The following is a 57535-nucleotide window of genomic DNA, read 5'->3' as shown; positions in this document are numbered from 1 at the left end:
TTAGACGTCGTAATCCTCTGCAACAGATGGTTGGTGTGATCCAAGGCATTCCAGTACCCAGACTACCAAGAAAAATTGAACAGGCAACCAGTGTTGGGCGATCCAATGGGCAGGTACATCCTGAAGGAGCTGGTGAAAGTCCGGGTGCTGGAGTGTTGGAGCTTGGCGCGGGTGCTGGATTTGGATTGTCAGGGGGAGAATTTCCCATGACTAAAGCAAGGAAGAAAATGGTCAAAAGTAGGAGAGAAAACGAAGCATTGATGTTGGAAACCATTTTCAACGAACGCTGCAGAAGTAGAACGAAGTTTGGTTTTTGTACTGCTAAGTGTTTCTTGTCTGATGAGCAGCATAGGGAACCCGCACGTAGAATTTATAAGCAACGTTTTCAGTCCTAAAATATTTTCAAAGCTTAACTGCTTTTAGTTATACCTAAATCCTTCATGTGTTGCTTCACTTAGGCACCGTTGGATTGAAGGAATGAGAGGAAAAGGAAATGAGAAGAATTGGAGGGATTCAATTTTTCTTGTTTGGATTGACTTTTAATTTTTCTTTCCATACGGTGTCTTAAGAAATTGATCATTATTATGACATGATACAGCTAAAGTTTCACCGTGGCGTAGTCGATAATTTAGGTGTCAGACGAGTTTGTTAAAATGCCTAATAGTAATTAGTCATTCCTAATGAAAGGGTTTAATTAACTAAAGTGATCAATCATCTAGACAGGCTCCCATAGAAACTTATATCCCACAAATACTTGTGTATTTCTAAGAGTTTGTTACGTGCTAAATTGTAATTAGTCATTCCTAATGAAAGGTTTAACTAAAGTGCTCGATCATCAAGGCTGCCATAAATACTTATGTCCCACAAAAACTTGTGTACAGAAGTAGGCTAGCTGGATATAGTTTTGGATAGATGATTATTTAAAAAAAAATTTTGAGCATAACATTTTATTATAGTACTTCTTGTGATAAAATGTAAGTGGGGTAAAAAAAAAAAAAGAATGATAAAAAGGTAATAAGAGAACTTTTGTATGATGCAAGCATATAGTTTTTGACAACTAAGTCTCAATCCAAACAAACCATTGATTGGATAGCAGCCATTGACTGTTTCTTGATAGCCTGTTTCTTGATTGGATGAGACCTATAGAAAGAGACAGAGCTTTATATCGTTGTATAAACGCCACAATACCCAAATCAGTAATGATTTTGAGAAGGATTAAGTCCAGCTCTTGAATAATTAAGATATATATATATATATATATAAAAGAAGCTCTAAGTTCTAAAAATATGTTTAGGGTGTTTGGCAAATAATTTTCGTAACTTAAGGGGTCTGAATTTTAATAACTTAAAAGCACTTGCGTCAAATATGCTTCTCTATAGGCCACCGAAACTCCCAATGAGGTCTAAATATGTGAAATAAGTGAGGTACTATACTGTGATATGTTTCAAGTACAAGGGACTGAAAGAGCAATTTCCCCAAAGTCTTCTTGGTTCCTCATCCAATTTGTAGGGGAAAAATAATATTAGGATAATTGAAAATATTAAATATTTGTCATTCTTTTTTCTCCTTTATGCATCTCCTTTATGCATCTAGGAGAATTGATGCTAATCATAAAAAGAATGTCAAATTCTATGCGTTATAGGTATCTAATTATTTAAGGGCATATTTCCATGCACAACAAAATCAGATTTAGAAATATTTAAAATTAAATGACTTGAGAATCCAACTAAACCCACGTGAGAGAATCCTGTACTTGCTTTGTTAGCCACGTTTTGGACAATTTATTTTTACATAAGCTTTTGCCAAGAACAAGAAGACAATGGACCCTTTATTTTTAATTTTTTTTATGGAATCCCATTTTGTAATATACTACACGTATAGAAGGACAATTAGAACGAGTTACGTACTAAACTGTTTTTTTTTTCTCATTATTTTTCTTCTCTCTTCCTCTCTCTACCAACCCTCGAACTCTTGACCTTACGGTCTGCAACACATGCTAATACCAACAAGGCACAAGAAGGGCCGGTACGTACTAAACTGTTGAATCATGAGTAAGTGTAGAAATGTCTATTGAAGAACTTTCAAGAAAAGCAAGAGAAATAAATGATTCAATGATCTAATCAAATACTATCTGTTTGGATCCTTCAGTTTTTCAAAAATTAGTTTTTTAAATACTATAAATTTTTTTTAAAAAGTACTGTAAAAAATACTCTAAAAAGTAGTCTAAATTTTTTTAATGTTTAAAAAATATCCCAAAATATATTTTAAAAACTCTACTACTCTTAAATATTCCAAAATATTTTCTAAAAATATCTTAAAATATACTCTAAAAACTCTGCTACAGTAAAATTTTTCAAAAACACCCTAAAAAATAATTGATTATTATTATTTGGTATGTTTTTGTGTTTTTTCATTAAGTGAAAAAGAAGATTGGAGCACTTAGAGTTTTTTTTTTTTTTTTTGGGAGTGAAAATATTATTATTTGCTCTTTAACAATTGGTCTCATATATTACCCTTTTTTTTTACCCTTATATATTGCCTTGCAATAATGTAGAGTTGCAAATCAAAAGATCAAGATGATTAGGTAACCCTAAAGAACTTCAATCCTCGCAAACCTTGACAAGTTCCGTTTAAGAATTGATATTTTATCTTTGATTTGACATATGAGCTTTTAAGAGTTGCAATAAGATAAAAAAGGAACGAATGATCAGGTAAATCCCAAATTGCCAAACTAACACCAAAATATCTAAAAGCCAAATAATTGGGGCAATTTTGACAAAATGAGGATGTCAAAATCAAGTTTCTTCTCTCCACTACTTCTCTAAATCTTTGTTGGCAATTACATCTGTCCATTTTCTTGTTTTTCTTACAGCTGTTTTTGCATTTGAGGATTTGGGTTTGGATTATTGGTGCTTGGGAATTAGATTACACTATTACTATTGATTGCCATTGGTTAGGCACATTGATACATGTAGATGAATGACAAAAAGTTGAGAGTGTTAAAGCGTAATGCTTCTCTAAAGTAAAAAGTAGGCATAGGCAAGCAAACAAAAGCAAGCTTTCCACTTTAATTATGATTATACACCTATTGATGCCTTGCTTTTCCAAAAGGTAAACGTAAGCTCATATAAAGAATGGGGGGAGTAAGGTAAACCCCCTATTCTCATGTCTCGTCTTAATTGGAAGTTGGAACTAATTAAGACCTTAAACAATAGCACGACAACGTGATTTGTCCTTTACTTTCATTTAAAATTACACAATTTCACAGAGATTGACACTAAAATTGATGCAATTTTTTTTAAAAAATTTTTTAGCCTTTTCTTTTCAAATAAATTTTTTTCTTCAACAACAATAATTTTACTATTTTGATTTGAAATTTTATACACGACGGTCCGAATTCTAGCTTTTATATATATATATGTGTGTGTATAACAACATGATTTTAATTCTAATCCAAGAGAAAGAAGAACAACATCATCTTTCCATGCCTAATAAATCAACACCCAAATCTAAAATCAATATCTTCGATTATTTGGGGAGGGGGCAGATTATTGGGATTTCAAACCAGCTACCAATATGAGAGGTGCAAAAGATTTACTAGAATAGAATATCAACCTTCAAATGTGTATTGGCCAAAGTTTTTCACCTGTTCTCTTCTTCTTCAATATAGTTTTACCAACTTCATAAATCACAACACATTAGTTTTGCAACCAAATTTTATCAAATTTCTACACCTTTTTTCCCCTTTGTATATCTGTACTCAAATGCTAAGTAAAGCGTCTTGCATGTAACTTGTCTATCTTACAACGTGCTTAAAACTTTTCCACTTAATCCCCACGTGGATTGCTATTTTTAGGAGTTTTTATATAAAAAAAAAGGTATTGTAACGATTTAATATATGTGAGATAAAAAGGTGATTGAAAAATATGTTCACAGAAAATGTAAAAATTTTTTCATAAAAAAATTGCAATCCAAACAAGGCTACACAAAAAAAAAAAAAGAAAAAAAAATCCTTAAACCCAAGATTAGAATTTGACTTGATATTACCATAATCTTTCAATTGTTTGGATTGTGTTTTATTTCCCCAATTTTATCTGCTTACATCATCATTACAATTTCCAATACATCTTTTTATCTTCCCAATTACCTTTTTATCTCACACACATCACATCACAAAAAGTGCTACAGAAAAAATATTCCAAATAAAACACAATCCAAACAATAAAATCTCACATATTAAAGAATCAAAATATTTTTTCCACCGCTCATAAATTGCCTGTTTGGATTGTTATTTTTTTAAATTTTTATAGAAAAAAAATGTATTGCAACGATTTGGATTGTCAATTCTTCTTAAAAAATGTTTACAACATATTTTCAGGTAAAATAAAAAATAAAAAATTATTAAAAGGTAAGGCCCGCCACATGGGCACTACTTGCCTGCCTCTTGCAACTTAACAGTTAACACTCCATCCCTCTTTAAAAAAAAAAAAATTAAATTGTTAAATAAATAAATAAATTTTCCTGAATTTCACCACATTCACTCTCTCTCTCTCTCTCTCTCCTCTCTCGTCACTCCGGATATACTTACATATTATATACATAGGCAGCCCCAAAAAAAATAAAAAGTCACAATTAATCGATTCTCAATTCTTTTCATTCTCATTTTGGATTCTTTTGGGGTTCAATCAGTTCTTCTGAAATCTACAATTTTATTACCAATAAATTCTCTCACCTCTGTTTTTTTTTGGTTTTGTTTTCTAATTATCTTCCTTTTCTTCTCCACCTGTGAATTACTAAAAGCAACTGAAGCTGCTGAGGCGATCGACGAAATGGAGTCGCCGGTCCGGTGAAGAAGCCTCGCCGGAGATCTATCTTAATTTGGATCTGTAAGTATCTCTCTCTGGAAATTTGCACACGTGCGTAAATTATAATGAAATTTTTAATTTCATGAGGATAGTTTAAGCTGTTCTCAAGTTGTTCACCACTGATGAGTAATATAAATCTGCTTCATTTTGCTTCTCTTTTTCTTTTTTTTTTTTTCGTTTTTTTGGGTTGAAATGAATTTCCTTTCTGGTGTCATCTGGGTTCTAGTTTGCTTAATAAGTAGCTAAAAGTACTTATTGGGTAAACTATCATAATTCCACTAAGCTTTTAAGTATAATTTTAACTTATAAATATTCTCTCTTTTTTTTTTTGGGATTTAAATTTCATGTAAGAAGCTTAAAAGCTTCAAGTTCAAAATTTTGGGTTCAATCTGAAAGTTTCTTTGAGTTATGTCTTGTTGTTTGTATTATACGTTTTTTGTAAAAATGTTGATTAGTTGCTGATTTGGCGGCGCTTTTCTGATTAATTGTTTCAGTTTTATAAGAGGAGAATGCATTTTGGAGTATTATTACGAATTTTTCAAACTAAATTTGATAAGATTCTTAGATAAGTTAAGTATTTGAATTTGATGTTTCGCGAAATGCCTAATCTTTTTTATAGCAAATTTCCAATTTTTTAAAGAAGTTTTGAATTTTCTTCTGGTGAAAATAAATTTGATTACTTTGTTTTGTGCTTCTGATTTCTTTTCTGTTTTTGTTCTTGGATTTTTGCTTCGCCAGGGTTGGTTTGAATTAGGCGACTTTAATAGAAGGGGTGGTGAAAAAGCTGATTTAGAAAACATAAAGGAATTTGGGATGCCCGGATGAGCAAAAGAACTGATGTTATTGGCAGTGGAAGGAGGAGGGTTCTTCTCTTCTTCAGCTTCTGGGTATAGCAAGGGACTGACCCTTCTTTTCTTGGGTCAAAAAAACGAAGAGAAGCCCATGAGAGTGACGCCGTGGAATCAGTACCAGTTGGTTGACCAAGATACTGATTCTGATCTCCAACTGGCTTCTGGCAAGAATCGGTTTGTCCGCGGGTGCGCCTCCTTTGTTTGCTTTGGTCGCGCTGCCGCTGGACTTGAGAGCCCATCCCCTTTAAAAGTGGGCCCAGCACAGCAGCAAGAAGTTTTGCCACAGCCTCCTGTTACTGAGAAGTGTAGGGATCAGATTCAGTATGCTAATGACCATAATTCTGATCCAAAGGTTGCTCTTAAAAGTAGCTTGAAGAAACCATCAACTAGTGTTCCTGTTGCTGAGGATGGTAGTGATGAGAGTGTGGCCTTGTGTGGAAAGGACACTGATGCTGTTGTTCATACTGAATCGAGGAAAGTTCAGTGGACAGATACATCTGGTGGAGAGCTAGTTGAAATTCGAGAATTTGAGCTTAGGTATGACAATTCATTTCCATGAAAAATTTAGCTGTGTCTTATACGAAAACTAATTAAAGGTTGCTTTTGTGGTACCAACAAATTGATGTGAATCTAAAAACTTGTCTTATTGCTATTCAGGCCTTTTGTGATTAACTGGTTGCAACTTTGAGCTGTGAATCTAAAGGAGGTTTTTTCAATTTGTGGTTGGAATTGTTATTTGAAAACACCCAATTCATACAGACCCTATGTTTCATCTTGTTAAAACCTACTAAAAATGGTATTATTACTTGAATTAACCAGCAGTATTAGATACAAATAGTGTCGGATAATTATGTTCATCTGAAGATTTTGTCTATGCTTTATCTAGTCTGCGCATTATCAACTATCACTGGTGCAGACATTAATTCTCAAGTTACAATGAGGTTGTTAGTTTGTAACAACCCTTCATTAATGGTCCTGGAATTAAGGGAATTTGTTAGATGTTAACCATCTTTTATCCATACAGACTGGAAGAGAAACAAGTTGACCTATTTTATATATATATATATATATATATATATATATAATGTTGACCACTGCTATAGTTCGTTAAATTTTTCCAAATTGGGCTGAGTTTTTTTTTCTAAATTCATTAGGAATTCTATTGAACATGGGTGTGCCAAATGAGATTTTTAAACTGCAATACAATTCGGTTCGTCCTCTAAGTTGGAGAATGTACATGAGCTGTGCAATTCGTATTTCAGTAATTTGAGGTGTCTGTTGCCATGGTTACTTCCAATGTCTGTTCAAGCATATTCTGTTAGAAGTTCAGATAAGGCTTCAAACTGGTGTTATGAATAACTCATGCATGACATGCAGCAAATCAAAAAGAAATGCAATGCATCCCAATAGGTGATTCTGTAGCCAATGGATTAGTGATAAACCTATATATAGGTTCTGGAGTTTATCTGTGTTTCTTATCCTTTCAGTAGTCAGAGTATACTCAGAAGCACTCATATGACCTGTTTTCTTGTTCAACATGATATGTTGCTTATTGTTTCATTCTTATCAATGCATATAAGTACTATGTGTTTACTCATATTTTGCATCTAAAGATAGTGAGTAGAAGGTTTGCCAAAAGGAAGGATAGACCTTATGGTAGCTTGACTCTCATACGTGTTAAGTTGCTATCTAGTTCCATTCTTATTGATCCATCATGAAAAATTTTGCTCAAGAAATAAGTAGTCCTTTGCCTTTATGAATTGTTGTTTATGTTGTACATTTTATCATAATTCATGTTAGATCAAATTGTTTCTGGTTGAGAGGAGTTGATGTTCTGAATTTAGGTGTAAAGGTAGGATAGAACAAGGAACTGTGGAATGAGATAATACTATAGAGCTAAATGCTCATAATGTGAGGATAAGTATGTTCCTGGTCAGGTGTTAAATAATTTTGATAATGAGCTATGAAGATTGCAGATTCTGTTTGATGTATTATCTTCTTATTTCATGCTTGTGGTCTTAAATCTCATCAAAGAGTATGTAGAACCCTTATCAAACACTCCTGTTTTTTTGCATATCTGATTTCTCCAGTGTTTTTATTTTGCATTTAATGCAATTGCAGCGACGATGGTGGATCTGATGATGAGTTTGACAATGGGAGCGAAAGAAACTGTTCATGCATGATAATGTAGTTTCGAGCTTCTTCTTCTGAAGCATTTTGGGCTGATTTGTGCCAAGATATTACATTAGACGCTGCTTAGTCATTTGAGCTGCAATTGTTAATGGAGTGTTTGAGAAGCAAATTTTGAGGCGCGCAGTAAACAGGGTCAGTGCTGAGATGATATTCCATGCTGGAGTTGGCTTAACTGGTCTGTGGTGTCCATATGCAAGCTCTTGTAGTTTCAATTTTGTCTCCGAGAATTTCTTCATTTCCATGATATTCATGTTATATAGGTCATTGTCCTGTCCATTGTTTCATCATCATTCAGTTCATATCAATTTTTTTCCTCCTCCAGATTTTCCTTTATTTCTCTTTTCCCCCTTCCTTCCGAGAGTATCTGGGATTTACATTTTCCATTGACGCTTGTAGCCTGTAAATTTTCATTATAACGATGGGATATGAGGCTTGAATGTAGATTTTGGAACCAATCACCAAGAAACAGTTTACGCCCCTTTATTTGTGGCAGGAAAGCTGCAGTTGGGAGTTGAGAGTTGGGACTGAAGTGAGACCTTTCTGTCACAAAGTTGGAATCAGCATTTTATCATCCAGCCCTTGCTGGACAAATGCGCTTCAAACAAGTTGGATGACTGGAGTTTATGATTATAAACTCGTCAATTCAGCGAATAGTTGAATCTATTTTAGCATCCCTTCGTGTTGTCTAGCGTCATTCACGCTGCTGGTTGCTGCAAGTTTTGGGACCAAACGAGAAAGGAAAAAGAGAAATTGAACTCTTTTTGTTGGGTCATTTGGATTGTGACGATAAGATCCCAGCCTAGGTTATCTAGTTCCTGTTTGAGTTTGAAGAAAACTCTAACCTTGAACCTGAAGCAAATTCGCGATGACTGTTGAAGCTAAAAACTCCAATTTATAAGAATTTATTAATATGTAGGGATAATTTCAAAAACCTCCCTTGAGGTTTCTGACAATTTCACTGAGCTCTTTTAAGGTCTGAAAAATTACATTTACCTCTCTTGATTTGATAGCTTTAATAATAAAACTTTAAAACAATATTGACTTGGACAAATTTTTAAATGAATACTCAAAAATGCCCTTATGGAATGAGTTTTAATTTATTTTTCTATACAATTATAAGATTATTTAGCATAATTATAAGAAGAAGGTGCCAAACTTTTCATGTTTATATCTACTATTTGATACACAACTTAACAATAATTTTATTACTATGATATGATATTGTTGATGCTATTTTATTATGGATTTAGATTTATAAGATGGAAAAGAAAATGTTGAAATAATTCATTTAGAGTTTATAAATTTTTGGAGTAGCAGGATTATCATTATTTAGTAGTGCTTTTAGGCCATTTCTTTTTTATTTATTGTTAATTTTAATACCAAAAAATAGAAAACAAAAATCAGTAAAAACATTGGATTACATATAAAATTAACTCATCAAAAAAATCACCAGTTCGACATTTGGTTATAATAGAAATCTAGAGGTAATAGCGGTGGGTGTACAGTTTTATTGGCAAAAAATTTTTTAAAAAAAGGAAAAATAAGAGAATTTTATTAAAATAATTAAGGGTAAAATTGTCATTTTAAATGACAAGGGATGTATGTGTAATTTTTCAAATTCAGGGGAGGTTTCTGAAATTATCCCTAATATGTAATAAGAGTTAAAAGACTCCAATTTACAAGAATTTAATGTATAAGAACTTTAATCAGCACGTCAGAATTCTACAAAATGAACATTTGAGGGGTTAACTTTACAGACTAAATACAAGAAGTCACTAACCATCTCTTGTAAGAAACTTGGCCATATCTTATCCACAAAACTAAACTCCACTTCAGGACAGACTGATTCTGATAACACCTGCACTGATTCACCACCCAATCCTTTTCCCTCCTCCTCTCCAACCATACTATTAATATGTAATAGGAGTTAAAGACTCCAATTTACAGGAATTTAATGTATAAGAACTTTAAACAGCACGCAAGAATTCTACAGAATGAACATTTGAGGGTTTAACTTTTAACTTGCTCCATGTAATCTACAGGTTTTTCCCAAAACACCTTTGTTGAAGAATTGGTTGTATTCTTGGCTGTCAGTAGAGTCAAAAGTTTTGTGCCAACCTCTCTCTCGCGTGGACAGTGGTCTAAATACGAGAAGTTACTAACCATCTCCCATAAGAAACTTGGCCATATTTTATCCACAAAACTAAACTCCACTTCAGGACAGACACTGATTCTGATAACACGTGCACAGATTCACCACCCAATCCTTTTCCCCCCCTCCTCTCCAACCATATTAGAAGAATTTACACAGATAACAGGAAGTACAGAAAGCAAAAATTCAGGAAGATGTCAGTGGCATCATCACCATCCTTCCCATGCATCAAACTGAGAATCCCATCATCACCTACCTCCTCTCCATCATCTCCCTCATCTTCTTCTTCATTTTTGTCTTCCTCTTTCAGATTTTCTACAGCTAAGCCCCCAATATTTACCATAAGGAGTTCTCAGGCTGATGGGCCTATTAGAAGACCAGTGGCTCCTCCTCCTACACCTGTAAAACCAACTCCACCATCCCCTCCACCTTCTTCCCCTGCTGCTGCTTCACCTCCGCCAACACCTACTTCCCCTCCCAAACCTGTGGCTGTGGCTGCTGTGGAAGATAAGAATGTCATTACCCTGGAGTTTCAAAGGCAAAAGGCTAGGGAACTTCAAGAATACTTTAAGCAGAAGAAACTTGAAGAAGCAGATCAAGGTCCCTTTTTTGGTTTTATTGGCAAGAATGAGATTGCAAATGGCAGGTACATACATAATGTAATTTCAACTTTCTAGCTGTTTTTTTTGTTTATCGGCTTTAATTTATGCACCTTTCTCTTGGATTATAAGACTAAGTAGATGCCGTATTTGGGTATTTGGGTATATATTTCTGTATTGATGAGGATGGTATTCTCGTCCAATCTTGGGTCTTAAAAACGCGATTCAATCTTGGCAAAACATGCAGTTGCTGAGTCAACAAAAGGTTTAGTCTTGGTAATGTGCACTCATTGTGTTGAGAACTCTATTGTCCCCAGTTCAATTGCAGAGGGAAATAGTGAAATTTTGAAAGCTTTATCTAGATATGATGTTAGACTTATGCCTAGCTCAATTGAGAGTATTTCAGTATATAGTTCAGTATTGATGAGGATGGTATTCTTGTCCAATCTTGGGTTTTAGAGATTCAGTCTTGGTAACAATTGCAGTTGCTAAGTCACCAAGAGATTTAGTGTTGGCAATGTGCGCTTATTGTGTTAAGAACCGTATCGTCCCCAGTTCATCTGCTGAGGAAAATAGTGAAAATTTTAAAGATTTATCTAGACATGATGTTAGACCTATACCTGGTTCAATTAAGAATGTCACAGTTGCCTGATTGATTAATTGAAAAGGTGTACTGTATTTCTTTCCGTTTTGGTGCTCTGGCTACTAAGCTAGTGCTTATTAATCGATTTAAAATTTAAAATCTCAATTGATAGTGATATTGGTGGTTCTCATATATGGGAAAACATCTGATTGTTGGCTGTTATTGTAAGGATTGCAACAATCTGCCATCCATGGACAATTTTCAATTTCTTGCCTCATTGAATTCTGACTATTACAAAGCAATTTGTGGAAATTGTCTTTAAGAAGAGAAAACCAAAGGCACATGTTACATGAATGAGAAACTCAGAACAACCTGATTTTTGTATGGTCATCCTAATGAGCTATACTAGGTGATTAACGAATCAATCCAGTTACAAGAGAGTTCATTTTGCAAAAGCTCATGAGACTGAAGGTTGTGACAATCCTGCTGTTCTAGTGGCATAAATTCCTTCTTGCTAGTCAAATTAATCAATACCATTAGGAAATATACAATGTTAGAACACATATTTGTGCGGGAACAGCCAATGATAGTCTTTCATGTGGATATGTTACTGGTAGTAGGGTAAAAGCAATAACAAGTGGAAATTCAATTGTAAGGATTTTTCAGAACTGGTCAGATAACTAAAGAGTACTTAATTAGAAAACCTGCAATTCCCTATTTTGACATTCCTCTGTTTTTTTTGTTTTATTTTGTGTGCTAGGATTGGTGATTAACGTGCTTTCTGATTCTGACTGACATTTGAGCTAACAAAGGGCAGGATATTATCCGAAATTACTGATACAAATTAAAGTCACACCTCTTGAGTTGAGTTATGGAAGTTGTCAACTTAGTTTCTGTGATTGGATATTGCATTTAGGAGTCTGCTTACTGCTCATAATGTTGTTTTGTATACATGTGTCTTTATTCTTCTCAAATCTCTGCCTAAACATAGTTTACATTGAATGCTAGCCGACTTTGTTATTGTTCTACAGGGACAACTTCTTTTCTACTGATGGTTCTGACATTGAATGCAATATCGTAGGGACTCCAAACAAATAACTTTTGCATTCTCCAAAGAGTCTAGATTTTTGTAAAGTAGTTTTCTCTGAAGGAGTCTATAGAGTAATTTGCCTGAGAAGTATTCTTTTTCGTTCATTATAGTTATTGCAGAATCCAGAAAGATAAAAGTAAGTTCACTCTTGTAGTAACTTGACGTTTACACAAGATCTCTTTATTGCTTATTTCATCTCTCTCTCTCTCTCTCTCTCCCAGACAAAAGCCAAGGTTATGATGAGAAAAATGATATAGTCACTTTTGAAAATTGGGTGAAATAGTAGAAATGGATCTTTGGTGTTCCAGTTTCCAGTCCATTCGTTGATATTGTGGAATAGTTATGACAAGTGCTATCAAAATTAAGCCAGTAAGCTATAAGTATGTGCTTCATTATGAGTTATTACTACATAACTGATATGTCTAACTATGTGAACTAGAAGAATCACAGATCATTTCCTATCTGCTGTCAGCATTAAAATGATCTACATTGACGATTTATCTTTGAGCTACTTTTACAATCAGTAGTAGTACTAAATTCGTTTGTAACATAGTCTAATCAACCACTGTTATATTTCTTCCCTTTACCTTAGCACGCACTGATAGTTATGGTGGAGAAAATAAAACTAGTATCCACTTCATTTTTTTATAGCTGCAGTCATAAACAGAATGCTGGTTATTTGAACAAATGTAAAAGCCAAACCACAAAACAGTCATATTATCACTTTAGTTAAACTGCTTACTAGTTATCCTTGGTAGCACTTTTTGCTATTTCTGCTACTTGTTAATAAGAGATATGTCAAGAAGGCAGGTTACTGTTTTCCATGGTGTTCGTGTATTTTGTGATTTGTTTTCCATTATGCATTATTTTCATAGATGATGATTTCTGTCTCTCTGTTCTCAAATCCTGATTGAGCAGATGGGCGATGTTTGGTTTTGCTGTTGGGATATTAACAGAATATGCAACTGGTTCTGACTTAGTAGATCAAGTTAAGATTCTGCTGTCCAATTTTGGAATTGTTGATCTGGAATGATTCTTCAATGGAGTACCATAAGGCCACTGCTCCAGCCCCTCTTTACTGTATCTCATGTACACATAGTTGATGTTCCCTTGTAACTTCTTGGCACAATTTGTTCCACATTCGTTTTGCTCAAGTCACTCGATCCCAGAATATTGCATCTATTGAACCTTTGAGTGTACCCATAATATACAAGTCATGGTTTCTCCATTGTTCTTGGGAGTTTTCGCTGTCCAGTCAATGATGCCAATCGATGAGTGGAGGCATGTCTTAAGCATCTTGTTTTAAAATGATTCATAGTCTCCAAAAACAATGGAAACCGGTTAATACTCTTCTGCTTTGGCCTCTCTTCTTGGTTCAGAAGGAGACCGAGGTGTGTGTATATATAATGTATTCACCTAATGCTTTTGGTCTTGACAGAAAACAGGGAACGCAATAAAAAGTTCATTTTTAGGAATTTATGTTGTTCCAGGATAGCTGTAAGTTGCACAGGATTGAACCTTCTAACAATAATTGGATTTGGGATTTTCATTCGGATTCTGTCCATTGACATTACGTTGTAACTTAAGGTTCCTATTGTTTTGTGAGAAAGCCCTGGTATCAAGAACAGGATCATGTTAGATATGAACAACTCCTTAATGTATTGTTCCTGCAACAAAGCATAAGTTGGTCACTTTTAAACATGCTTTTTTTTTTCTTTCCGCGAAGTGGATTTATTAATCAGTCTAGCTAATCCAGATATTATCCACCGCAATAAATGCTAGACATATGTCAACGGCATGTTAATAAGAGCCTTAAATGGAAGAAGATAAAACAAGGGTGAAGCATGTCCGTCATAGCTCTTTTCTTCAAGAAAGCTCAGGGCATCGATAATCTAAACGTTGATCCTCAGATGTATCCCAACCCTTTTGTCCCATCCTAAATTATAATTGTATTGACCAGTTCTCTCTACAGGCATAGAATTAAGCAATCCAACCAAATTCCTTTCCTTTTCCCTTCCCTTCGTTTTCTATCTTTTGGCTCATTGTTAACTTTAAATATCTATGGGGGAATGACCCTTTTCTTGGACCATGTGTTAAGCTGTCATCAATCGAATAGTACAATCTAAGAACATCCCATTTGATTTGTTTATTTGTGTACTTTTGCCTTAGTTCTTGTTGATTTGTGTACCTTTGCCTTAGTTCTTGTTGATTTATCTAGATATACCAATTTTTCGATTCAACAATTTTCAGCTCATTCCTTCTAGCACTTCTCAAGGGATTAACGAAATGGAACTGAATAGCATCAAATAAGAATCAAACGCAGGACGTGGTCACGTACACATTTTGACGTTTTTCAAGACAAACATCTGCGTTAATTCGGCTCTAATTCACTCTTTCTTATGTCTGAGGAATAGCTTTAGTGATCTTGATACAGAAGCTGGATTTGATCAACTTGAAATCTCGCTGGCTTACATCAGTAGGTAAGATTCAACTGGAAATTTGATGAATCAATGACATGCCTGCAACTAGCGCTGGATCATTTTAAAGTGTACCGCTAATTATGTGCTACACTAAGGTTGTACCCAATTTCTACATCTACATGAATTTCAAGAAGAGAAAAGAGAACGGTAGAGCAGCATATTTCAAGAACCGATTTGATATTCCTAAGCTTGAGAACTAACTGATCCCGTGGTAAAATCACATTTTTTTTCCTGTAGCCAAAAATGATGTGAGACCATTAACAATGTTCCTAGAATCAAAATTATAATTTTTTTTAATCATCAGAATTTCCTAATCTAACTTGCCAGCATTGTGTAAATTAAGCAGCAGTTAGAGAACTAAAAGGGAGCCATTTGTTTCTCCTTAAATTGGTTACATAATTTACTTTTTCGGATGAAGCTAGGAAGATATCACTAATCAGAAGATTCTATGAATTCAAAGCATAATTCTGTTATGTTGCTTAACACCTCTTCGCCGGAGGAAGCTAAGATTGTGCTTAAAAATATTGAAACTTGGTAGGCCATAAGTATTTTACCAAGCAAAGCATGTCACTTAAAAGAATTATTCCAAAAGGCCGGCCAGCCGGCCTCCTCCTCTTTGACATCTTCTTCTGTTACCCTTTGTTTCCTTTCTTTCTTGGCTTACTACAGACTTGCCTACATCTCTATTATCCCTCTTCACCATCTGTCTTCTTTTATTCCTTTTTGTTGATTTACTCATTTACAGTTGCTGCATGGATATGTCACCTTTCAGCTTCTTTTCTCTTGATCATCTAAAGATTTTGCATTCTTTTTTGCTTAGTGTATGGGGTGTACTCAGGGCAGGCCTTCAATGAATTCACCTCCTCCAGGATTGCAGAAGTTGAAGATGGAAAATGGTTATGATGCTAAAGGAGGTTATGCAGCAGCAAGGAGATCAACTGGACAGAGGCATTATACAATTGGAGCTGGTCAATTGTTCAGGCATGAATCAAGGCATGAAGGTGGTAGTGGAAAGACAAGCACTGGCAGGAGAGGGAGTCATGAAAAGAAGCCAATCACTCGAGAAGAAGCACGAATTAGTTATGATGGAGGTGAAGAAGGTGGCAATTATGGTAGGGGTGGAACTACATCAAGCGCTGAGAATAAAGGAAGTCAAGAGAAGAAGCTAATCAATCTAGAGGTGCAGACATACAGTTCGAGTGCAAATGGTGGTGTTGGAACTGCCTCTGTTCCAACATCATCAACTAGAAGGGAAGGAGAAGATGGTGAGCTAGTTGATGGATGGCCAAAATGGCTGATTGATAACATCCCTAGAGATGCATTAGAAGGTCTAATTCCGAGAAGTGCAGAAACCTATGACAAGATTGACAAGGTTAGTTTTAGCGCTATTTGTTTTTGGTTCACATATGCTCCTATATGGAGGATCAGCTACTTGATAGCATCATTTGATTAATCAGAAATGATCTGTCCCTTTTTTCTTTTTTTCTTTTTTGTTTTTGCTGTAGTTTGCCATTCAAACCGATATTGCACGTATAAGCTATTCTTAAATTGTTTATAAAGTCATTAGCATACCTACGTCTGCAGTTTCTACCGAAGATAGCTAATAGATGCTTCTTGAGAAATGTAATATCTGTGCTTAGTGATAATATGCAATTTTGTAGATAGGCCAAGGGACATATAGCAATGTGTATAAAGCTCGAGACAAGTACACCAGAAAGATAGTTGCTATGAAGAAAGTTCGTTTTGACACAACAGAGCCTGAGAGTGTGAAATTCATGGCAAGAGAGATTAGGATTCTGAGGAAATTGGATCATCCAAATGTTGTGAAGCTTGAAGGTTTGGCTACTTCAAGAATGCATTATAGCCTCTACCTAGTCTTTGATTACATGCAATGTGATTTAGCAAGCATTATCACACGGCCTGATGAGAGGCTAACTGAACCACAGGTTAGAAAGTTCTCCATGTGCACTCGCTTATTGTCCATTTGGATATTTAAGCATGACCTTGTTAGTTGCTGATTCAATATTTTGACAAAGTGCAGGTCAAGTGCTACATGCATCAACTACTTTCTGGCCTGCAGCATTGCCATGAGAAAGGCATTCTGCATAGAGACATCAAAGGATCCAATTTATTAATTGATAAAAAAGGGATGCTAAAAATCGCAGATTTTGGGCTTGCTAATTATTATAATCCTGAGAAAAAGCGCCCACTTACAAGCCGAGTTGTGACACTTTGGTATAGAGCTCCAGAGCTACTGCTAGGCGCAACAGAGTATGGAATAGGTATTGATCTTTGGAGTGCAGGATGCCTCATGGCTGAGATGTTTATAGGGAGGCCAATTATGCCTGGTAGGACAGAGGTAATTGAGTTAGTTTATACAGGTTTGAAGTATGCAAAACATTCATTGTAACATACATGATACATCAGCATAAGTTGACAGAGGTGGAAAAGTATGATAGGAAAAGAGAGCATGTCAAATAGATCATAACAAAGTATAGAACAGTGCAAAACCTGTTTGACAAATCTTGAAAATAGCTATATAATATATGTTCTTTCTTTATAGTTCCCTCTTAATTTTTAGTCACCAAATGCAAACTTGTTTGCATTATTGTTTTGTTTAGGTAGAGCAAGTTCACAAGATTTTTAAGCTTTGTGGGACACCTTCAAATGATTTTTGGAAAAGAGCGAAGGTGGCAACAACATTCAGACCACCACAAACCTATAAGCCTAGACTTAGAGAAGCTTTCAGGAATTTTCCTGCATCTTCTGTAGGTCTTTTAAGCACTCTTCTTGCTCTTGATCCTGCAACTCGCGGTTCTGCAGCATCAGCTCTTCAAGATGAGGTAAGAAAGATCTGTAAGTGCATATCTTGCTAAAGTAATAAATTCGTTGCAGAATGAATCTGAACTGACATATCAAAGGTTCTGAAAATAGGACATTTCAGGCAGTATTTGAGCCTTGTTTATCCTTTTTCCTGTTCTTTAATGCATGATTGAAGAAAGAATAGTTCCATTACTTATTTAGTTTTAACATTTGGAAGCATGCTGCAGGAACTTATCACTTGCTTAAACTGTGTACATGAAACTGACATACTGGACTCCCTATTTATTTCAGTTCTTTTGTACAAGTCCTTTGGCGTGTGATCTCTCTGGATTACCAGTGACTTACAAAGAGGAAGATGAAGAAATTCAAAGAACTGAAAGGAGAAAGTGAGTTATTTGACATGTGTTTTCCTGAATAAGAAATAGCAAATGTAAAACAACAGTTTTACAAATTACTTTTGGCTTAAAAATGTAGTATACATCAGCCAATCCGAAGAGTTTCCAATTTATAACTGATACCCATATTATGATGCCAATTCACTGCAGGGCATCATAATAAGAAGTTCCAAATTGTAGGTTCTTGATCCTGGTTTTTGTATGGTTGATGTAGTACTCTCGAACTTTTAACATACTAGTGAATAAGCAATATAATTACTTGATGAAGCAGAAGAAGGTCTTAGTATGCAGCTAGTTTGCTCAAGATAGTTCATTTGGCTTACGGTATCTATGACAGATTGACAGAACTTGAATAGCAGATTTTGTAGTGCTTTGTTGTCTGAGACCCTGTTTGATAACTCAATTCAATACTTGAACTTAATGGATTCAGATCTTAACATGTTCAGATATGTTTGATAACAAAAAATAGAGGTCTGACTTATGTAGGCAAAACTTACTCTAAAAAATAAGTGATAACTGATAGGTTATTCACTTATCACTTAATGTAGAATGTACTCAGGATTTTTAGTATTTGCAATTCAGTAAAGGATTCAAATTTCAGATTTCAGTTTTATCAAACGTATACTGAGCGTTGATTTTGTTTCCCATACAGGCATAGACGTTCCAAAATGAGGCACCGGTCTCAATCACATATAGTACACAGGAACAAAGATATAGCAGCAGAAAAACCAGGAGATCCAGGTCGCTCTGAGGTATGTAATGATTCATACACATTTTAACTAAACCTGCACGTATGGAAGAAGGCATTGGCTTGGTAATGTTTCGATCTGACAGACAGCCCTTCTTAATTAGCACAACACTTGATCTATAATTTGTAACCTTAAACTTGGAAAATGTGGTATCTGTGTCCTATGCTACTTTCCAGGAACCAGAAAAAAGTGCAGAAACAATCACACTCAGTCAAGGACCTGGAAGCAGTGCAACAAGCACATCCTCTAGTGGGAAGACAACAATCATCACCTCCTTTGACGCAGCAGACATGGGGAACAAAGAGAGTCTACCTCGGAATTTGGCATCACCAGACATACCTAATCGCCAGAATTCTTCAAGAACAGAAGCCCGTCCTCAGGCCAATAAAAACATAAAAAATCGGCCCCCATTGCCGGATCCCAAAAGAAGCTCTCGTTACAACATGAACATCAATGATAAGAATGACAACATTATCCAGTTCCGTGAGCAGGTACAAAGGTCTATATCCACCAGGGAACATCGAAACCGGGATCTTAACAAGCTCCTTGAGCTACATGCAGTTGATTAGGCCATCTTAATCAAGTCTAGAAGAAAATTAAAACTTATGCTTCTTTCCTTCATGTGTATCCTGCATCACTTTGTCCTTTCCTTGAGCATTAATTGTTGAAATCAGAAGACATTACTAATTCTTTTCCCATTACCGGTTGCATATTCTCACTTCATTGTGTAATTTGCTATGAAATGCGCCAAAATTGTTTAGAGGGTGGATGGTGCTAGATGGATCCAATTGAACATCTTGTTAGACAGTAGTTTCTTTTGGTTCTCAAAATTTGAAATCTGTCTATATAGTCCATCAAAGTACCAAAAGTGAGTTATAGCAGTTGCAACCAGCACTAATGTTCTAACAGTTGGGCATGACGGTTTCAAAACTACTCAGTACAGCTTCCATATGCCAATACATGAACAATTATTCTTCCAATTAAAGAAAATTGTTACCTTTTCAAAAAATAGCAGAGAAAAGCACGAAGCTAATTTTTTATGGTATCCACGAAAGTAAAGATTAAACCTTCCAAAGTGATCGTTGACTCTAGGGAAGTTTAGAGAGACTTCAAGAATTTTGTGGACTGCCGCTCCAATGGGCAGGAAAATAGAGAAGAACTTTGTTGCTGTCTTGCCACCACTTATATCAAGGAGTGAGAAGGGAAAAAAAATCCCTGCCACCAATCATTTTTATCCAGCAAATGCCAGCAGTAGTAGCCACACGAAGATATCAAATGTTGAATGGGCAATAGAAGATCCCTAATGCCCTTCAAATTTCCTGCTTAAGCAGCTGTTTACACTTCAGAAATCTTTGCTTAAAGAAGAATTTGCTTAACAAGAATAATAATTAAGCTAGTTACTTGAACATGAAAATTAAGCGATAATAAGTACGTAGTTTAGTGATCTTATCTTCTATCGCCATTCACTATGTACCCACAAAAATTCCTTCTGAAAAGATACACGATGTTTCTTATTAACAGAAACAAGAATTTACATCTCGACAGGCTTACAGAATTTGCATTCATGACACAAGTTACAACTAACGCATGCGACTGCCTCCATTTCATCAAATTTTTGTCTGATCAGGAAACAGAATCACAATTACATCCTTTAACAAGCATGGAGAAACTCCCCAAGACTCCACAGCCAAAACAAGAAAAGGAGACGAAGAAGGATTGGAAGAAGAAAGACAAGCTTAGAAACCATAACGTACATCACTAAGTTTGGTCTTGATCCACTTGAAGCTTTCCCTTACAGTTGCTTTGAGTTTACCTTCAGTTGTGAACATGTTATATGCTGCAATTCTCTTCTTCCTTTTGAGCTCTGGATCATTTGATGCGGTAAATCCTTCACCCCTTGTGCTTGGACCATTAAAAATGTACGAGTTTGATTGATCCTGGAAACCATATTCACTAGAGTAAGATGATGAATATTGTGGGAATGACTTACTTTTCTCCATGCCTCAACAATGTATTGGACACTTTTTTTTTTGCTAATGTGATCATTTCTATTTCCTTGCTTTGCTTCATATATATATGCATGATGACACAGAGGCATTTAACCAATTTATACCGTCTATCATTCCAGTAAGAACGCTATTTTTAATTGGGAGTCTAGCAGAGGTTAGGTACTTGTGTATGCATGAGGAGAAAAACGTTCTTTTTTTATTCCTTCTTTTCTAAACTCAATTTCTAGAAGGCCAGTTTCCTTACTTCTTCCTTTTTTTTCTTTTTTTTTTTTGCGAATGGAATAAAAATACCAAGAGAGACATATTGTGGAATAGCACAGTGAAAGTAAAATAGGACTCCATCCAATAATTGACTTCAATTTTTTTACAGTGATCTTAATAGAGGACCACAACAAAATCAAGTACATTGAACTTCGGAAGGAGGAACGTTTTATTTTAACAATTACTGCCTGGTTTAGAATACAATGAACTTCAAAATAGGTTGAGAGGGTCTTATGAAAAATAACAGAAAACTATAAGTCTCAATAATGCTAACAATTAAAAGAACCAATACTCTACGTTGCTTGACTACCCAATTCTTTAATTGGTCCTTGGTCGATCTTGGCTTCAATATCTTTTACTGCCAAGCATTGGTGAAGTTGATTTAGGCTGAATCTCTCGATTCTTGATTGTGATGCCGGACTAAACAAGCTTCTGCAGTCCAAATTTGTAACTGTATACTACCCTCCCATATGGGGAGACTGGGGAGAGTTGTGTAGAAACTCCAAAGACAAACGTGTATTCACTGTGTAATTCATTTCCAGCTACAGCAATTAATTGTCAACATCTTGATAGCTATTACAAAATTAAATATAAAAAACAAAAAAAAAGAAGCAAGAATTGTTGTACATGCAATTGATGTTGGAGATACAGGCTTGCACCAAAATCATATGCATGAACAGAAGAAGCATCAAATGTTTTGTGAGGTCCATGTGGTCATGTTGGAAAAGGATGGCTTTTTCTAAATTTTCTTTTCTCACGCTGGGAATCATGAGAGGCAATGGTAGGAAATTAGTGGGGACTGGCTTTTGCAAGATTGCGCATTTGGGTGGCCCAAATTGGGTTCACATTTCTGATTTCACAACTTCACATGTAAAAATGGAGGGCTAAAAATCCATCAAGAATCAGGTGGGGTATTGAGTGGGGCTCAGAGGCATTATCATGTCTTGAAAAGGATGAGCCAATTGTCCTTGGGGTAGGGGGAAATCTATGTAAATACCAATTGGATTGTGTCCAGCATGGTCACTTTAATAGGCGAATATATATATTTTAAGGACCAAACTTTTTGCTTTAACCAAGTGTCTAAAAGGGGCATCGAGCTTTTCAAAGGTGTCTAAAGCCTTAATTTAAGAGGATTGAACCCCTTTTGGAACTTTGAAATGATTCAAATGGCTAGAATTGCATTTACGTAATTCATACTCCAATGGAGTTATTCGTATTCGTACTTCATACGATGTGCAACTAATTTTGTTTAAGTCGAATCGAGTTTCTTAAAGGGGAAGCCCTATTAATATTATCCTTTTCATTTTCATGATTTTTGAATCCAAAATTTCGCGGTTAAAGGATGAAAATCCTTCCACTTACATCAACATCTGTCGGTAATGCAATTTTACTTGATCAAAAAGTGATTGTGATTAATAGATGATAGACTAAAAAGTTACTTTATAGTGATAATATTATGCCTGAGAATTAGATATAGAATACCAGGTTTTAGTGACTGATTCATATATGACTTGAGTCAACCATATAAGTTTGCTGAAGAAGTGAAAAAGGAAAAAGGAAATTGGAAGATAGAAAGTAAAGGAAAAACGCCTGATGAAAATAGTGACGGGACCCATTGTATAAATGGGCTCTTAACTCTCTTAGCCCATGCTTAGGGCCCGTAACTCTCTAACCTGCATTCTTATCCACCTCACATTGCAATACAATCGTTAGTAATGGGCCTACTGCAATATTTGGATTTATGCGGAGTACAGAGTCCAGACTGCTTTGCCTCTCGGGTCAGTCCAGCATGGCTTGGTAAAGTCAAAGCTCAGATTCTATTTCTAATCGCGGGTAAGTTCACTAGCTATTGGTAAATTATATTTTACACCCTTCAACTATATCCCAATTTCCACTTTGGTTTTCAAACTCTAAATCGGAACACTTTAGTTCTTAAACTATATATTGATTCCACTTTGATCAATAAATTATAAGTTGAAATATTTTAATTCCTAAACTATATCTCGATTCCCTTTTTGGATCCCTAATATTCTTTCTTCCCTCCAACTTTGAAATCTTTTTCTTTGTTATTGTTTAATCTGATTTTCCTTCTATGCTCTTGCAACATGCAAAAATGTTGCTAAAATGACTGGCATTTCATTGGTTTTTAGAATCACATTGATAATTGTTCTTAAATGGGAAGGTTTTAATGGTTTAGGGACTAAGGTGTTTCAATTTATAATTGAAGGATCAAAGTAGAAATTGAGATATAATTGAAGAGTGTAAAGTGGAATTACCCCCTTTCAAATTTCCCTCGTGCTCTGGTTTCCCCATGTAAAAAGCAAAAAAAATAAAAAAGACATAAAGAAACTTTTTCTATCGTTACCACGAAAATCATGTAATAAGCACTACAGTACAAGGATAGTCTGTCGGCAAAATTTACTTTTCCTATATTACTAGCGTCTAACCACTGAGCTTTAACTTAGTGATCACGAAAAAGGGACTAAGTCCCTCTTTGGGTTATAGGTCGGGGGTTTGACAACCCTTTCTGTATACCTGTTAACCCTTTACACAATCTTTTTAGGCTCATCATTGCTGGAAAAAACTATATCACTAGCATCTAAGAACTTGGATAAGAGCAAGTCTAGTGATATATGGGCATGAAATTCTGATGGTTGATACCTTTTTTCTTCTCTCTTTCCACATGATTTGTGAAAATAGCTAGGTGTTAATTTCTTCGTTTGTTAGAACGAAAGCGATATGCATTTGAATGTTTTCAAATCTCGATGAGGCAAATGTTCAATTTAGCTAAAGAAAAAAGATTGAAGTACTCCAAGGTAAAATCATGGCAACTCTGACCTTACAGAAGTCACAAGGTTATGCTTATTGCTCCACTTTTTACAACAAAAACCATGAACTTTGGTGGCGCCCATATGAACCTAGTCAGCCTTATTAGGAAGCTCATATGTATTAGAATCAAGAACAAAGAATATAGAGCACAATTTCTAAGTTTTTGCTAAGAAAAGTTGACTTTTGTACAGCAATTTGTTTTGGTCCAACAAATTGATTTGCAATACACAATACACTACCAACTCACTTTGACAAGTTCACCTAAACCATGACATAAACAACAAACGATATCGTACAAAGAAAGTCCAAGACAAAAGTCCTAAAACCTTATAATTCAGCCTTGGATTCATCGTCATCCTCCACCACAGAAGACACATAAGACTTGTTATCAGAATTTCTCACTGAACAATTTGCACGAATTTCTCCTTGTCCACCAGTCAAAACACTGAGCTGCCCCATTTTTTGCATGGCAAGCACAAACTTCTCAAAGAACAATTTCTCATCCGAAGCAAAGCTTGTGACAATGTCACTCGTTCTACTATCCGTGTATAAATCTTGGTCAGATGTAAACAACCCTTGTCGATTCACCAAATTAACGTAGTATTTGTTGTCGAATAAGTTCGGAGTTCGAATGTCCAAAACAGTAGTACTAGTAGAATTAGATTCTGGACACGTTTGTTTAAGGTCATTGGCAAACGTCTCCTCCATGGTTGGATCTTGTGTTGGATACAGCCTAGGGGTGAAGGAAGTGCAGTGGCTGATTCCGATGGTGTGGCCACCGGAGAGGGCTACGACGTCCGTTGCGTCGAAATTCTTGGTTGCAAGAGAGGTAAGAAGGGCACTTGCGTTGCTGGTAGGTGGCGGAAGATTAGCTAATGTTGCATTTCTCGTGGCAAAGTTTAACCCGTCTTTTCTTCCCAAGGGTATTTCATAGTCCGGACCTCCACTCTACAATAGCATGAAACCCAACGTCTCACTAAAATATTATACGTGTAATCTATTGTAAGATTGCCTTAATGAAACGCATATGCGAACAACTGTTTGAACATACCAAGAGATCAACAAAACTCTGCAATATAGGGTACGTAGTGCAATATCATAGGAAACATGTTATGTATAATGTAGTTGCCAAACATTGTTTATTCTTGATAAAACATGTTGCAATCAATTTATCTATATACTCATCCATCTCAAATTCTATTCATCCTTCTCTAATCCTTATGTTCCCTCTCTCTCCGCTTCTTAAATTGCATATTTCTCCTATTAGAAAAAAAATGACTTCACGGATTTCATCCTAAATTTACATGGCTAAGCAAAAACAAGATATCAATTTTGAAAGGTAATTTTTTGAAATTATCTTTGTTTTTACCAGGAAAACAGAGTCGCGTGCAGCAAGTGCCACAATATCAGCACATGAGACCACCCTTCCACATTCCTTGTGGACGTGCTCCCGAAGGCTATCAATGATCTTGAATGCCTCAGCTCTTAAACTCAGATTTGGAGGTGCGTCCTTCTCGCTAGGGCCACTATGGGATCCATCAAGCAACACTGAAGCATCACACCCCTGCAATATGTTTTAACATTCAAAACCTAGTCATCTAGACTACACAGTCAAATCACGTTACTAAGAAAAAAAATGGCCACAAATTAATTGTTATTACCAGTTAATAGCTAAAGCTAGTAATTTCATTTCATAGAAAACCTACTGATTTTTTCAAGTCTCAGACAAGGACGTCTGAATTCCCGTTGGAAGTTCAAAAGGGACATCTTCACTAAAATGGAGCACTTTCATCGTACATCTTTATTATCCCATTAACTTCACGACTGTGCCCAATTGTGAAAAAAAAAAAACAAAAGTTTTTTCATTAACTCCATTAGAATAATAGAGCACTTAAATTGAATCCCCATTAATGGGAGAGGGAGAGAGAGAGAGAGAGTATAGATCATATATGCATGAATTCTCATGTTGTTGGTAAATATCTTGATGTCCTCCTCAGTCTTGTTTAATTTCAATTATCACAAAGAAAAATATGAAACATTGTGTTTATTATTGCATTTAGATATTTGGAGCCAATTAACACTAAAAATCCTTTTAGCCATTGCTACTAGATGCCAATTTAGACACTAACCTCCTTGGTTTAGTGTGGAAATGAAGTTGTATATTCAAAAAAAAAAAACAAAGTTAAGCTTCTATATATAAAGTATAGGTTAGTAGGAATTCGAAGTCAACTACCAATTATTTTCTCGAAGAAACAAAAATGTTTTGACCTGAACAAAACAGTCATGGAAATGGAGGCGAAGCAATCCGGCAGCCTGACCAATATCGTCCTCGAAGATCTTCTTTAGATGGTGTCTGATAATGGTCGTTACCTTAGGACAACTGGAATGGTAGAATGAGGCGGACAGTCCTTCAGTTATTGGAGCAGATATGCCATAGGATGAAGATGAAGATACCGATATGAAGGAGATGGTTAAGAATAGAGCTACTAAACAAGGAGCAAGAAACTTCATGGTTGATTTTGGGATGGCTGAACTTGCAAAGGATTAATGCCTAAACTTGGTTTTATGCTTGTAGCATTAGTCGAAGTGGAGGTCATATATATAAAGTTTTAAACTGAGATCAAAGGTGGCTTTTGCCAAGAAAATATTAGATGCCTTCTCAGGTAAGAAGAATACGCAATATTATTTGGAATAATTACTATGGTACTTTTTGTGATGCGATGTATGTGAAATAAAAAAGTGATTGTGAATATAAAAATATGGATTAAAAAATATATTTTTGATACAAGCGAAATATTATTTATAATAATTTGCTATCCAAACATTTGATGCCTTCTTACGTAAGAAGAATACGAAAGTCTTTGCCAAGAAAATATTAGATGCCTTCTTACGAAAGAAGAATACGAAATGATGTTTGATTACAAAGAAAGACCAAAAGCATCAGTTTCTGCCTTTCAATTCAGGATTGTGACCCATTCAGTGTTCATATTTGAATGGTAGGTAATTTTCTTCTAACTTGAGTTGGAAGCTTCGTCTAAATTGTCTTTCCAAGCAACTCAGCAAGGTGAACTGTATTCACAACTTGAGGTGTGAACATCATCTTGAAATTGGCCTTCTATAAAGCGATTGAGAAAATCATGGGAGGCTTGCCTTTCGCTTTTTACAGTTTCTTTTGGAATCTTAATAGCTTAATCCTTAAGTTAGTGGGCACAAGTTCTCATGTATCTCATTTTGGAATGAAAAATTCATTTTTACCATCTCTCTATATATAATTGGTTTCTCGGAGAGAGTTAGATTGGATGGTAAGATAATATCGATTGTAAATAGGAAGCCTTAAATTTAAATTTTTTTTTTATAAAAAAAAACAGCTTCTTCTTATCCTTATCCTTCTAAACGGTGGGAGAAGAAGTCAATTCACTTGTTGGACGTGACATTCATGAAGCAGCTGAATGCCAAGGGGTATGAGTGAATTCGCTGAAATTAGGGCAAGGACGATTGATCTGTGGATTCAATCATCAAAGGGCCGAAGGAGATGAACCTCAATTAAGGACCACTTTCATCTTAAGAAGGGCTGAAAACAGCGTAAACATGAAATTTTGTCATTTAGGGGCGTTGTTTAAAAACTTATCTTGGGTAGTATAATTCATTTCTTCTGAACCCTCTGAAGAATACGACTAACACATGTTGGTTCACTGTTATTCATATCCAAAATTTCAAAGTCAATTTAAGGCAAGGAAGCCTCCAAAAGAAAAAAAACGTACATTTCCTGATTGATAAGGTCAGGGTCATTTTCATAAACTAGGGGGATATTTGATATACATATACTAGGGTAGTAGAAAACAAATGCAGGGCAAAGATGGGAGAAAGCAGAAATTTCCGTGCAGATGATGAAGGATCAAGAACAGAAGAAAGTAAATTTCCATTGAACAAATTGCCCGAATTTCGAGTAAATTCTTAAATTGTGATGAAAAAAAAGTTTTTCTATAAGGGGGGGTAATTTTTGAAGTTAGTTCTAGGATTATGATCTTCACATTTGTGAAATGCGAGTTCAGATACTTCGCATTTCACAAATGCGAGGTCAGTCTCTCAGAAAAAAAAGGAAAAATAGCTCGCATTTACCAAATGCGAGCTGTATTATCTCGCATTTGTTGAATGCGAGGTACGCAATCTGAACACAACGCCCTTGAGGTCGACCACAATACGCGAGCATGAGGTCGCGTATTCAGTGGTCACGTATTACAACCCGCAGCCGCAAAGCTAAAAACGTGACCATAGGGTCGCATATTGATCCCTCGGCCATAACAAAACGAATACGTGGTCAGTTTCTTCATTCTTCTTCTCTTTCTTCCTTGCGTTTTCTCTCTTCCAAACTCACCCAATTCACAAATCTTCATTTTTGCTCCATAATCTTACTAAAAACCATCAATTCAACAGCTTTTGAGCATCATACAGCCTTTCTAACCGAGAAATTATCAAATCTTTTAATCTATAAGAAATATGACTTTTTTGTTATTTATATACAAAGAATTACTAGTATATAAAATTTTGTACTGAGAGCTCACATTTGCTAACTTCTAACTCGTGTGAGTTTTAAAATAAAAAGGATTTATTCCTTTATGATAAATGTCAATGCAAAAACAAAAATGATTGTGTGCTCCTAATAAAAAAAAAGCAAATTTTGAATATAATTTTCTAGGAATTCGCATTTATCGGATGCGAGATACAGTAAAGCCGAAAGCCTACTAGTTCGGTTAAGATTTATTGCCACAAATTATTATCAAGTATTGATGGCAATATTATGGGATCTTTTTTTTTCTCAGTTTTGATGAATTTAGAGCCTTAAGTAGTAAAATTTGTAGAAATTTTCATTGCAAATTGTAAATCATGTTATAATTTGCAGTGAAATCATAAAGCAAGGGAAAATGGCATTACAACTGAAGCAAAAAGAAAAATCATGGCAAAATCTAGATTCATGGAAAAATCATGGCCACAAGAAGAAAACGCGACCATGAGTTCGCGTATTGTGTGGTCGCGTATTACAACCTGCACCCCGCAAAAATCATTTAAGGGTCAGAAATATAGACCTCGCATTTGATAAATGCGAGGTTTATATTTCTTTTTTCTTTTTTTTTTTTGGGTTTTGATGGTCGTAAAATTCAAGGGACTTCGCATTCAGCAAATGCGAGCTCCGTAAGCTCGCATTTACTGAATGCGAAGACCCCTTGGACAGAATCTAGCACTCAAAATGCCTCCTTTGTAGAATTTTTTTAAAATTCATCATAATGTTAGAAATTTCTCCCGAATTTCCCCTTTGATTTCCTGTCAACATGCTAAGCTGCCTCATCTTTTACCATTGTAAAATCAAACCTCGCAAAGAACAAACTCTTGATCAACAGCAAAAACTCTTGAAAATGCCCTAGCCCAATGATCAGTGTAAATTAAAATGAAAAAAAAGGTATATTTGCTTTCTCTCCTCAAATTGGGAAGTTTGATAGTACATCAATATAGTAGCTATTAATGGAATGTGCAAGCAAGTAAAATTCTATTCTACATTTTCCTTGCAAGTTACAACTCATCAAGAATGGAAAGAGTTTTGTTCTGATAAAATGAAGTTGGTTAGTGCGTATATGATTTTTACATTCTAATTTTTGGTATTAAACATTATCACATTTCAACTCCACTTTTCTAGTAAAAACTTGAGACATGTACTTCAGCATGCAAATGAATCTTTTTTACCTTATTGTCCGTCGATGAAAACTACCAAAATTATCAGTTGAATAATTTTTCATGTTTCTTTCTTGTGCTAGAATGTACCAGGTCCAAAATAATCAAAAGGGCCAGGGTACAACCTAAAGTACTGACAATATATTTTCAGGCAGGCCTCGTCACCTGCTCAAAGTTGGAACTTCATGTGTATTGTTGCATGGCTTCGCTAAGTCTAGTCTACTACCTGCCCTTAACACCAACACCATCACGCATTGAAATCTTTGATCCTCATGATCAGCTACCACAATCCCACTTACTCTTCTCATCGCCTTCCATTTGGTAGTTCCTTCTTCAAGTTAAAATTATCGAATTAGTTTTGCATTAAATGAAGTCAGCTCCTCCCATTATGGAGTTTGATTTCTCATAAAACTTTCAAAAGTGAATCAAGCCCTCTCAATTCTAACCACAAAATCCATCTGGTGGGGTAGAATAATTTTCCCCTCGTGCGTATGATAATATTTTAACAGTGCTTCGTGAAGAATTGTCAAAGAGATTCTTCCCTTAACCATAAGGAAGATTACTATTAGCCACCACAAATTTGTCATACATCGTCTAGTTGATGCATCAATTGGCGGGTCAAAGGAGATAAACCTCATTTTAAGGACCACTTCCATATGAAATTTTATCCATTGGGAGCATCATTATTATTTTTATTCTTTTAGACGCAAAAGAGCCGTCTTTGTTACAATTAAGCTACTGTTTCATAATAAGTTTTTATGTAATACAAGCAAGGTACAGAATCGTACACTTCCTGATGAAGAGTAGGGTCATTTCAAGAATACGCAGAATATTTTACACCTATATCAAGCTAGTTGAGAAATGGCACGAAAAAGTTTGGATAAATCAGAAAAAGTCAAACAGTGGATGGAGGAAAAGAGCAAATGAAAAGAAAGTAAGTATAGCCAAATGACAAACTAGATGCCAAAAGTTACGTATTATGCCTGACTTTTATTTTTTGTAATATTGAGACTTTGTTATTTCCAGAATTTTGGCTCATCACAGTCTGGCCTAGAAAAGCCAAACACAGGCAACTGGTTTGATTTATTCATCAGACTCGATTAAAAAACGACCTTCTTATTACAGCAGCCTTCACTCCCAAATTAACGACATTAATTTGAACAGGAATTCTCCATGACTGGATCATTCACAACCTGCAGCCTCAGAACTGTGACAACCCTTTTCCTCCATCTTCCACCACAGAGGACAGAGATAAGTCCAAATTCCTAGCCGAGCAATTTGCACGAATTTCCCCTTGATTTCCTGTCAATACGCTCAGCTGCCCCATTTTCACCATCGAATAAGCAAAACTCTCAAAAAATAATTCTTGATCAAGAGCAAAACTAGTGACAATGCCCCTCGTCCTACGATCAGTGTACAAGTCCTGGTCCGACGTGAAGAGCCCTTGACGGTTCATGAGATTAACATAGTACTTATTGTCGAACCTGGATGGACTTTTAAGGTCCAAAACAACCGTGTTATTGGAATCCGAAGTGGGACAAGTCCGATAAAGCTTTCTGGCAAAGGAATTCTCCATGACTGGATCTCGAGTTGGATAAAGTCTGTTGCTAAATGAGCCACAATGGCCAATCCCAATTGTGTGACCACCTGAGAGAGCCACTAGATCAAGGGTATCGAGATTTAGTTTTCCAAAAGAAGCTATGAGGGAAGTTGTGTTGCCTGTTGGAGGTGGAAGAAAAGCTAATGTTTCATTTCTTGTAGCAAAATGTTGTCCATCTCTTCTTCCCAATGGAACTGCATACTCAGGACCTCCAGACTGCAATACATCATATTGATGATTAATTGTCACTAAGACAATGGCAATTTTTGTTTGAATCAAGAATTCAAATTGTTGGTAAGATTCAAATAAGAAAATGTACTTTTTTTTTGTTATATACTTTTGCATGCTATTCATTAAAATCGTAGAATTTAATACGAAACCATGTTGAAACAATCATAAGAACAATAAACCAAAAGAATATTTGCTTTCTGTTCTCAAACTTAGAATTTTATGCAACATAAAAAAGGCAATAGACAAACTTATGCACATGAAGAAGGGAGAGAAAGTTATATCCTTAAAAAATATAATTTTCTTAGTGCATATTTTCGTTTTGCATTCCAAGTTTGGTATTAGATATAGCATTTTTAAACTCCATTTTTCCAGTAAAATTCGAAATATATACTTTAGCATGAGGTCAAACTTGTTTCCTGATCGATGATAACTCGTACAGGTGTGAATCTAAGATAAATGGGAGTACATTTAACCTTTCCAATGTATACAAAAAAAAAAACGATTTTTAATCTTTCTGGCTGTCCTTAGTATCTAAAGTGCACCTATTCTTTTCATCCTGCTTGGTACTACGTTATATTATACGTGGTTCGAAATAATTTTTTCCCTTTCGAGGTAACGGGGTCCAAAATAATTCGAAGGGCCAGCTAAGGTACACCCTAAATTACTGGTATTGTAACATTTCTCAATAATTGTACCACCTACCCCAAGATCAGCATCATCACGCATTAATTTTGAGTTAGAGCTGGAGAGAAAATGGGGGTAAAAAAAAAAGAAAATGTGATTAGTCAAGATCAGTTACGTACCAAGGTCTGACTAGTTTTCCTTACACCTCCATTGAATGGTTCCTTTTTTGGTTGGTATTCTGCAGTTATTTTTGCATTAAATGAGGCCTGCGTCACCGTTCCTTGAAAACAATAAATCGACTGCTCAATCCTAATCTCTGATCACAAAATCTATCTACAAGCCAGGAAATAAGGGCATTTAAGTTTCATCGGTTAAGGGCTTCCATTTTTTCTTCTTCTTCTTCTTCTTTTTCCTTTTTTCTTTTTAACTCTTTTTGGAGAGTATCGATGGTGAAACTCTACGTAGACCTTAACAATTAGAGCTTATTAGTTAGTATTACCAAGTATTAATTAGCAATTGAATTGCACTCCATTGTTAATTGAGGGTTAATTTGGTATTATTTAAACAAAGAAAAAGGAATGAAAGGCTTTCTTTCTTTTTTTTCCCCTTGAGCGACAGGTGTTGAATCTAAGATTTTCTACTTATAATTTCTCCTACCTCACCGTCCAATTCAACCCAACCCTCCCAATGAATAGGTTACTTCACTGTGAATTGAGCAAATGAATGCATATAGGCTCACCAAGTAAACTGAATCCCGGGCAGCCAGGGCAGTAATATCAGCACAGGAGACAACTGTACCACACTTCCTATGGACATGCATGCGCAGTTCATCGATGAGTTGGATTGCTTCTCGCCGTAACGTCAAGTTAGGCGGCGCGTCCTGCTCACTCGGCCCGCTTGCTGATCCTGCTAGCAGTACTGATGCATCACAACCCTGTGTGGATCAGCTCGGATTAGTGAATTATATTACTTCACAATTTCTTGACTAATAAACAATCCATACTAAAATGTGAGAATTTCCAAATGTTATTCGAAGATCTTCTTGTTACCTTAAATTGTTTGCAGATTACTAGATGAACAAGTCTAGGTGCACCCAAAAAAAAAAAGTAGTAGTCTAGCACTGATTTTGGGTCGGTTTCTATAAACTTGGAAGAGATAATTTGATATTCTGATTAAAGTTAAGGGCCCTAAAGCATAAATTACTTGCTAGGCATGACCAAATTGTTTCAGGAATGGAAGAATCACATTATTTTGTAGTAACAATACGAAGGCGAACAAAGCTCAAAAGCACCTGGACAAAGCAATCATGGAAATGGATTCGAAGCAATGCAGGAGCCAGGCCAATATCGCCTTTAAACGCCTTCCTAAGGTGCCTTCGGATGGTAGATTCCAATTTGGGACAGCTACTGTCGTAGAAATCCCACGAAAGTCCTTCTGCTAATGGTGGATAACTTTGACTTAGAGCCTTAGTGACGTAAATAGAGCTATGAAGCAAATATGAAGAAAAGACCAGACAAAGTAGAGCAGTAGTTGTCAAAGCCATAGTCGATGTTTGAATCGATCTACAGACTAAACATTGGGACGCTTTTTATAGCATGGAAATAAAAGCAACCAATTGTTGAGACAATTATTATTGTAAAGGGCTCTTTGTATAGGGTACTCTTTATCGAGCGAGCTGGCCTTGTTTGGATTGAAGTTTTTTAAATAAAAATTTTTATATTTTTTGTGATCACATATTTTAATTATTTTTTGATTTTGTAGATATTAAATTGTTACAGTATTTTTTTTTTTTACAAAAATTCTAGAAAATAGTAATCCAAGGAACCACGTTTATTACATTTTAGGCAAAAAAAAAAAGGGTATTATATCATGATTGAGGAGTTTTTAATGCTACAAAAATCTAATACAAAAGTACCTCAATGTGGTTTTGATACTGCAAAAGTGATTTTTGTAGTATTCTAGTCGGTAAGAAATGTATTTTGCAGATATCTTGGAGCATAAATTTTCATCATTGACTGTTTCTATCATTCTTTTAGCTGGTAAAAGAAAGAACCATAAATAAACGATAAAAAAGAGTCTCATTCTCTTGCACTTTTGTCCCCCTCTCCTTCATTCGAAACCGAAGAAACTTGTCTGTAAGGATACCACGTTGCACCTGCGTGGCAAGCCAATCCTAGGACCAGTGTCGTATTATGCATCCATCACAAAGACCAAGCAATTGAATTATGATTCAACTACCACCGACTGAGTTGGCTGCGGCAACAACTCAACCATTTCCCTGGCTTTGGTTCAATTTTTTCACTTAGTTCATGTGAGATTCAAATTGTCCCACGTCCACAGGTCAATCTAGAGATTATATTAATCCCGTGGATGACATTTCCTGATTAAACAAGGATAATCTTTACGTAGAGTTTATTGTCTGTAGGAAATTAAGGGAAAATGTAAATTAACAAATGTAAAATGACCAAAAAAAAGAGAGAGAGAGAGAGAGAAGGAAATGTTAAGATTTCATATTGTAGAATCCAAAAAATTTGACCAAAAAGCTGTAGGAGATAAATTTTATAGAACCAATATATATGGGGAGGCAATTTACATATATAATAGTAATATATGTGGGAGAAGAGGAATAGTACCGACACTAATATACTAATCACACGCTATAATAATAAACCTATCAAAGCTTTACTCTTCACTTTTCTTAATTGGTCACAATAATACGAACCCCTATTTATAGATTAGATTATTTAGTGAATGAGTTTTGACAACCACAATAAATTACCGAATAAATTACCAATTTCTAAATACTAAAACTACTATAATTTGACTCCAATAAAATTACTAAAAATTTGATTTGACTAAAACACTGTTAATTAACAATATACAAACTTCTATTTTTTGGGTTTGATTTAATATGTCAATATTGCCTCTTTTAAATCACCAACAACACTATTCACTATCAATAATCTCACTTGCAAATTTTAGCAATATCACTTTGAATTCTTCATCTTCAAAAGCTTTTGTTGCTGCAATATTCCATGTCTTTGGATAGATTGTTTTCATCGTAGAGTTTGATATCAATTGATTGATAACCCATCACTTCGTTATTTTAATAATCATAATTCACTTGACAAGCTTTTTTTTTTTCAATCTCTATCTTCACATCCGCAATGAAATAATACCAATAATATATATTAATCACACACCATAATAACAAACCTATCAAACATTCACTCTTCACTCTTCTCATTTCATCACAATAATATGACCCCCTTTCACTCTTCTTATTTTATCACAATAATATGACCCCTATTTATAGATTAGATGATTTGGTAAACAAATCTTGACAACCACAATAAATTATCTAATAAATTACCAATTTCTAAACACTAAAAGTACTATAACTTGACTCTAATAAAATTACTAGAAACCCGATTTCACTAAAACACTGTTAAATAATAATATAGAAATTTCTATTTATTGGGATCGATTTAATATTCCAACACATATATCATGCTAGACTTTTATTATATGTAAACATTTCCTTTTTTCTTTCTCCTGCAATTTGACCGCTCACCACTTGGCCAAGCCAATTTCTTCCTTTTCCACCGACCGGGGAAGGAACAAACTATCTGAATTTGTAACCGAGCAATTTGCCCGAATTTCTCCTTCAGTACCAGTCAACACGCTCAGCTGCCCCATCTTTGTGATTGCATAAATAAACTTCTCAAAAAACACGTTTTGATCAACAGCAAAACTTGTAACGATTTCCGTCGTTCTGCTATCAGTGTACAGGTCTTGGTCTGATGTGAAGAGTCCTTGCCGGTTCAGGAGATCAACAAAGTATTTGTTATCAAAATTATTTGGACTTCTGATGTCCAACATAGTAGCATTCGTGGAATTTGATGTGGGACAAATCTCATAAAGGTTGTTGGCGAAGGTTTTGTCCAGGGCAGGATCTTGAGTTGGATAGAGTCTATTAGTGAACGAAGGGCAATGGCCAATCCCAATTGTGTGACCACCTGATAGAGCCACAAGATCAGCGGCATTCAAATTCTTGGTTGCAAAAGAGGTCAAGAGGCCACTTGTGTTGAGTGTTGGTGAAGGAATATTGGCTAATGTTTGATTTCTTGTAGCAAAACTGAGTCCATCTCTTCTTCCCAGTGGAACATCATAATAAGGGCCACCAGACTGCACTCAGATTAAGTCAACAATTGTAGAATGATAATGACAAATTAAATCCTTGAAGTGGAGGACATCTAGATTATCAACAAAAGATGACTTTAATTTGTCTTTTTCATTTCATAATTTCACTAGAACTTGCTAATGAACCTCTATTGTTCAACCATCATAGATTTGCCCTAATCTATTGGACTAAATAGACCGGTGTGTTTAGTCGTTATAAAAGGACAACTAGTACAATAGTCAGGAATCAACGTAGAAAAACAGTGTATTAACTTACTACAAGACCAAGGAGCAAGGAAGAAATCCAACCGCATGCGCCTATGTGGGGTCCAGAGGGAGAAAATTCACCAGGTAGTACACTGCACCCTCTTTTGGAGTTATGAAAGCAGAAGTTTGGTTGCTTGAGTTATGTTTCATCAATACAAAGTACTTGGTTGATGACAATAGTATTCCAAAAACATCTCAGTACATTGTTTTTTTTTTTTTTACTAAAAACCCAAATTCTTTCTGTACTACGGCTTTTTTTCAAGTTTTCATCTCTATCTTTCACTAGTTCAACAGATTTTGCAGATATTGTAAATTGTATTATTTTAACAAAACGAATCGACGTAGCCACAAACAATGCCAAATAGGCTTACCAGGTAAACGGCATCCCGGGCAGCAAGGGCAGTGATATCCGCGCAGGACACGACTCTACCACACTGGCTCTCTATAATTCCACGAAGGTCATTTATGGTTTTGAACGCTGCAGGTTGCAATGACAAATTGGGAGGCGCATCCTGCTCACTCGGCCCGCTCGTTGATCCTTCCAATAGCACTGAACCATCACAACCCTGCATAGATCAACTCAAATTCCAAATTGAGAAAGTATCATAAGTAGAAACCTAAAAGCTTTCCAGTGTGTTGGATGAAGAATTTGGAGCATATATATAGAGTGCAAGATTGAAAGGTTAACAATATATAATATCATGTCCATAGCTCAGATAAAAACTAGGGATGAATATGCTAGTTCATTACTAATGAACGTAAATTCTACTTCAAGTATGTACGTGTTTTGATACATCAAGCGATAACTCTTGTCGAGAAGGTCCTAATTTAACGGGCAAAATTGAGACGTCAGGAATTAAAGTCTAGAGTTCAAATCCCTCTTCCTCGTCGTTTCTTAAATCGCTTTAGTAAAAAAAAATTAGAAAAAAAAGGAGCGATAACTACTGTAAGGCGGTTTGTACAAGAAAAAAAGAGGTTTGATTATACATACATATATTAATAGTTTTACGAGAATGCGAATTTATATATTGCAAGCTAATTTTGAATTTGGATGCGTTATTTAATTTGCATTATTACGTGCAACAGGCGACATGCTGTTTTATCATGAAATGAAGTTTATTTGGAATGATGGTGTATAACCTGAACGAAACAATCATGGAAGTGAAGGCGAAGCAAGCCAGCAGCTACGGCAATACTATCATTGAAGACTTGCCTGAGGTGATTTCTGATGGCATATTCCAGACTGGGGCAGCTAGATTCATAGAAATCCCACGAAAGTCCTTCCACTAGGGGTGGATAAGTTTGTGCTTTCGTAACATGAAAAGAGCTGTGAAGCAAAAGTGAAGAAGTGGCTAGAAAAAGTAGAGAGCTTAAAGAACTGGTAATCGAAGCCATATTTGGTTTTTGAGTTTCCTAGCCAACACAATGCAAAGTAATTTATAGCCTGCAGCGTATAAAGTCTTTTAGTAAAGTGAGACTAGGCACTCCAATGGACCACGTGGTTGCCACATCTTTTCATCTTGATAAAATTTCAACATCAGGGGACAATTTATTTCCACATATGAGTTCACTGCTTGCATCTGCTAGAAACATTGCAAAAGATTGTTCAGATAGAAAGCTCAGATTGCCTGGTTTTAACTTTGCAACAACTCAAGTTGATTATATATCTACTATTGTAAACATTATATACACTTACACCAAGATTAACGCCTAACTTTTGAATCAAGGTCTAATTATGCAAAGGAAAAATTGCCAATTTTGTCCCTAAATTTTTTTTATTAGTATTGATTTAGTCTCTAACTTTTATTTCTAACCAATTTGATCCGTTAAATTATGCTGCACTTCCAATTAAGAACTCCGCGTCGACACCACCATGTAAAACCAATCTGCCTTCTAATTAACCAACTAAACGGGAGTAGTTTAGAAACTTTAGTTGAAATGCAAGAAAAAACCTGAAAATCGCCGATGGATATTTTAAACCAAGAACCTGATTTTTCTCCTCTCTCTCTCTCTCTCTCCATCCAACATTTCTCTCACAATCCTTATTTTTCTTGAATATCCGGAAGAAAATAATGGGATATTTTCCGTGTTTTCTTCATATTGTTGAATCGATTGCCTATTTATGGATAGGCCTGCAAACGAACTGAGCCGCTCACGAGCCGAATCTTTACTCGAACTCAATATGGCTCGTATCTTAACTCGAGCTTGATCAATATCGAGATCGAGTCAAGCTTGAGCTGGTCAAATCAAATTTGAGTTCGAGTTCAAAACATTAAGCTCGTTAATTCAAGTATATATATTTTTTTTTTTTAATAATAAAATTACATATATATCCTTAATTTTTAATTATTTATTGCTAAAAATATTATTTTATTCATTTTTTAAAAATAAAATAATTATTTTTTATTTTTTCGAGCTCGAACTCGAACTTGAGCTTGAGTTTTAGATTGGCAACTCGTCGAGCTCAAGCTGAAGTTTGAGCTTGATAAAAGTAAGTGAAGATTCGATTTGATTAGGCTAAAATTGGATTCGACTCGACTCTTTTGCACCTTTACTTATGCATGGAATTTGAGTCCAATTATTGCAGTGATAAAGGAGGAGATTTTTGGGTTCGCAATCAAGAAGCCATTGATGTTAGGGGTGTAAATCCTCCTTTAACGTGCAATTCAAGGCTGCACATCAGTCCTTATTGGGCTCCATATTGCCCTGAATTTAATCCACTTAACGCGCTCTTAGCTGGTTTCGTTTTAGTTGGGATTTGACCGTGGAGGTCCACTGGTCAATTTCCCTGCTTCAGGTAACATGGCAAATGCAATAATTTGATATGTAAAACATCTACTTTTTGCTTTGTTTCTTTCTATTTAATTGTGGGCTTGAATTTATTTATGTAGGTCATGGCTGATGAGGGTCTGGTACCGTCTCCAGAAGAAGAAATCAAGACAAGACATGTCATTGCCAAGCTTAAACAGTTTTATTTTTTGTTCTAAATTCCAGTAAAAGATAAGCACATTTTTTTTTTTGGTGAATCGCATAAACACTTGATCCATGTCTCATCATTTGCGTAGTTCTTGTAAGTTGGTTAATCTTGATTCCGAAGTCAAATTGCTTGATATTGCAGAATTATGAGGTGGGGTTGGTTGGGGGTACGTTGAAGATGACATTACAGAACGTACTGCATTACAAGGCTCGTACCACCCATCATTTTCCAAGGGAAAAAAATGAGGGAGAGAGAGAGGAGATGAGAAGAACTTCCAGTAGATGAAAGAGTTCACACTTTCCTGCATTTATTACTTTGTGATTTTTGGTCAGTTTATTGAGCTTTATGATAGCATTATAAGGTAAGATGAACTTACTACTGTTTCATCACTAAAGTTCCCAAAATACCCCTATGATTTTTTGCAAAATATTGTAAAATGGTATTTTTTGGCTGAATACCATTTTACAATATTTTGCAAAAAATCATTGATGTTTTCTCAACTGATTCATCAATTGCTAAGAGTTAGGTTCCGGGGACAGGTCGAAATGGCAGGATTCCGAATGGTATTCCGAGTCGGAAGAAGAACTCTCCATCAAGTAAATGCTCAATTATTCATTTTTTTGTAATTTTTTCTAATATTTTGCATCATTTTTTTTGGTGATTCGAGCTTTTTATAAATAGCAATTCTTTTGAATAATCGTTAAATAACAGATGTTTTATCTGAAAATGGAGCTGGAAGTTCTTGACATCAATCACAAAGACCATAATGACCTGACCATACTTGACCTTAATCACACACACAACGTTCTTTGCATCGCCAACCCCTAAAAAGACATGTCAAGAATAACTAAGCCTTGTTCTCAGCATAAAACATCCCAAAATTCTCACTACACACATCAACAAAGAAAAACTAATCAACATTCATAAAATCAATAAAACAATAAAAAAAACATATAAAATAATCCAATGTTAGAACAGGTCCCTTCTTGACCTGTTGGATACAGTTATGTCTTGTTATATTATCTATATTTGGAGTAAATTTTAACCTTGTTATTCCAAAAGGACCGTGCGTTAGGCGCATCTCTTCTTTGATCTTTTTCCACAACTATAATATTTCTAGTTGATGCAATTCACGACACATAAAAAAATAATACAAAATTTTTTTGTCTTCTTTGACATTTCTAAATCTAGAAGGCATATTAAAAATAGGGTTAATTCGACTTTGTCCTCCCAAACTTTGGACGATTACCAACTTTAGTCCCTAAATTTCAAAATGGGACACTTAAGTCCCTAAACTTATAAATTGGGACACTTAAATCCCTAAACTCTTATAAAATGGGACACTTCGACCATCACGGCATTCAAGATTCTGTTAACAATTTTCCTTAATTGGGAGGTATTTATAAGTTTAGGGACTTATGTGTCCCATTTTGAAGTTTAAAGACTAAAGTGGGTAATCATCCAAAGTTTGGGGGGACAAAGTGGAATTAACCCTTAAAAATATTGCTATTTTACATGAAATCAATATGTTTCCCATTCGGATCTTACAAAATATATTCATTTGAGTTTTGAAATTTGCAAGACTTAATGTAAAGCAAGTCAATTGCCATTATATTTCTCAAAAATTGCAACAAAATTATATTGCGAACATAAATGTACCCTAGTGTCTAAGACTGCATTATTTCGACTTTGACAAACGTGGCAAAGGTAGAATGCATTTAGTCTTTCATGATGCATAAGTCTTTCACGATCCACAAGTCTAGGTTTTATCTGTGCCATTCAGATCCATGCGGGAAGTGGGATGAAGATTGTATTTTGATAGTAAGATCTGTCCAATGTTAATTTTTTTTAGACCCTCATCTCCGAGATTTTCAACAAAACATCTCATTTCTTTCACTTTTCATCTTTTCTGTCTATTGGTCATTTGTTTTCTTTTTAAAAATCCTCATCTCCAAGGTCAAAATTCCAAACGCGACATGGGACGATTTAATATTTCTTCATCTATTTCCATCCATCTAAATTTTTTTTTTTAACATGACAAGTTTATTTTGAGAATTTGCAGAAGAGAAGATAAGAAGGACCCTTTTTTCAATCAGTGTTAGTAATTATTTAATAATTATTAGTACCAATCTTAGTATTTTGATTACTTTTAGTATTGATCTTGAGCCAAGATTCAATATTGACCAAGACAAAATTTGATGATTTTCCAATTAAAATATTCTCTAACCGAGATCTGATCTCTGGAACACCTTGGAATTGGTTTCACTTTTCGACAATACACCTCATTTTCGATTCAACCTAGAATTTGGGCCAATTAAGTCTGGTCTAATGTGTCTTAGCGTAGCGTCCAATAAAATTCGAGCCCAATTTTTTTTATCAATTCTTTAGTCACGTCATTCTGGTCTAATATGTACCTATATACATACATACATATATATATATATATATATATAGTCTTAATTCCTTTTTTTAGCTGAATAACATTTTACATTATTCTGCAAAAACTCGTAGATGTTTTCTCAACTGATTCATCAATTGTCTAGTGTTAGGGTTCCGAGGATAGGTCGAAATGGCGGCATTTTGCGTCGAAAGAAGAGCACTCCATCAACCAAATGCTCAATTATTCATTTTGATAATTGAATAATGGAGCATAACAAAATGTGGATATGTGGAATTTTGCAAGTAAGCTTTTAATCCTAGACACGCTTTGCAATTTGACAAGGGATTAGCTAGAGAAGCGAAATGGAACTTAAGATGCAAGTTGAGATGGCAATCACAGAGAAAAATTTAAGTTTAATTTAGGTAGCAAGTGGTGTCATTCAAAGTAAATGATACATTGTTTTGAAAATCAGATCGGACCGACTAGTTCGACCAGTCGGACTGCGAACCAATCATAGTTCCAGTTTGGTTCATACCTCGGGTTGACTGAACTTAAAAACCAGTAAAAACTGTACGAACCGGATTGAATAGTTGAACATGCGATTTTTTTGTTTTTGTCTATTAAATTGAAAAAAAATATATATATATAAAAAATAGGTTTTCCTTAACCCTAAAGACTAATTATTAAATGTCACATCCACTCACTTTCTTCTCATTTTTCGCCTCTTATCAAGTTTGCATTTCTATTTTCTATTTTTCTGACTTCCTCCAAACTTCAAACTTTTTTTTTAAGTTGCAATCTCTAAATCCAAAAAATGTGAATTAATAATTTAAACTCACAATGTCTGATTCCCATTGACGCGAATTTTGTATAATTTTAGAATATTGTGGTATTTTTGGGTTGGATTTAAGATTATTTTTTGGTAGATACAATTGAGATTGAAATGAAATTTATTTGTTGCAACTTATAATTTAAAATTTTTAATTGTGAAAATCCAAGTTCTTTGAAAATATTAAATTTTTTATCATATAAAATCTTAAATTAGTCCATTGCATGTCTTTTTTTGTACATATATATTTATATAAATTATTTTTTAAAAAAAATTCATTAAACCAGAGTTGAATCGATCTGAACGATTGAATCTCAACTTGAACATCTCGTCGATTCAATTAACGATCCGAGTTTTAAAACATTGAAATGATGACGCACTGTTAAAAACAGGTTCGCGGAGGACAAATCCCATTCCAACCAACATGTTTTAATAAAAATTCGCCTTCCAAGCAAGTCAACCAAGTTAAGTAATAATTGGGCTTCACCGCAATCCTTTTTAGACCGTCGAAAAGGCTAACTTAAAAGGCGCAGAGCCAAGAAAATAGCACTGGACGAAGGCGAAACAGAAGTACTAATTAAGGTACAATCTGTGATAAAACTACAACGGATGTACTGATTGTTTCCGGTCGTTGCCACTATTACGCATCATCCAACCTGAAGTTCTATTTTTCCGTCCACACGATTGGTGGTGTATCTCAGCTGAATTTTTCGTCTCTTTATGGCCAAAATACTTTAAAGGGATAATTTCAGAAACCTCCCCTGAAGTTTCTAACAATTTCACTGAGCTCCCCTAAAATTTAAAAAATTATACTTACCTCCCTACCAGTCTAATTAATATGTTATAGTCCACTATTTAAGGGTTACTGATAAAATTTGCTTAATTCTGATCTGTTAGTTATAATCCCATCATTGTGGATTAGTTGTCATTATTAATAAAAATAACTTTTATTAAAAAAAAAAAAAAGAAAGAAGAAAACCTGAGATTCCTGTAACCAATCAATAAACCGCTATCCATATATTCCAATTTGCCTGGATCTGACCAGGAATTTTCCAGTCATTAAACAAACAAAATTCTACAAACGTAAATTTGCAAGTGAACATCTCAATTTGGAAATGAACAGAGAGGTTCTGGATGGAGAATTACTTGCCAGCAGCCTCCTGACTTAATCAGGATGATCAAGTTCTTGCCAGTCCTGAATCCTAATCCCCCCCTCCCCCTTCCCATTTAATGCCACAGACGAGGAAAGCCAGAAAAGGAAAAACTAATGAAATGCCCACATCCTCCCTGCACCCATAATGATGGCCCTTAATGCAAAAGACAAGAACAACAACATGATGATGAAGGGAAATCCTTCCAATTTCCAATCAAGAACATGTACGTCACAACATTAATTAATCATAGAAAGTACACAAACTCTCTCGTGAATTGTCACTAAATGATCAGTGACAAGAACCATTCTATGCCAAAATGCGCCTGTGAGGTTCTACACAAAATACTTCCTGCTGTGCATTACAGGAACCAAATTTTGCCACAAAGTCATGTTTACCTAACACTACTTTGAGTTTCAACTTCCAGGAGTCTTGGATCTTGGAAGTTGGAAGTTGGAAGTTGGAACCTCACATTGCAGAAAACAGGGATTTGTGACATCCCAGGTTCTGTAACTAGAAACTAACCACAACTTATGGTACTGATGACCTATTCTAAATTCCTATGTTGAATCATTTAGCTGAGGAATTCTTCAGCCGAAGTACTGATAACCCTTATCACTCTGTTGCATAATAAGCTGTATGCTATACATCCCTGTCATGATCACCTCAATTTGCCGCAAGCAAACATGGGTTCTAAAGCTAAGACAGAGTAAAACCAAAAATACCAAAAAAGAAAAGATAGATCTGATCAAACCCCCTCCAAACTGCCACTGGGCTCATTTTTGTGGAGAAACTCCATCCAACATTTGGGCAACTTCCTTCATTGCTGGCCTAGTTTTACCATTCTCAGTAGCACACATTTTAGCAATTCTAAAAACTTCTATGACCTCGTTTTCCTTGAGCTCATCCTTTAGGATATTACCATCCACCATTTCCATGTACCGCTTTTGCGCCACCATGGTATTAACCCATCCCATCAACCTAATCTCCTTTCCATCTTCCCACGGAAAGGGCAAACTAGGCCGCCTCCCGGTGACAATTTCCAACATCAGTACCCCAAAGCTATAAACGTCCCCCATCATCGTTGCCGTCGTCGCGCCGCTAAGGTATTCCGGCGGCATGTAGCCCATCGTGCCGGCCACCTGAGTCGATACGTGCGAGTGGGACCCCTCGATGCTTCTAGCCAATCCAAAGTCAGCTATGTGTGCCTCGAAATTCGCGTCTAATAGCACATTACTGGCCTTAATATCCCTGTGTATTATTGGTGTGTCCAAATTATGCATATAAGCCAATCCCCTAGCAATTCCGCTGATAATCTTAATCCTCGTTACCCAAGATAACGGCAACCTGAAAACTGAATGCTCCACGTCCACGTCATCGGTATCCTCGGACGGGCACGACGTGTCATACAGCCATTGGTCCAAACTTCCCCTCTCGATATACTCGTACACTAAAATCCGCTCCGAACCGGTGGAGCAATACCCGAGAATCTTAACGATATTCGGGTGGTGGATCTTTCCCAGGGTCTCCATTTCAGCCTGAAACTCCCGGAAGCCCTGGAATGCATCGGCGTCGAGTTTCTTGACGGCGACAGCGACACCGGAGGAGAGCTTAGCTTTATAAACCAACCCGAAGCTCCCGTCTCCGACTATGAGCTCCGGAGAGAAGTTCGCTGTAGCTTGAAGGAGCTCCGCCATGGAAACCGGGTTCAAACTCGGGTCAAAGGTTGTAGTTTCTCCTATAGTAATAGAAGAAAACTCCGGTTTGTTAGTGGGCACTGCCTTGGGCCGGGTATCCAGTGTTCTGACCCGAGATCGGGGTGGATTAGGACGCTGTCTTTTCGAGCTGGTTCTGCAGATTACCATAAGAACTCCGAAAAGAACAGTTACTGCGAAGAAGGTAGCCATGGCTGCTAATACAGCTTGGAGGGTTGGATTCATTTTTCTGGGTTTCTGGGTGGATATTTTTTGTGGGTTGAATCGACTGAGAAGGGAAGGGAGAGGAGGACAGGATCAAAAGGGAGATGAACCGCCATTAACGGGTCTTAATCTATCTTATGTTACAAGGAAGAAGAGTAGGTGTGTTGTGCTGTCTTGTTGGGTTGACTGAGGTGTACCAGTCAACGGTTTGGTTGTTCTTAGCTCTTTCTAACATCATAATTATGAATGTAAATTTAAATTTGTTCTTTTTATATATATAATCTAAATTCTAACCTGGTCGTTTCCTTTATATTTTTTTTTCTATTACTATTAGGAAAGTGGGAAGAAAATAGAAGAGAACGTTTCAACTAGTTGTTTTAGCACAACTTAGAACCTTCATAAGCTATACATTAAGCTCTGCATGTTCGTGGTTAAAGCTTGGACATTTTTACGTTTACGTGAACACATTTTTCAATCAGCTTTTCACATTATATATATCAAATCGTTATAATAATTTTTCTATAAAAAATTCAGAAAAATGCAATCCAAACAGTAAGTTTTTAAAGGGATTGATTGCCCCATTTGACTGGTTCAACAAAATTGATAATTCAGATTGGACTAACGATTAAGATTTGAACTTTCTAAATTCATAAATTAATTGTACTGTGCATAAAATTGGATGAATTTTTTTTTTTGGGTCAAAAAAGGGGAGTTTGATAGGAACCAACTAAATTATCTTGCACTGCTGATGCACTAGTAACGAGTTAGCTGAGAATTGACTACAAATTTTTTTTTTTTTTTGGGGTAGAATGCACTTCTTTCACAATGGTATGTTGTTTCTAACAAAACGGGATGGAGGGAGTATGTGGTATTAGTCATTGGGTTTGGCATTTTCCAACTCATTTAAGTGTTTTCACTTTTCAACTCATAAAATTGCTCTATGGATTGTTTGACTGTCAAACGTTTAGGGACGAAATTGGTGCCATGTGTGGTGCCGGCCGGCCAATCACAAATTCAACTGTAAAGATTCTAAGGTATTTCCAAGGACTTCAACTTCTCTTTTTTGACTTCGTGGGACGAATGGTTTTGCTCATGAAACCCAAGTTTTGCACACAGATCAAATATTTTTATTTTTAATTAATGTTTTCGTCCCCACTCAGCAATCAACTTTTGAAACTGTATGCAAATACTTTGAGTTTGTTTGGATTGAGGCTTATTTGCAAAATATTAGTATTTATTTTCATCATAAACACGTTTTTGGGATCTGTCCCAGAAATAGGGATGGATGATGGTCCATTAATCATTCTAAATAATATTTTAAATAATCTCCTATTCAAACAAACTCTTTAGTTTTAACATATATGCCAATCTATTCTCTGTAATTATTCCTTTTTTATTATTATTTTTTTGCTAGTTACCATCACACATTTTGGCTTTTTCTAGTTAGTCTTCAGGAGAGGGTTAAGTCGTGCGAGTGTTTGGAAGTGCCTTATAGGCTTATGCTCCGAGTTAGGTCTCAAAATTGACCTTCATTATCCTTAACAAACAAATGTAACATCTGTGATAGAGATAACAATAAGTGTAGATTGGACTTTTTACGTAGATTATGTTGACCGACTTGACTTTAACATGATGTCTATGAGAAAAGTAATTCATCTTCACATTGCATAATAACATCATATAAGTTAATAGTACAAGGTGTTTATTCAACTACATACTTGAAATTCGTGTACCAATAAACATAAATCAAAGATAGTAGTATTAAAGATTTGACATTCTTATAGAAAATATGGACATGGTAACTATTTATACAAAAAATAAAAAATAAAAATTGTTAACCTAAAGATTCTAGCTTACCATGTTAATTAGGCATTCATCGTGTAACTAATGTACTGGTCCATTTTCTTGAATCTTGATCGGTGTAGGGACCTTTGACTGGCTGTGTATCACGTGAGAGATTTTTTTTTTTTTTTTTTGTCATTCGTCGCTATTTTATCTATATCCAACTCTATCCTAATCTATCTAAGCGGAGATCCAACTGGACCTATGAAAACTGGTAGGAACTGAACTACCATCGGATCAAACAGGCACACTACGGCACCTATCTGAATTTTTTAAAAGATCCACTTATTGTGGCAATTGAAATCTTAACCTCCGCCCCACCAAGCCTTGCCACCAGTCCAAAGCTAGTGGTTGTATTGTATCACGTGCCAGTTGAGAAATCAAATTCCACCATTTCCCATTATATTATATAAGCTATTCTCCAGATTCTCTTCTTGTCATTATATATTTTGGCCTTTTTTTTAACATGGATTACTATGGTCAGCAAGTCTCTAAAATTATCAATATCGAGATTAACGCTGTACCCCAATTATTCGCTTCTTTAAAATCCCATCATGTTACTAGATTGACTTTGACACTTGCACTAACACTCCCGAGATTTTAAAAAATTTCGTTGACCACACTGGGTTTTGAGATTTTGGTAATAATTCAGTCCAGGTAGAGCTAAAATATTATTGTCACGAGTGAGATGGGATTTTTATTCCATGAATGCCCTTTTGGCCATTGCAAGTTCTTAAAAGATTGAAATGACTAGTAAAGTTGAAGGGGTGTAAATGTAATTCAGGGACTTTCAAGCAAGGTTAAAATGGAAATAATTTAACCACCAATTCTTATATGATTGGAAATAAAAGGAGCAGTTACTAAATGGAAGAATTGAACATGTGGCCACGTTCTGTTAGACCATCTAACATTGCGTAATTTTTGCAAAATAGGGCATAAATCTAGAATTGTTTGTATCTGGTCTTGCTAAGCAACGTGATAAATGGTAGCAAGTCGGTGAAAGTCAATCCTTGAATAGCCTCTTAACATATTTGTTTGAATAGTGCATTAGTTGTCAAAATTTATTTGCTCGCATTATAAATATATTTTTTAATCATTTTTTTATCTCGCACATATCATATCGAAAAAGATGCTACAATATTTTTTTTCAAAAATTATGTCAAATAATCTACTATCCAAGTGCACTATTACGCTGGGAAAATACATTATTCGAAATCTCCTAGGATAGAGTTTTTTTTGGGGGGGGGGGGGTAAGTAGATACTCAAAAGTCACAAGTTGTTATTAGCATTTCCCACTCGAGTAAAAATTTTCGCTCTGCAAAATGAATAAATTGAATTGAACTCCAAATTGTATAAAAACACTACTATATATACTTCCTTTTAATTATGGTACTAGTTAGGAACTTTAACTTCCTAGTTATATATCTCCTTGCTTGGGATTCTAAATGGAAACTGTTGATCCTGGACGACAAAACCCTGATCCTGCATGAGATGATCCCTTAAAAGAAGATATCACTTGGGAATCTGGGATGAAATGCATCCTTAAAGCTTAAACATTTCCCCCTTTCATAATCTCTTTTTAAGAAAAAGAAACAAGATATTCGACTGACGGTGAAAACGTGCCTAAAGAAGAGATTTTGACTAGAAAAAGGGGGAAAAAAAGGGAATTTTCTTGTCGTGGTCATATTCTTGTTGGAGCCCACACGGCGGTCAAGCCAAAACCCTGTAGATATCGTGCTTAATACTCCTGCATAGCCAAATTTATAACACGGTAGTATACACCAAAACTGAAAATCCATGGAGGCCAAGCTTGAAAATGGCAAAAGATTCTAAGTCCAACTTCTACATTTAGAGAGGACATAAAAAAAGTTTGAAATGCATGATGGAGAATTGGAAATGCTAGAAAGAATATGCAGACCCCATTAAGGCTAGGTATAGGCACCCGCTAGCCTAATTACACAGATGAATCGAAAAAAAAAAAAGTGATTCATCAAGATGGATCGAAAAAGAAATCTTTATTGATTCTACCTCTTATTTTTTATGAAGAGAATGAATCTTTTTTTTTTTTCAAAGGATCAGGAAAAAATGGCTGTAACTGCAACATTAAACGTCTTAATTTTTACATAACACAATTTAATATAAATATGCATAAATATAAATTACTGCATCTTTACGTTTAGACACTTTTTAAAATTAACTGTAGTTCGTCTGAAACCAACCCCCATTAGCCAAATCGAATATTAGAATATATTAAAGATACGTTTTAACTGAAAAAAAAAAGAGAAAGAAAGAAAGACCTGCTAAAAATGTGCAACTTGTAAACATGCTATACTAGTCAGTTCTTAATCACTCATTAAACAAATACTAGGATGAAATTTCAGTTCAGTTTTCCCTTTATAAAATAAAAGATTAATCTTTCCTACACCAACAATAATATATACACAGTCAGCGTTGGATGAATGACAATTATGTAAAATTTGAATTTGAAATTCAGTTTTTGTACATATGTCATAAATTAAACGATGATAATGTATACACTATCAGTGTATATAAGATTTACTCATAAATAAATAATCGATTACCCCTTTTGCACCTAAAAGGTTAAAGTTAGTAGTTTATCTCTCTCCACCAGTAATAACTTTTTCTTTTTCTTTTGTTCTGGGCACTGTTAAACAAACATCGAATGAATTTTCAGTCCATAAGTAGTCAACTATCCCTTTGTACCCAAAAGATCACAGTTAACATCTCTTTCTCTCCACCAATTTTCACCTTTTCTTTTTCTTTTGTTTTTCAGAATATCCAAGATAGAGGTGGCAATTTGTCCCAAGTCCCAATGGGTTACCCATGCCCATGGGGAGTTTGGGCGGGATGGGTATTGGATTTTGATATTGGGTTTAAAATGGGACAAATCCCAATTGTACCCATTAATTGATGGGAATACTTGGGAAATATTTGGGTACCCATTGGGCTCAAATAACAAGGGCTCTGTTTGGTTTAGCTATTTTTGGGGGGTATTTTTGAAATATTTTATTATAGCAGTGTATATGAAAAATTTTTACTATAAAATTTTTTTGAAATATTTGATATACTAATATGGATGGGATGTTTTTTGAGTTATTGTATATTACTGTAACATTGTATTTGAAAAACTTATTTTTTGAAAAAATAGCCAATCCAAACGGAGTCTTAGATTAAAAAATTATCTTTAACAATTTTTATAGTAATACTAGAGAATATAATCTAGTAGTTTTCCTAGTCATTATCCACAAGAATTTTCAACATTTCAGTCAATTTAGACCTGTCATATTTGGACAATGATGAGGATAAATATTCAACACCTTAAGTACCTTGGTCATCTTGATATATGTTGGAATATGACTGTATATCTATTTTTTCCTTTATTTGTTAATCCAATTTTTTATGGGAATCCTGAGTATAAAGCACTTGCATGTTTATTTAATAAAACTAAAAAAAATTTAATAAATCAAAAATATTAAAATTATATAAAAAATAAAAATGAATTAAAGGAAAAAAAATATGTAGAAAATAGATTTGGGTATTGGGCGGGATCAATCTAAACCCATCCCAAAGTGATCCCGCCCAAGTTAGTCCCAAAACACATATGGGTAAGGTTGGACCCAAACCCATATGACTCGGTTCCATCACAAACCCAAGCAAATCCCGCCCATCCCGCCCATTTTGCCACCTCTACACAAAAGTTATTTAAAACATTTTCCTATGTAAAATATTTTCACTCATCTTATGGAAAACAATTTCCCTTCCAAACTTATTGAAGTTGTTTTCCGAAATGCATGCATCTCGCCTGTAGTATGTTCCAAACTTACTGAAAACATCTTGTAGTATGTTCTTTTTTTTTTTTTAGTGTAAACAGGATGACTCGAACCCAAGACCTCTTCCTTACACTCCCTCCCCCGTACCACCCAACCCTCCCCCTAATATATTTAAAATAAAAAAAAACCTCATCCTGCTCATCCTATGCTAGTAATTAATTATGTATAATAGGGACATTCTTTTCTAGAGAAACTTTCAGCAGTGAGAGTGCAAGATATATGTCACAATAAGCATTGCATGTGATTGATATTTGACACTAAATGACCAGCAATTTGTTTATTGCTTAAGGAGATATTTTTTATTGGGTTAAAAATAAAAAAGCCCCCTGTGGTAAGTCTAATACACAGAAAAGCCCCTTATAGTTTCAAAATATACAATACGATATCTCATGCTTTGAACTAAATTGTAAAAGTGACGGAATCCGTTAAACTTAACGGAAATGACTTATTGGAACCTAAAAAAAATTTTTTATACCTATTTTTTATCAAATATACCAATTCTACCCCCTTAACCCTCAATTCTCTCTATTTAGAAAATAAAACAAATGATTTTTTTGAGCTGTCTTTTGCTTAATTATATCAGGGTATTTTGGTCATTTTGACCATTTCCGTTAAGTTTAACGGATTCCGTCACCTTTACAATTTAGTTCAAAGTATGAGGAGTCGTGTTGTATATTTTGAAACCACGGGAGGCTTTTCTGTGTATTAGGTTTACCACAGGGGGCTTTTTTATTTTTTACCCTTCTTTATTCATATATACATTTCTCCAAAATTTTTTAAAGTTAAACAATGAGATAAATTTTCTTATTTTGCATGGGAAAAAGTATGTAGTTATACTGTGTAGAAAGTAAAGATAGAGATAGAAGTGAAAATATTTCAAAAGTTAAACAAACACCAGAAAAATGAAGTAAGAAAATATTTTCAATAAGCTAACCAAACACCTGAAAATGATGAAAGGGAAATGATTTTCATGGAAAATTACTTCCACGGAAAATATTTTCCCAAGAAAAATATTTTACTTCCAACCAAACAGACCCTTACAGCCACTTCTTGTCATCTATTACATTACAAAAGAACCATATCCCCAGACAAATTATAAGCTTTTCTCCTTTTTTTTTTCTTTATTTGTAGAAGAAGCTTTTGCGTCATCAAAATTCGCTTGTCCCTGTCTCTAATCTCTAGTTGAGATTCCACATGCATTGCGATTAAACTTTGCTATGTCTTAAAAACATATTAGGTTCGTTTGGTTAGCAAAAAAACATTTCAAAATATTATTCAATTTACATCATAAATATAATTTTTAATCATCTTTTTATTTTGCACACATTACATCACAAAATAAATACTAGTTTTATTTCGAATAATATTTTTTCCAAATAATCTCTTATCCAAACACACCCCTGAAAAGTTGAAACATCCCTTGAAAAAAAAAAATCCTCCCCAATAAAACGATAAATTTGTAATTTTTACAAAAAAAAAAAGAATTTAGATTAAGGGCCAAAATTCGTAAACAAGAAAATGAGCAAGTAATAATAATAATATGAAGATGACCATGAATATAAATGATTTAGAGTCAAATCTAAGTACAAAGTGCATGTCCACACCTAATCTGGAAGTGCTGATCACTTTCTCAAGGCTCAACTGCCCCATAGAACAATGCTCTAGCATATCAACCACGATAGCCCCAATCCATTAAGTCAATAGGATAATGCTGCAGCTATTGAAGATTTCTTATATTAGTCATGCATGCGCAAATTCTTTGAAGATTCTATTATTGACTCGGCCTTATAACTTCACAATTAACCTATAATACTCGTGTGGTTTGTAATAAAAACAAGAGAAGGTTTTCAACTTTGTAAGGTACAAGGTAATGTTAAAAGGTCATTATTGCCTGCAGGATTACACTAATCAGTGCAGTCAAATTGGCTTTTACGCGTTCACATTCACATCTGTCTTCTTTTTTACACTAAACACTTCTTAATTTAATTTTATTCTGTCACTCATAACGCTTATACGAGGTTTTCGTTAATTGAATCCTAAAAAGTTACATGTACAAATACTAAAATTATGGTGGGGTTCATGCATTTAAACGACTAGGATTATCTTATATCATGGCACAAGTCGACTTACTCGATAAGTATTGATAGTTTTCTTTCTGATTTTCTTTTGTCCTTTTTTCAATTTTTTTTTTTGTTTTAGCAAATCAATGAATTTAGCCATCATGTATAGTAATAACCTTTGTTATAAAAAAAAATGCAGGACTCCAGCAGTCGTATGTTTGTCAATCAGTTCTCCCAAGCCAGCAAGAAGTAACTTACCAAGAAGAAACATAAGAGAGTAACCAAAGGAAAAGAAAAGTAGTACACTTAAAAAGAGTTAAAATTTACTGAAAGCAGTATAGTTAGTACTTGTAGCCTGAAGTTTCTTTCCTTCAAAACTACGGGTTATTAGGTTTACAAGTCACAAAATCTGCCACTCATGCAATATGAGGTGCAAACAAAGAGGAGTATCCTTGTACGTTTAGGGGAAGTGGCTAAACATAAACTACGTGATTTATGAACACATAGTAGATTAATCTGCCTAGTACTTGCCAACTATTATGGTGGCATAAAGATGTGATTGGTAGCTTGAGAGAATTTTTGACAAGAAAAAGAAAAGAAGTAGCTAGGCGGGGAGGATATACGAATCTGGCATTTGGTTCTTGATTATTGAATTCAACTGAACATAATAATGGTGGCATGAAGAAGCTCTTTTTTTTCGTTTTTTCATTCTTCCGCCCTCTTCGCATCCTTTCCAGCCGTAACTGTCAAGTTTAAAATTCGAACTCTAAACTTCACCGCGGGAGAAAATAGCATGAGGAGGCTTGATGACAAGTATAGTTAGTTTTTAGAAGAAAGAAATTTGAACTGTGGAAAATGCCAAACAGCATGAAATATAAATTAAAGCCACAATGTTCTTTGGAAACTCTGATTTCTTGTTTTCTTTTCTTTTCAACTTATATCACGTTTGATCCTAAGGAATTAAAAGTGGAGCTGCTTAATGAACGACACTAAATTGCAAAAGGTCACTAAGTACTCAAAAATAAATTTATCTTCTTTCAAGTCAATTCGAAAATGTAAACGTCTTTCACCAAAATTTCCTACTAAGTTCTCGTAATATAACCGTTCTTTATAGTTTTCCTTTCTTTCCCACATTCTTTGACTCGCCAAAATTAGCCGTAGACTAACTTCACACTAACAACCTACTCACCTGGTTTATAACTAGAAGAAGATAAGTTTTTTCTTTTTTCTTTAATTGATTGTTAGAATTAAGAATCGACTTTCTAAGGTTACCTTAACTTCAAATAAAACATCATCCTGCAGGCTTTCTTGAACACTAATTAATATGCCTAAATTGACTTTTAAATGTACGACGCTAAGTTGCAAAGGGTTACTACATACTAAAATATAAATATTTGTGAAATTTCACGTTCTTTCAAGTCACATCCAAAATGCAGAAGTCTTCTACTAAAATTTCCTTCTAAGTTCCAATGACATAATCCTTATCCTCAACAAAAATACCCTGATATTGGCCCCGTTTGGCAAGTGAGTTTCTTGGGTATTTGTCTAAAACTTTACTGTAGTTTACTGTAAAAGTTTTTTAAAAAATATTTGAAGTGTGTTTTTTTTAATATTTTAAAGTGTATAATTTAAAAATTTTGAGAGATTTTTTGAGATTACTGTAAGTAAAGTTTTTAAAAAATTTGTAGTAGATAAACTTAGCAAAGAACTTATCTACCAAACAAGGCCATTGTGGATCCAAATGCATATGTTAATATATATATATATATATATATATATTAAGAGAAGCTTAAACAAAAAGTAAAACTTGTCCACAGCGATTCAAACATCAGATAAACATCCCCTTACATAACATCACTTTTAACAGAAGAACAATATCTTTTCCACCAAAAAAAAAAAAGATGTAAATATTCAAATGCATTGGTTGGTCTAGAATTCTATCATTGGTTGGTCTAGATTTTCGGGTTAAACCATTGGATGTAAATATTCAAATGCATTAGGTAGCTCAGATGTTTCAGGCTTTGAGCTAGTGATCCTTTGTTTTATGGTACTAGACGTGCATTAATTAGTCTTGAACGTTGTACATGCTCGTGGATTTCAGTTAAATAAGAAGCATATATACAAGACAAAAAACGATCGAGTTTAGGTTTCTTTATCCCTTTTAAACATTTGCTAATCCACTATATAAGCCTGACAATTAAGTCAATCTTTTTTAATACTATATGTTAAAAGGGTTGATCCATATCTATTCAGCAGCTTGCCCATGGACTTAGTTGCAGTTTGCTACCCCTAACTTACAGTAGTTTTATATATTACTCCTGACCAGTCAAAGCCAACTCATGTTGTCTTAGAACTCACAAGCCAACAAGAAAACAAACACATTCAACTTATTATAATTCAGTGTTAAATTGACAATATGTAATCAGCCACCCAATAAAAACAATTAAAAAAAACCTTGTTTCGTATGGAATATTCAAGAACTCGTCAATTTGAGAATTGAGATTCTCATTTTTTTTCCAAAAGAATTTTAGGTTCGATTACCTTTTTACCTTACACATCGAATCACTACGCTATTTTTTTTTAATAAAATTTCAGAAAATAGCAATCCAGGGTTTCAAAAACTTGATCAAATGTCTAAATTAATATTCTAAGTTCTAATAAGTTCTAAAGTTAGTGGTACCTAGGTCAAATGTAAAAATTTTTAACACGCAAAATTTTCATATTTTTCTGGATTGAGATTTTAATTATACTCTTTTTGTACAAGCCTTATTGACAAATTATAAAAGTCAAGGATGTTTAGTCAAGAAAATACTGAAAAGTAAATAGAAAAAAGGATTAGTTACCTTTTTTTTATTCCGTTTGTTTTTCAGACGATCTTGAGTTGCAAAAAAGCTACCCAAGTTTCCTAACATCTGCAAAATTTTGCCAGAAAAAGTTAGTTTAGATACTAAAATTCCATAAATATCACTAATTAGAGAATCACTTTTTCTAATTACAACATAAGACAAAAAAGGGAAAATAAATTTCAATTTTCTTTAAGTTACTCTTTTATAAAACATTCCTTCTCGGGATCCAAATCGAGTAATAAGGGTGCAAATTAGAACGTTTGGAACTCGCATTTTTTCACTTTGGTTTAAATTAGTATCTAATTGAACCTTTTTTTTCCTCTATTCTAAAAAAATTGGAAACGTTGTAAAATTTGAATTATGGAAACTTATGAAATTCAATGCTCTTTTTTTAAAACAAGTTGAATTTTTTAAACTAGCATTAAGGAATAAGCACCAATAATATTCTATAGGTAAAAAAAAAAAAAAAGAGAACCTCTAATTCCCAAAATCAATAATGGTAATCATTATTTAACACAATGACCTAAGAAAGAGAAAAATCATTCAACTTTCCAACTGGGTAGTCCGTTCCCAAAACATTCCCCCACTTTCTCACACACACTACACACACTAAAACACCTCTAAAACGCCCAGACCGCCACCATTCCGAAAGGTCCCCTTCCCTTCTTCTCCAGATCACACCACCTACGCAAACCCATCTTCATTTTCGTCTCTATTAGCAAATTATTCTTCCAATTTTCCTAAACCCTCTTTCTATCTTCCCATATTTGGACTGCTGGCCCCACAATTTCACTTGAATTTTTTCAAATTTCCAGCAAAAAGAAAAAGATTGGATTAGATTCATCTATCTTTATGTCGAACTCTTTCTCTGTCTCTACTGTGTGACTGTGTGAGAGAGAAAGAAAGGAGAGAGAAGGGGAGATGAATAATGATAAAGATAACAATAAGTTTCAAAGCTTCGACTCTGTCCCGGCCTAAGTGAAAGAAGAGGAGTTGAAGAATTTTCGGGGCGCGTAGGTTTTGGGGCCGTTAAATTTCTCATGGCAAAGCGCGTGTATGAAGTTTGGAAAGGAAGTAATGTAAGCTCAGATGGTTTATTTTTGTTTAATTTAAGCTTTTTCATTGAATTTTTAGTTTTTCTGGTACTTCAGATTTTGGGCTATTGGAATTATT

The 57535-nt window shown here is 34.9% G+C and overlaps 8 protein-coding genes across 10 annotated transcripts in view; 4 read left to right on the top strand and 4 right to left on the bottom strand.

Moving 5' to 3' along the window:
* Nucleotides 1-4628: 4628 nt before the first annotated feature.
* Nucleotides 4629-8230, top strand: LOC113712905 (uncharacterized). Its single transcript, XM_027236536.2, has 3 exons — nucleotides 4629-4886; nucleotides 5604-6253; nucleotides 7838-8230. The coding sequence occupies exons 2-3, from the start codon at nucleotides 5703-5705 to the stop codon at nucleotides 7905-7907; spliced, it is 621 nt and encodes a 206-aa protein (XP_027092337.1). The 5' UTR covers nucleotides 4629-4886; nucleotides 5604-5702; the 3' UTR covers nucleotides 7908-8230.
* Nucleotides 8231-10105: 1875 nt separating this feature from the next.
* Nucleotides 10106-13561, top strand: LOC113710974 (light-harvesting complex-like protein OHP2, chloroplastic). The gene is made up of 2 exons (XM_027234083.2): nucleotides 10106-10707; nucleotides 13252-13561. The coding sequence occupies exons 1-2, from the start codon at nucleotides 10256-10258 to the stop codon at nucleotides 13364-13366; spliced, it is 567 nt and encodes a 188-aa protein (XP_027089884.1). The 5' UTR covers nucleotides 10106-10255; the 3' UTR covers nucleotides 13367-13561.
* Nucleotides 10571-19481, top strand: LOC113711740 (probable serine/threonine-protein kinase At1g54610). Of its 2 annotated transcripts, none has more exons than XM_027234933.2 (8): nucleotides 10571-10707; nucleotides 15634-16185; nucleotides 16475-16759; nucleotides 16855-17172; nucleotides 17435-17656; nucleotides 17928-18022; nucleotides 18684-18783; nucleotides 18957-19481. In XM_027234933.2, the coding sequence occupies exons 2-8, from the start codon at nucleotides 15637-15639 to the stop codon at nucleotides 19347-19349; spliced, it is 1962 nt and encodes a 653-aa protein (XP_027090734.2). In that variant the 5' UTR covers nucleotides 10571-10707; nucleotides 15634-15636; the 3' UTR covers nucleotides 19350-19481. The 2 variants fall into 2 exon arrangements, with proteins under 2 accessions (XP_027090734.2, XP_071923598.1); XM_072067497.1 differs by lacking the exon at nucleotides 10571-10707 and adding an exon at nucleotides 13714-14813.
* A 4484-nt stretch (nucleotides 19482-23965) lies between these two features.
* On the bottom strand, nucleotides 23966-26481 carry LOC113711595 (peroxidase 12-like). Its single transcript, XM_027234755.2, has 3 exons — nucleotides 26148-26481; nucleotides 25249-25443; nucleotides 23966-24827 (listed from the first exon to the last, which is right to left on the bottom strand). The coding sequence occupies exons 1-3, from the start codon at nucleotides 26388-26390 to the stop codon at nucleotides 24207-24209; spliced, it is 1059 nt and encodes a 352-aa protein (XP_027090556.1). The 5' UTR covers nucleotides 26391-26481; the 3' UTR covers nucleotides 23966-24206.
* A 4083-nt stretch (nucleotides 26482-30564) lies between these two features.
* LOC113710908 (peroxidase 12) lies at nucleotides 30565-33697 on the bottom strand. Its single transcript, XM_027233980.2, has 3 exons — nucleotides 33350-33697; nucleotides 32798-32992; nucleotides 30565-31419 (listed from the first exon to the last, which is right to left on the bottom strand). Exons 1-3 carry the CDS (start codon nucleotides 33599-33601, stop codon nucleotides 30805-30807), a joined length of 1062 nt encoding a protein of 353 aa, XP_027089781.2. The 5' UTR covers nucleotides 33602-33697; the 3' UTR covers nucleotides 30565-30804.
* A 1879-nt stretch (nucleotides 33698-35576) lies between these two features.
* Nucleotides 35577-46666, bottom strand: LOC113711705 (peroxidase 12-like). 2 transcript variants are annotated; one of them, XM_072068129.1, is made up of 5 exons: nucleotides 46653-46666; nucleotides 43210-43266; nucleotides 37648-37834; nucleotides 36879-37073; nucleotides 35577-36246 (listed from the first exon to the last, which is right to left on the bottom strand). In XM_072068129.1, the coding sequence occupies exons 1-5, from the start codon at nucleotides 46664-46666 to the stop codon at nucleotides 35629-35631; spliced, it is 1071 nt and encodes a 356-aa protein (XP_071924230.1). In that variant the 3' UTR covers nucleotides 35577-35628. The 2 variants fall into 2 exon arrangements, with proteins under 2 accessions (XP_071924230.1, XP_027090675.2); XM_027234874.2 differs by lacking the exons at nucleotides 43210-43266; nucleotides 46653-46666 and having other exon boundaries at nucleotides 37648-37902.
* On the bottom strand, nucleotides 44032-45983 carry LOC113711869 (leucine-rich repeat receptor protein kinase EMS1-like). Its single transcript, XM_027235099.2, has one exon. It carries the CDS (start codon nucleotides 45782-45784, stop codon nucleotides 44621-44623), a length of 1164 nt encoding a protein of 387 aa, XP_027090900.2. The 5' UTR covers nucleotides 45785-45983; the 3' UTR covers nucleotides 44032-44620.
* A 10334-nt stretch (nucleotides 46667-57000) lies between the features above and the next one.
* LOC113712731 (protein S-acyltransferase 8) overlaps nucleotides 57001-57535 on the top strand; it is a 7264-nt gene continuing 6729 nt past the window's right edge. Inside the window, exon 1 of the mRNA XM_027236273.2 lies at nucleotides 57001-57441. Coding sequence (XP_027092074.1) covers nucleotides 57403-57441 — 39 coding nt within the window. The 5' untranslated portion in view covers nucleotides 57001-57402. The remainder of the gene's footprint in view (nucleotides 57442-57535) is intronic.

This window comes from Coffea arabica, chromosome 10e (assembly GCF_036785885.1).
Source record: "Coffea arabica cultivar ET-39 chromosome 10e, Coffea Arabica ET-39 HiFi, whole genome shotgun sequence".
Classification (NCBI taxonomy): domain Eukaryota; kingdom Viridiplantae; phylum Streptophyta; class Magnoliopsida; order Gentianales; family Rubiaceae; genus Coffea; species Coffea arabica.
The sequence above is the reverse complement of the archived record's forward strand: the minus strand, read 5'-3'. Positions and strand labels throughout refer to the sequence as shown.

What these genes read in the sequence shown, in the direction of transcription:
- LOC113712905 (XM_027236536.2), top strand. Translation starts at nt 5,703, where the DNA reads ATGTTATTGGCAGTGGAAGGAGGAGGGTTCTTCTCTTCTTCAGCTTCT. An exon ending in ATTCGAGAATTTGAGCTTAG is followed by an intron (nt 6,254 to 7,837) that starts GTATGACAATTC and finishes ATGCAATTGCAG; the next exon opens with CGACGATGGTGGATCTGATG.
- LOC113710974 (XM_027234083.2), top strand. Translation starts at nt 10,256, where the DNA reads ATGTCAGTGGCATCATCACCATCCTTCCCATGCATCAAACTGAGAATC. An exon ending in AATGAGATTGCAAATGGCAG is followed by an intron (nt 10,708 to 13,251) that starts GTACATACATAA and finishes CTGATTGAGCAG; the next exon opens with ATGGGCGATGTTTGGTTTTG.
- LOC113711740 (XM_027234933.2), top strand. Translation starts at nt 15,637, where the DNA reads ATGGGGTGTACTCAGGGCAGGCCTTCAATGAATTCACCTCCTCCAGGA. An exon ending in TTATGCCTGGTAGGACAGAG is followed by an intron (nt 17,173 to 17,434) that starts GTAATTGAGTTA and finishes TGTTTTGTTTAG; the next exon opens with GTAGAGCAAGTTCACAAGAT. An exon ending in CAAAGAACTGAAAGGAGAAA is followed by an intron (nt 18,023 to 18,683) that starts GTGAGTTATTTG and finishes TTTCCCATACAG; the next exon opens with GCATAGACGTTCCAAAATGA.
- LOC113711595 (XM_027234755.2), bottom strand. Translation starts at nt 26,390, where the DNA reads ATGAAGTTTCTTGCTCCTTGTTTAGTAGCTCTATTCTTAACCATCTCC. An exon ending in TCCATGACTGTTTTGTTCAG is followed by an intron (nt 25,444 to 26,147) that starts GTCAAAACATTT and finishes AACATATTGCAG; the next exon opens with GGGTGTGATGCTTCAGTGTT. An exon ending in CACGCGACTCTGTTTTCCTG is followed by an intron (nt 24,828 to 25,248) that starts GTAAAAACAAAG and finishes ATGCTATTGTAG; the next exon opens with AGTGGAGGTCCGGACTATGA.
- LOC113710908 (XM_027233980.2), bottom strand. Translation starts at nt 33,601, where the DNA reads ATGGCTTTGACAACTACTGCTCTACTTTGTCTGGTCTTTTCTTCATAT. An exon ending in TCCATGATTGCTTTGTCCAG is followed by an intron (nt 32,993 to 33,349) that starts GTGCTTTTGAGC and finishes TGATCCACACAG; the next exon opens with GGTTGTGATGCATCAGTACT. An exon ending in CCCGGGATTCAGTTTACTTG is followed by an intron (nt 31,420 to 32,797) that starts GTGAGCCTATAT and finishes GATGTATTGCAG; the next exon opens with TCTGGAGGTCCTGAGTATGC.
- LOC113711869 (XM_027235099.2), bottom strand. Translation starts at nt 45,784, where the DNA reads ATGAATCCAACCCTCCAAGCTGTATTAGCAGCCATGGCTACCTTCTTC.
- LOC113711705 (XM_072068129.1), bottom strand. An exon ending in GCTCTGCGCCTTTTAAGTTA is followed by an intron (nt 37,835 to 43,209) that starts GCCTTTTCGACG and finishes TTTGCTTCACAG; the next exon opens with CTCTTTTCATGTTACGAAAG. An exon ending in TCCATGATTGTTTCGTTCAG is followed by an intron (nt 37,074 to 37,647) that starts GTTATACACCAT and finishes TGATCTATGCAG; the next exon opens with GGTTGTGATGGTTCAGTGCT.